Genomic DNA, 72,089 nt, shown 5'->3' with positions numbered 1-72,089 from the left:
GCAACTTCATACAAAATATCATTGATCTATAACAAGTAGATCCTATCAAACCTGGGAACAGTATATCAATATATATGTTCCTGATCAAACTAACTAAAGCAGAATACTTAACATTGAAAATTGCTAATTAATTCAAAGTCACTGGACCATGTCCTAGGGGCAATGCCTCAAAATGGTCGTCAAAATGATTTGTACGATAATAATGCGACTTCATACAAAATATCATTGATCTATCACAAGTAGTTCCTATCAAACTAACTAAAACAGAAAACTTAATAATTGTTGACACTGGAGCCGGAGTCATCGCTGGAAAAGCAATCACCTTCAACAATGAGAATAACCCATACTGTATGGTCGGCTATAAAAGGCCCCAACATGAAAAATATGAAACAATTCAATTGAGAAAACTAACAGCCTAATGTATAACAAAACAATTTATGAAATACAAATATGACAGACATGAACCAACGACAACCACTGAACTACAGGCTCCTGACTTGGGACAGGCAGATAAAGAATGTGACGGGGTGCCTAAGGAACAAAAAAATATCATAAAGATAACGGTAAGTGTTGTTGAATGTATCAATAAAATGGAATTTAGAAGGTTTTTTAACTGAGTTTGGCCACAAACTTTTTATTAACTGTGATTCATTACAATAAAGGAACAAGTCTGCTATCAAAGGGGCACAATTGGTGCCCATAGGAATACCTACAACCTGTCAATAAAATGTATTGCCGAAACGTACATAAATGTTGTCAAGGAGAAAATTTAGTGCTTTAATCATCTCATCACATCTCCAGCAAGTATTATCTAGCATGTTTAACTTAGTTCTTTATACAGGGGAAAATAGATTCAACCATTTAGCAAAGTTGAAGTTATCTTCATGTTTTAAAGTTAGCTTGGAAATGATACACCTCACAGTCTGGACATAATGTTCTTCACTGTGCATGAACTGATTTTGTGTCATTGATGGATACCCCATATCCTTTCTAGTCCATTAAAGTGTGGTTTAGTTAACACCAGTAATGAAAAATGAACATGTAAATTAAAGCAATATATATTTATTGAAAACAACAAAAGAATAGTTAGATAAGCTTTTAACAATGTAATAAAAATGCACCATAAAAAAAAATGCCAAAAAAACTGAACTTGCTTTAAACACACTCTTGGTTCTTTTAAAGATTTGAATACATAAACTTGACTAACATAGTGTTTTTTTTATAGCTTCATTTCAAAACCCGTTGCATCTTCCACTAAACTACAAGTGTTAAGCCTGTTTGGAAACAAAATCAAAACACACAAAAGAATATAGGATATTACTTCATAAGCAAAATCTAAACAGAAAACTTCACATTGAAATTATGATTCATTTCTTGATTATTAATATATCCAATAAAACTGTCTAATTGTAACTTTTTGGTTTATATTCAGGATGACAAAACCAATGAAGCAATACTGAGGAGAGAGTGTATCATTAAGTAACAGGATGCATGAATGCTTAATCAGCAACAATAATAACTTGTATGTGTTCATAAACATGTAAGAGGGGATATACTTATTTGAGAAAAACCTGTACAATCTTAACTATATCAACTTGAAGCTGAGCCACAGCTTTGCCAGAAAATAAGACATGTTCATTCCTTAAGTATCATATATAATTTAATAATTAAAACTGTAGAAACAATTTAATGTTACTTTAACATGGATAAGGGTCCTCGCTCCTCGAAACTGCTCACTAAATTATATAGGCCTTTAATTATCAGAAAACTGAACATGAGTTCTTGTGCTGTTGACACTATCAATGCAATAAAAATTAACATATGTCTAACTTCACAAGAGAGATAAAAAACCATAGAAAAGAATAAACTTGGACAAAGTTTGCGAGACACACATAATCCATACAACCAGCAGACCTGCCAACTTTTGAAAATCTCCATGGGGGATTTAGTGCGCGACCAGATTTTTAAGGGTTACAATTTTTGTGGCGTTTCTGTGTGCACTGTTTTTTACTCTTGAAATAGTCTCATATTTCTTTTATTTGCATGATTCTTGTACTTATTAATTGGCAATATAACTTAATAGAGAAAAATGGCCTAAAAAATAAAGGATACAAAGTGAAGACCCCCCTTTTCCCCCTCCAATGACCTTCTTATCTTTGCACCATAACTCAAAGGACCTTAACCTAATTGTCTTAAAGTTAGAAGGATGAAGACAGATTTTGAGTTAGTCTATCAGTATTAATGAGAAAATGGATAAAATTTTAGATATCTTTCTTTGTGTTCAGAGGTGCTCTTACCGGCGGAGGCTTATACAGTAGAAGTGATAACAAAATGGCGTCAATTTTAAATCAGAACTGGACAGTCAGCATTTAATTTTAATCATTTTATCATACGATCACAATTTGCAACGTTTAACGTAGTTTCATGACAAAATCGTAATTAACTGAAAGACAAAAACTGTAATGATCTCATTAGAAAACATCGTTTATCTTGAAAATCCTTTAAAATTTTTGAAATCAGACGTGTTTCTGTCCAGTTCTGATTTAAAATCGACGCCATTTTGTATTCACTTCTACTGTGTATAAGCCTTCGCCGGTAAGAGTATCTCTGAAAAATGACAATTTCTTAAATTTTGAGGAAAAATAAATTGACCCCCCCCCCCCCCCCGAAAAAAAAAGATAATTTTTTTTTACCCCCCGCCCCCCCTTCCAAAAAAATATTTTGGAAAAGAATTTTCTTTTGAGGAAAAAAAAATGGCCCACCCCTTAAAAAATTAAATTTTGAAGAAATTTTCTTTTTGTAAAATGTGGTACAAATTAAGAGACATCCATACACTTAAACACAAGTTATTGTCTGAAAACTAGAAAAATGCTTGTTTTAGACCCTTTTTGGCCCCCTAATTCCTGAACAGTTTGGGTAATTACCCCCAACATGCCCAAAATGAATCCTAACCTTCTACTTGTGGTATTGAACCTTGTGGTACAATTTCAGAGCATTCAAAATACTTATACACAAGTTATTGTCCTGAAACTAGAAAAATGCTTGTTTTGGCCCCTAATTACTAAACGGTTGGAACCATCACCCCCAAAAACAATCCCAACCTTCCTTTTGTGGTATTGAACTTTGTGCTTAAATTTCATAGAGATCCATACACTTAAACTAAAGTTATTTTCAGGAAACCAAATGTCTTCAGACGCTGACGCCGACATGATACCAATATACGACCGCAAAAATGTTTGCATATATATGTGAAATATGAATTGTGTTGTAGTGATTCTATCACATTTTATGTTTTTTCTATAAATACACAGATATCAACTCAATACAATTAATGAGACTCTTTTGTATACAATTAGAGTGCAGTAGTATAATACATTTTCTGACAAGGATTTTTGAGGCAAAATATCTTACATAAAATAATTGTCAATCATTCATGAAATATATTTATGTAAACAAAAGACCAGAAAACTGTGTATAATATACACAATATATTTTGAATACAACAGAGAAAAAAAAACTCTGTTATAAAACATCAAAATAAAAAAATAATTTTTATACCAATTATAATTTATAAATGATTGGTACAAAGAAAGTAAACTGATGGTAAAATAAATATAAATAAAAAAATCAATCTAAGAGTCATACAATTTTATGTTTTCATTCTTATAAATTTCCATATATAGCACCTGTATGTTATATTCATAAATAATTAAGGAATGATTTACAAATGACATTGATGAAGACTAGTTCTAGGCTACAAACAATTATGACTATACCCTAAACATGTTGTTTTCAAACTTTGATTCCAAAACTTACATATGTAGTTTTTATAAAAAAAATAAAGAAAGTCGAACACATTATTTATAGTATAAAAATGCTGATGTCACTCTATACAATTAAATAAACCACATCCAAGTCTTCAGGGGATGTGAGGTATGGAGTAAATATTAATTTTCCATTCTAAAACTAACTAGCATCTTAAACTGAATATTTCCACGCCAGCATTATAGTATAACTTGGCTTATCATATAAAACTTTAGAGTGAAACTAAAATTTCAAATATTATTTCCAAGTATATATTTCTGAACCATTCTTGAACAATACTAAAAGAATATATTCAATACTTTACAAGTAACATTTTGCATACATTTCTGTCCTAGGAATTCTGATGTGCAAAGGCATCTATTTAAAATTGTAACTTTGAATAGAGGGGTGCAAATATTATGGATAACTATTATATGTAAGGTCAAACATGTGGCTTTTGATAATGATAACCACATATGGTTGTTTTATTTCTATCTGAAAACTTCTCTACATAGTTATCATTGATTACCATGCATCAATTTATGGTCTTTTTTTATTACATAATAATATTTATTTTCATAAACCATTAGTCATAACGGTATAGAAATATGCATACATATAGTGATGAAAACAAACTTATTTAAATTAACACCATACATACAAGCATACAACAATTATCAGTAAATACCCACACAGATATAAGAAGATGTGGTATGAGTGCCAATGAGACAACTCTCCATCCAAGTCAAAATTTATAAAAGTAAACCATTATAGGTCAAAGTACGGTCTTCAACACAGAGCCTTGGCTCACACCGAATAGCAAGCTATAAAGGGCCCCAAAAATTACTAGTGTAAAACCATTCAAACGAGAAAACCAACGGTCTAATCTAAAAAAACACATATATCATTATGTACAATATATACAAATGAGGGTTATGCTATTTCCTGGAGAACAAATAATTTATTTATTTTTGCGTATAAATCTACATAGTTTTTCTAATTTAAACTTGTTTGTACAGCTCATAATTTCTTTGAATTTCATAATATTTGGTCTTTGCCACACATTTTCATCTTTTGAGTTTTTCCTGTCAATTTCAAATGTTTTACATTCCAGAATACAAAGACTTAAGTTCATTTTCAGACGGAATGACATTTTGTATTATGTGATTACCATGGCATATAATTTGTGAACGTCCAAATAAGTTAAATCCTATGAGAGCCCTCATCTAATAGATCATTTTTATTAATCATATTATTAGTGTTGAATCTTATTTGTTCAATCTAAAATTAAATATGGTTTCATTTTTGACAACCTAGATTTTCCAAAAGGTATAAACAGGGGATAATGCTAAAATATTATCATAAATCTTTTTATAACATTTTCTAATATGTGTCCTACCTGTAGATGAAAAACCTTTATCATTATACCATTACAGCTAGTAGTATCTTGGTTTTCAAATCAGAACAAAAATGAGAAGCCAAATCAAAACCAAAATGATATCATTATCAAACAAATCATACATACGGTCAATCAATCAATCGGGTCCCAATAAGACTCATATATTGATTTACCATCTTGAGGATACAGAGAAGGACTATAGCCACCAAGTTCTTCATAGATCAATTAAATGGATTGAATGTTTTCTATAAAGACATTTAAAATTGCAAGAAATTTCATTTCAGCTGTTAAATTTCAATTACAGCAACAAAGCAGCACCATTCCTTAAATCAAGAAATATTTCTTTACTACATTTAAAATCTTTTGATTATAAAATAGGTATGTTCCTATATGTATGTTAATAATGACTAAAGCAAAGTAATTGTACATATGGAACACCAACTTAGGACTAAAGAACCTTGTATGTTGGACTATAAGATTCAGAACACATCTGGTTTTGACTAGTCTACATGTTTATAAACTAATATCAAAATATAACAAGAGTGCACACGCTGAAATGTCTCGCCTTCTTTACTAATCATTGATATTATGTTGATAGTCCTAAATATAAAGCTTTATTACAACTGTCACATAAACTTAACATTAACCAAGTAAACTAAACATTGACCAATGAACCATGAAAATGAGGTCAAGGTCAGATGAACCATGCTAGGCAGGCATGTACAGCTAACAATTCTTCCATACAACAAATAGAGTTGACCTTTTGCTTATAGTTTAAGAAAAACAGACCAAAACACAAAAACTTAACACTGAGCAATGAACCTTGAAAATGAGGTCAAGGTCAAATAAAACCTGCATGACTGCCAAATAGATCATAAAATATTTCCATACACCAAATATAGTTGAACTATTGCATACAGTATAAGAAAAACAGACCAAAACACAAAAACTTAACTATAACCACTGAACCATGAAAATGAGGTCAAGGTCAGATGACACCTGCCAGTTGGACATGTACACCTTACAGTCCTTCCATACACCGAATATACTAGACCTATTGCTTATAGTATCTGAGATATGGACTTGACCACCAAAACTTAACCTTGTTCATTGATCCATGAAATGAGGTCGAGGTCAAGTGAAAACTGTCTGACGGGCATGAGGACCTTGCAAGGTACGCACATACCAAATATAGTTGAACTATTGCACATAGTATTAGAAAAACAGACCAAAACTCAAAAACTTAACTTTGACCACTGAAACATGAAAATGAGGTCAAGGTCAGATGACACCTGCCCACTAGACATGTATACCTTACAATCATTCCATACACCAAATATAGTAGACCTATGGCATACAGTATAAGAAAAACAGACCAAAACACAAAAACTTAACTATTACCACTGAACCATGAAAATGAGGTCAAGGTCAGATGACACCTGCCAGTTGGACATGTACACCTTACAGTCCTTCCATACACCGAATATACTAGACCTATTGCTTATAGTATCTGAGATATGGACTTGACCACCAAAACTTAACCTTGTTCATTGATCCATGAAATGAGGTCGAGGTCAAGTGAAAACTGTCTGACGGGCATGAGGACCTTGCAAGGTACGCACATACCAAATATAGTTGAACTATTGCACACAGTATTAGAAAAAAAGACCAAAACTCAAAAACTTAACTTTGACCACTGAACCATGAAAATGAGGTCAAGGTCAGATGACACCTGCCCGCTAGACATGGTCACCTTACAATCATTCCATACACCAAATATAGTAGACCTATGGCATACAGTATAAGAAAAACAGACCAAAACACAAAAACTTAACTATAACCACTGAACCATGAAAATGAGGTCAAGGTCAGATGACACCTTCCAGTTGGACATGTACACCTTACAGTCCTTCCATACACCGAATATACTAGACCTATTGCTTATAGTATCTGAGATATGGACTTGACCACCAAAACTTAACCTTGTTCATTGATCCATGAAATGAGGTCGAGGTCAAGTGAAAACTGTCTGACGGGCATGAGGACCTTGCAAGGTACGCACATACCAAATATAGTTGAACTATTGCACATAGTATTAGAAAAAAAGACCAAAACTCAAAAACTTAACTTTGACCACTGAACCATGAAAATGAGGTCAAGGTCAAATGACACCTGCCCGCTAGACATGTACACCTTACAATCATTCCATACACCAAATATAGTAGACCTATGGCATACAGTATAAGAAAAACAGACCAAAACACAAAAACTTAACTATAACCACTGAACCATGAAAATGAGGTCAAGGTCAGATGACACCTGCCAGTTGGACATGTACACCTTACAGTCCTTCCATACACCGAATATACTAGACCTATTGCTTATAGTATCTGAGATATGGACTTGACCACCAAAACTTAACCTTGTTCACTGATCCATGAAATGAGGTCGAGGTCAAGTGAAAACTGTCTGACGGGCATGAGGACCTTGCAAGGTACGCACATACCAAATATAGTTGAACTATTGCACATAGTATTAGAAAAAAAGACCAAAACTCAAAAACTTAACTTTGACCACTGAACCATGAAAATGAGGTCAAGGTCAAATGACACCTGCCCGCTAGACATGTACACCTTACAATCATTCCATACACCAAATATAGTAGACCTATGGCATACAGTATAAGAAAAACAGACCAAAACACAAAAACTTAACTATAACCACTGAACCATGAAAATGAGGTCAAGGTCAGATGACACCTGCCAGTTGGACATGTACACCTTACAGTCCTTCCATACACCGAATATACTAGACCTATTGCTTATAGTATCTGAGATATGGACTTGACCACCAAAACTTAACCTTGTTCACTGATCCATGAAATGAGGTCGAGGTCAAGTGAAAACTGTCTGACGGGCATGAGGACCTTGCAAGGTACGCACATACCAAATATAGTTATCCTATTACTTATAATAAGAGAGAATCTAACATTACAAAAAATCTTAACTTTTTTTTCAAGTAGTCACTGAACCATGAAAATGAGGTCAAGGTCATTGGACATGTGACTGCCGGAAACTTCGTAACATGAGGCATCCATAAACAAAGTATGAAGCATCCAGACCTTCCATCTTCTAAAATATAAAGCTTTTAAGAAGTTAGCTAACGCCGCCGCCGCCGGATCACTATCCCTATGTCGAGCTTTCTGCGACAAAAGTCGCAGGCTCGACAAAAACTTACGGCATTATATCAATAATAGCTTTAACAATAATATCAATAATAAATGCAGTGTTTTCGTTTAAAGAATAAATTCAATATATGATAACAAAAAATCTACCTTTCAATAATTGTTAACAACCTTTATACTGTTTGCCTATTTTGAATTCTGGCAGTCACTGTGATCTTTCAAAAAATATTACTTTAGGTTGCACCTTTGTAAATATAGACAATGCAATTTCACTAAGGAACTCCTTTTACTACCCCTCCCAGGCTCCCTTCATTTTGGGTCTTCTTCAGAATTTAATTTCACTATTCATGTATATTTATACTGGTAACATTTCCAAGTTATGTCTCTACCAGATGAAACATCAAGATCATATCTGGAAACCAGTAGGTAAACCAAACAAAATATCTATGAATATTATATATCTCCCATAAAAGAGGCATGGTTTGTGCAAATGTATTTACAAAGTGCAACCTTAAGCTTGTGAAACATTGAATCTTGCATCACATGCTTATTATTTGCAAAGCTTAAAAAAGGGATTATAAAAGTGTCATCTACCTTAATTTTGACATGTATCTTTCAACACATTATCTGATCTGCTCATAATGAATTTATCCACACTTCCGCCTTCTTTCACAAATGTAGTTTTTACAAATGTTTTTTATACCTTAAGCCAAATGTTGGAAAAGTGCTTTACATTATGCAAAATATTTTAGCAATCCATCGTAAAGTGCCCCTGTTAAAATAGCTTTTTTTTTAAAAAGTTATAAATAAGAATAATTGATTTGTGACAAACATTTAAAATGTGCTATTAAAAAAAACCCACTCAAAAGTCAATGAACCATGACAAAAGGAATAGAACCAAATAATTTGGGAGATAAAAGATATGCAAGTGCTAATACAACTGCATGCTAAATATCAATGACTTATCATAAGTGTTTTCCCTTAATTACAAACTTTAACATTAAAACAATGAAATAGTTTAAAGTCAATAGACCATGACTAAGGGTGTGGATGGGGTTTACAGAGTAGAAAATAATGAAACAAACCCAAAATAATAGAGAAAAAAAAAAGCAAAAAAATAAGAATAGAGAATAATGGGATGCACAAGTATAAAGAATAACTTTGGAAAATAAAAGAAGTATGTAATATAATACTGACTACAGAAATGAGGGATAAACAGAGTAAAAAATCATATGATTACAGATAAATTAAATAGTAAAGTAACTTTTATGAGAATTTTACAGAATAAGCATTATTTTTAAAGATAGTCATTAAAGAAAAATGCTCCAAAAAATTAAAGACTATGGAAGTTAAGGATCCCCCATCCAGACCCTAATGACTGAGGGGGTGAGTCCAAATAATCTCCATGGAAATGAGACATGCCGATACTTATACAAAACTGCATAACAAATATCCTTGACTTATCATAAGTGGTTCCCCTTACACTCACCTAATCACAAACTTAACCATGTGAAGTTTCAAAGTCAATAGACCATGACTGAGGTATGGTGGGAGTCAAATAATTTACATGGAAAAGCAGATGTGCCAATGCTTATAAAACTGCAAACCATATATCATTAATTAACCATTAGTGTTTTCCCTTAAACTGACCTAATCTCAAACTTTAGCATGTAAACTATCCAAAAGTTCTAAAGACAATAGACCATGCCTGAGGGGCGGAGCCAAATAATCTACATGGAAATGAGATTTACCAATGTATATACAACTGTGTACCAAAATATCATTTATTTACCATTAGTTGTTCCCCTTTAACTGACCTATTCACAAACTTAAACAAATTGTTGTCTCTGTCAAAGCTGTCCCAAGAAACAGCATACCTAAGTCTCGCTTTTCCCTCTGTCAAGGTGACACAAAAAACATGGCCAAGTGAGCTAAAAATCTATAAAATGTCATGGATATAGTTGGTGCAAGATACCAACTTCTAAGAAATGTATGGTATTCACTACATGATGGTAGCAAGCAGGGTAGCACTAGCTAGAACTCCCAGTTTCCTCTGTGCAGAGTGACTGGTTAGTGACCCATAAGCATAAGCACAAAGCTCACACCATGCATTTATGTTATTAAAGCCAGCTAGCACACTACAGAGGGTGTCTGAGGGTCAGAGGGCACATATACTAGAGGAAATTTTAAAGCAAAAGCATGCATTGATACCATTAGAAAGGATAATATAAAGACTTTAAGAGCAAGTTCTACAAAGCACTGCAGAACTTGTTTTCACAATCATGCAAAATTTATTAGAACATGTCAACTAGAGGCTCTAAGGAATCTGTATCACTCAATAGGCATATTTCATAAAATTAATGATCATTTTTGTTGTTAACAGTTTCTCTGTATCTACTATATACAAGTGATGAGAAAAGCTCTCATGGGCCAAGTGAGTTAAAAAGAACATATTAATCAACTGAATCAAAAGTGACAGAATACCATTTTCACAAATGGGGGAAATGAGTCACTTTAGTTGAATAATTGAAAACAGAAAATGATATCCTTGACCTTTGTTCAAAATACTTTTAGATAAATAAGATGGATTTAAATGCTATACTTTCTAAAAACAAAATAGTTTTCTTGACAAGTATGGTAATACGCATACAAATAATTTTATAATTTCGTATAATCTTCACCCAAAAATTGAATAGATAATACAATCTAACCTATTAAGTATTTATGCAGTCATTGAACTATAAAGTTAAATTAAGGACAAATATGACAAATATGGCAGAAAGAAACTTCATACCATAACCCATCTGTATAAAAAAATAGATTATACAGGTCTTTTGCCTACTGAAATATAACTTTTTATACAAATAGTTTAGGCTGAAGCCAGATTAGATTCCCTATGTCTTCCATAATGTAACATTTGTTGCAGTTCAGAAAACAATTGGAAATTGTATGTTAAAAAAAAAAATAAAAATTACAAACTGTAATATTTCAAACATACTAAATAATAATATTAAAAAAACTTGTCTAAAAGACCATAGAGATTCCAATACCTTTTACAAAGTGGGAAAACTTCCTCCAGGTGAAGATGTAAACTCACATTTTAGTCTGCAAAAGCATTGTTTATTAGTTGAATTTGGGTTTTAAACCAGATTTTAGTAACTGCCAGTACTGAGATTGGTACTTCTCATTTGCAGTTTTATAAAAATTACTGCTACATGGTTTATGCATTTTTTTCAACCTGAATATTCTCTTTCTGATGCAAACAGGTCAAGAGACACAAAACCCTACTGAAACAGATGTTTTATAGTTATATGAGCCATATGTAACCATCACTTGGCTATACATTTCAGTTACAAAAAGCAATATTTTACAATCAAGACTCTTTCAAATAGTTTTCTCTTCCATGCAGGAAAAGACTCTTTAGTGTCTTAATATATATGCTGTCATCCCTTCTTTCTTTTTTTGCCATTTGGAAATGGTAAAACTGAATTGCAATTAAAGGCATTAATTCAAATGGCATATTTAGAGGACCATCTACTGATACTGGTATTACACGGAAAAGTTTTTCAGAATCATTGAGTGACTCAATTAGCACTTTCTCACCAATGTATCTGTCAAGCATGCTAAGTTTAAAATTTTCTGTTACTAGTATCAAAACAAATCTTGCAGATTTGAATAATTCATTAGTACTCTGTAGATGTGTAACACCAGGTTTAACAAACTCTTTCAATAATTCTACAGCAATGTCAGGTATAAATTCCTTGAGATGATTTCTAAATTCTGTTGCCACCTCTTGATCTTTTTCAGCATTCAATATAACAGCATCTAATACTGCTGGAAAAAGGTCAAATTAATTGATGAAAACATAAAAATCATAATATTACTAGTAAGAAGTATCCTCCACTACAAACAATCACATTGGGTTGCAGTCTCTCTTACATTTACCCTATGCCAATAAATTAATTGAATAAGTTTTTTTGTTCCTAATATTATATACAAAAATTCTTCAAATTATCATGATCATCATTAATTTTCTTTGATGACTGCGAGCAAAAGTGTAAACTATCATATCAAGGTCTAAGTGTAAATCGTAATACACAAGCATCAGGGTTATTCATTTAGTCATTTCTTGCTTATTTGGTTGTATGTTAAACAGTTTGAAGAACATTTAAATTTATTAAAATGTTTACATTAGGAACTTGTTACTATTGTGCAGAAAATGTTACTAGTGACAAAAACGATTGTACGTGTTATGACCTGACGTTTTCTTTGTTGATGCAAGTCATGACCTGAATTTTCATTTTCAGAGATTGACAGGTATGGTTAAATGATTTAGTGTATTTTTTTATTTTCAGAGATTGACAGGTATGGTTTAATAATAAAAACTTTTTCTTTCAGAAATGGTTAATACAGACTTCCTTCCATTACCGTTTTTCCCTTTGTACTTGTATAGTGCAGATTTATGATTTGTACAAGAGGGGTCAGGTTAAGGTCACTGCACACAGAAAAACTGTCATAGAATCAGAGTAGGGAAGACAATTGAGGCCAACCTTAAAAATATGTTTGTTTGCAGTTTTCCGACTGTACCTTCAGACTGCAGGGTCGGTAGGTAGGAAAAATATTTTATTTTATCAGCCAGAATAAAGTTTAAACAAGTAGTTTAACACAAACCAAGTTTCTTGTGAAGAAAAAATATTTTAAAACAACAAACACTGAAAACCAACATGAAATGAACAGGCATTTTCAGGTAAACACCATTTTAACCAAAACTGAAACTTAACATAGTGTCATTATACAATTTATGACATAAATTTATGGTATTATGAAATACTGGAACACTTATAAACAAGGAATGACTAGAATTGTTGTAAAGAAACATATTCACTGACATATATGCATCTTTACTAGAATGTTTTCATGAGTAGAGTATTTGCATCATAAAAATGTAGATATTAAAGATTCAAAAGACAATTTAGGAGTGTGTTAAAAAAAATCAACCATTGAATCTTCCTCAATTGAAAAAAAGACAACTTAAAAAAAAATATATTAGACATCTGACATGAAGGTTATATTTGGAAAGATATGTTGATGCCAGGCTTTAATTAAAACAAACAAAAATCTTAAGTCTAGCTTTGGGGTGAAATCCATAGCACCCCATTAAAAGTAAATGGTCTGTACTGAAATGTTTTGACTGCATAAAAAAATAGCAGCATAGCTCCTAGCTAAGGACATATTTTAATTCAATTCACACAGGCCACACAGTTTGGGTATATTTAATATTGTAAGAGAGAGAATAATTGCAATGAGTGGGACAGCCCCCCTTATCCTAAAGGAGCAAAGATAGATTTGATACAGAAAGAATATATTTATTTCTCAAGCCAACCATTCATTTTCTCTACATCTTTGTGTAGTTTGTGTGGCTTCTTATTGATTTAACATTTCAAATGCGTCCTTCCACCGTACAGGCGTGTTTACAGTTATCCATGAAGTCACGGAGGAGTCTGTTTCCTCTTTGTCGTCTTCACGACGATTTAAAGAAAATATGGCATACTTCAGGCTGGTGTCGAATTGTTGAACCACTGATATTGGTTCCATAAAGTCAGTCTCAAAAGATTCTGTATCCGATTTGTTTAAGACAGAAACGGTTATCGTGTCGGTTTTATGAATATCCGCTGCATCATCATCAATGATATCATCGAAGACATCATTCCGTGTGCAATTCTGCCTGAATCAGTACGTATAAACAGTTTACTATGAAACTTTTCTGTGTATTATTTGTCTTAAAATTGACAGAAGACGACAGAATAAAGTACTCCTCCATGACTTCGCGGATACCTGTAAACAATCTCCATGTGCTTTACCATTAAAGGGTCCGATGAACGCTTGACAGGAAGGGAAGAAAAACCGAACTTCAAACATGTAATTGACCTAGACTCGAAATCAATTCCGGAAACGATCCGAAATTCCGGATCGAGTCAATTGAAGTATTAAAAATAATTTCTTCAAATTAAAAGCAATAAAATGTTCACAGTCGGGTGGATTTTCGAAGGTCGTCGGTAAACTGCAAACAAACAATATTTTAATTTAAGCCTGAAGTAAATTTCTTGTAGATTTGGACTTAACATACATTACACAAGGGATTTTCTTCTATAAAATGTCATTGTACAAGTGTTTTACAATACAAATTAAAGAACCTTAGTGAGCGCGCTCACATACCCCACGTCCCCACATTGTCACTGGAGAAATAAAATAACAGTAAGAAAAAAAAATTGTATAAGAAAAAAAAATTGAATCATAATTTCCTGTCGATATGCACATCTACATAGTATGTCCTTAATATCTACAAAGTTTCATGAAATTCTGTTGTGTGGTTTTGGAGGAGTTGCGATGACAAACTGTTGCAGTAGTATAATGGGCAAATAAGTTCAAAGGGGCATAACTCCTGGAAAAAAAATTGAAACATAATTTCCTGTCGATATGCACATCTACGTAGTATGTCCTTATTATCTGAAAGGTTTCATGAAATTCTGTTGTGTGGTTTGAGAGGAGTTGCGATGACAAAAGGTTGCAGTAGTATATTGGGCAAATAAGTTCAAAGTAGCATAACTCCTGGAAAAAAAATTGAATCGTAATAACCAGTCGATATGCACATCTAAGTAGTATGTACTTATCATCTGAAAAGGTTTCATGAAATTCTGTTGTGTGGTTTGAGAGGAGTTGTGATGACAAGCAACAGGACTGACGGACTGACGGGTCAAAAACATTATACCCTCCGCAACTCATTGCGTGGGGTATAATAAGCCATTCAAATATATAATACATTTTCTTCTTTTTTTGTCAACTTTAAATTGAAATTGTGATGTTTATTAAATTTGATTAACCAAGATTTTACCACACATCCACCAATATGTTTTTTTTTTTTTTAAATACATTCATGACACCAGGGAATCACAATTTGCAATAGGATATTAGGTCAATGTGTCAGTTTTCACTGAAATCCTAGCACAACAATTATTTCTCAAAATTTGTGGTTTTTTAAACAAAATTGATATTTTTCTTAAATTTATAAACCAATTTCCATTAGAAAACAGAATGCACTAATAAAGGCATCTTTTATACAATATAAAGACATTCTTAATTCTCAGGATGCTTTACAAAAAATACCTTGATTTAATGAATTCTGACTGTGTTGGAAAGAGATTTTTCATCTCCAGGATGCTTGACAAAATGTACTCAGATTTCCTGTCATCTGGTATAAGCTCAGTGTGTGAAACCTTTTTTTCTTGGAACTCACCAATTTGGCGAGCAGCTTTTCATTTCAACTCGCCAAATTGAAATCCCACTAGCCAGCTTGGCGAGTTTCTAAAATTTTGAACTCGCCATCTTATTTGTACGTTATTGTATGTAATAATCATTTTTAGAAATAGCTTTATTCTAGGTTTACTTATATATTAGGTTGAAGCTTTTCAGGAATAACTGTGATTTCCTTTTCTCATTGACAGTTTTTATGTATTAATTTTGTTCAGTGGCTTCTCATTCAGGAGTGCTTGGTCAATAGAAAGGGGTTACTGGTATTTATATAATACCCTAGATAGGGTATAATAAGTATAATATATAATAATCTAAATAGGGTTAAACAGATTAACTCATGAATTTAATTTAATTTGTGATTTAATAAGAAATCACATGAAAAATGATATCATTTAAGCAACAATTCATGGGTTTTAACTTTTCTTGATATCTGGTTATATATTATAACTGTTAGTTTTAGAGGGACTATATAAACCAAGGACTTATAAATTTTCTTTATCTTGAAAAAAATGCTTTAACATGTTTAATATCCAAAGTTGCTACTGTTGACCATAATTAATGCATTTTTCAATATTTATGCTTTTTAAAAGAAAAACAAATATTGTTCTGCAATGTACACTGTTAAGATTATTTTGGTTACCTTTTCCTTCCTTTATGTCATTTAAAAGCTGAATTAATAAAGCAATGTACACTGTAAAGATTTTTTTTAGTGACCTTTTCCTTCCTTTCATGTTATTTAAAAGCTATTATTAGAATTAAGTTTTTATTTACAGTTTATAGGAAATTTACTCTTGATTCAATCTTCAAAACATATATTAAAATTACATGGAATAGGATCCCAGTTATTGCAACCAGTCCGGTACCCACGAATGTAGTTCTTAAAAAAAATATGTAACTTTTATTTAAAATGGTGTAGTGTTATTATTACACAAGTTCTGTAACTGAATGTAGATTTATTTGAGAGGGTAGGCTTTCTAGTTTGAATTTCTGTAAAAATTTTGATTGATTTAAATGTAATCTGGCGTCAGTACATAGAGTAAATTGCCTAAATTCTAGCCTTTATTCTTCCCCGGAAGTAGACAGACTGACCCTGTTGTCAATCAAAACAAAATTTTGTAACGGAATGCCGGTCATGTGGCACTGAGATTGTACTAAGAAACTTCGAAACAAATGCCTAACATGAACCAGAAGTCCCAAGGTGGCTATCAAAATTATTTATTGAACAGCACCCCATTTATTTACTATGATTTTCAATGCGTTTCAATGGGGCAAATAATTAGGTCCCCGTTCCACATTGCCAAAAGGAAAGTGAAAGTAAATTTATCTATCTATAAAACATGTTTTGATTGGTTTAAGTTTTTCATTCAACAGTCATCTAGCCAATCAGAACACATGTAACATAATATGTATCATCTGAAGTCATGGATAACAGTATAGATTTTGCGGGAAAAATATTTTTGTGACGATCTTTTTGCTGGATTGATTCAAAGTCGCCACAGAAAAGTCACTCGCCAAAAGGGTGAGTTTTATTGAATCTGGACTCGCCAAACACAATTCTTACTCGCATTTGGCAAGTTGGCGAGCGGAGGTTTCACACACTGTTAGTTTAACCATGTCAAGTCAACACCTGTTATTTGTACATGTACTCAAGTCAAATGTAAAGTTCTTATCAGTGTTATTGCATCAAAAAGAAATATTGTGCAAACATTAGTATGCTGTTGTTCCCGACTTCAAATGAGGTACTGTCAGTTTACAGAATATTCAAACTTCGAGTTACAAAAGTATGAACATATCAAATTCTTTGCCCTTTATTCCAAAAAGGTTACCTTGATTGGCTTGAATGCCTTTAGTTAAGATATTTAAACTGGATAAATTTTTTTGGGAAGCTCTGATATGGATGTTTTGTTTCCTTGTAGTATATGTTAAAATCTTAATGCAGAAAACAACCTGTCTAGAGCTTGTATTTTTCTTTGACTATGAACAGACTTTATTTGCATACAATTCATTTTATTCTATAATATACTAGATCATAATTTCACTTGAAAATTGCAAATTCTTACGCTATCGGTTAGTATATACCTATCACTAAGGTTCATGCAAAAATCAATGTTTTTTTTAAATACATTAGTCATTATTTGTAATTCAAATTTTTGCCACAAGAATTAAGTTAATAGATCAGGACTATATACCAATATACTTATAGAAACCATATAAGCTTCACAAACACTTAAAATATACCTATCACTTAGGTTCATGCAAAAATCAATGTCTTTTAAATACATTATTTGTAATTCAAATTTTTGCCACAACAATTTAGTTAATGGATCAGAACTATATACCAAATTTTCCCTATCACAAATTTATAAGTTATTTACCCTTTTTTATATCCCTCTGACTTGGTGCATTTTTTCCCTCAGAGAAAGGTTGATGGATTTCAACATTCTTTGTATCTGTGATTTCTGTATTTTCTGAAATATTGAAATAAGATATATTTTACTTGAAATTGACTTATTTTCCAAGATATTATACAGTTATAATCTTCATCAAAAGTAAATATAAAATAAGAAAGTGTTATTTCTTTGAGGTCTGAAGGACCAAGGGAAAATAATGTTTTCAAGATTTATAACTGTGTATAATTTGGCAACCTGTTTTCTGCACACAGTTGGGTTTATTTTGAGTAATGATCTTGATATTTAATCATGGAATAAATAGGGATCTTCCTCTCATTATTTGTGACCATCTATGCAAGTTTGCATCCAATCCCGTGTTAAAATATAGATTAATAATCCACAAACACCTTTCCTGCACAAATTTCAGCCTAACCTTACTAACTTACCTTGACCATTGAAAATGTGACCTTAAAATCAATAGAGATAATTTTGCATTTCCACTACAGATGATGACAGATTGTGACTTCCTGTTTTCCAACCTTGTATTTAAGCTAAATCTTTCCTTTTTTTTTATCTCCTTTTAGAATGCCTAGTATCAATTGTGACAAAAAAGTACACAATTTCTCCTATCCTTAGATCAAATTTTATTTTGATTTTACACTATGCAATTGAATACCTTTTTTGGAAAAAGAGGACAACAAATCTAAATGAAAACAAGTGACAACAGTACCTGAATGTACCATCAGGAAACAAATCTTAAACAGATAAGTAAACAAAGAAGTTTCAAATCAGCTTCAAAATCAACAATTACAATCATATTTTCAATGTCATTAAATAAAACAAAGTTGTCATCTTTATTCTTCATAACTACAACTTATCATATATCCTCACCTGCAGGTGACTATGTGGAATCAACCCCTGCACAAGTCATTATAAAAATCATCTCATCAGACAACAAATTTCTGTGTTACACTTGTTTCTCTTACAAACAAGCTGAGTAATATGTATTACTCAGTGAGTAATGAGATACACCAGAATTCTTTTAAGGGCAATACCTCTAATAAACAGACAATTGTTTGAACTTGACAGTAGGTAAATCTTCACATTATGAGCATTTTTACCTTTGTTAAATTTTTCATATCTATTATTATTTTCAATTACATTAGCAGTACCACTTTTACTGCACCAAAGGTGTATTTTGACAATAAATGTCTCTTTGGTGATGCTGGGTGCCAAAATATTTGAAAATCCAAAACCTTACATAAACTTTGAAGAGCTGATTAAACCACAAAAGGACCAAAAGCATTGCTGTACCCAGACAAGAAAGCAGAGCTTTTCATGAAGGAGATATCAGACAAGAGTTCGCATGCTGAAATGTCCTACTGCTTTTGGTAATGATAATTGAATTTTATGTTGAAATTCTTTTACATAAAGGTATAACATAAACTAAACTTTATCAAAGATCTGTTGGTTATAGTATTTATGAAAAGATCTAACCACAAAAACTTAGCATTAACCAATAAACCACAAAAATCAGGTCAAGATAAGATGAACCCTGCCAGATGGACATTTACACCTTACAATCATTCTATACACCAAATATAATTGATTTATTGCTTAATGTATCTGAAAAACAGGCCAAATCACAAAAGCTTAACATTGACCAATGAACCATAAAAATGAGATTACTGTCAGAAGTATCTTGCCAGAAGGAAATTTGCACCTTACATCATTCATTACACCAAATATATTTCATGTTTTGCTTGTAACTTCTGAAATAAATGCATAACCAAAAAAAACTTGACATGGACCAATGAACCATAACAATGAGGTCAAATTCAGATGCACCCTGCCAGACTGACATATTCACCTTAGCATCATTCCATACACCAAATATAATTGACATATTGCTTAAAGTATTTGAGATATATTGACTTAACCAAGAAAACTTAATGGTGATCAAAGACACATGAAATGAAGTCAAGGTTAGGTGACTGAGTAAGAAGACCAGTTGCAAGAATCCCATATACCAAATATAGTTATCCTATTTCTTAAAACAAGAGATAATTTCATGTGAAAAAAACTTACACTATTTTAAGCAGTTGCGGAACAATAAAAATGAGGTCAGGGGACAGACAAAAACTTCACAACATAAGGCATCTGTATATAATTCCAGTAATGCAACTTTCATTGCAAGCAAGACAAAACCTTACAGTTTTTGAAGCAGTCCCTGAAGTTGGCCTGAACCATGATAATGTAATCAAGGACAACAGACATACATGCCAGATAGATACTTCAGAACAAAAGGCATTGGTGTATAAGATATGAAGTAAAGCTTTATACAAATAGTTTACCCCATCACCAGGACCCTATAATATCATCCCTATGTGTTGCATTTTGAGACATTCATTGCAAGTAAGACAAAAATTACTTGCATTTTATCATTCATATGTTACCTTTTTCCCATGGTGGCCATCTATATTAGTTGTGACATAAAAATTTATGCTACATACCCTAAAGATAATTCAAGGCATATTTTGTTAGTCCAGTAATGAAAATGAATAGTAAGAAATGTGAGGTATAAATCAATTAGACAGCAACTCAATTCAATTCAAATGATTCAACAACAATTACAATAATTCTATATGCTTTCTGTGTATGTGTATATGTTTTTTAAATAATAATATACACTTCATATAAAATGCAAACAAAATAAATATTAGTAGTCAGGCCATGCAATGTGCTAAGTGATCTAAGTTATGCACATATAGAAACAACATGCTTGAATGAATTGTTAAGTTGATAAATATGCATGATATTTCTTCACACTGTACAATAACTTGTACAATTGGAGTCTAAATCCACCTGACACAGTCAAAACCTACTGCAAACCAAACACTATTGAAAACAAATGTTATGTTTACTTGCAATTTTTGAACATGCTATTTATCTCCTCCGTATATCATACAGTAAGCATTTTTTTTGTGGCAAACACTTCATTAATTATGGAAGTAAGAATATATCTTTTATGATACATTAATTGAATGAAGAGCATTGTCATGGTGTGTTTGGTGAACATGATCGCTGACTCCAATGATACTGATCAGCTGTAATGTGTATTCTATTTTTTTCTGAATATATACTGATTGATAACTTAAGGATAAACTTGTATAGGTATACCTCAATTTCTATATCCTACGAAGAAAAAAAACGTAGACAGCACATTAAGTGTATAAACTAATGTTAAGCCTTTAAAAGATCATAACATTTTATTTGAACAATGTTGAAGCACTGTTTTCCAAGTAATCACATAATCTCTGTTATTTCTCTTTGCATATAAGATGTTGGCACAGTATATTTCACCTTCTATTAAATAAAAATTATCTTTGTTACTTGATCTTGATATCTGATTATCTGAACCATTATTAGGAGCCAGGATAAAATTTTCTTCTTCATGTATATCAATTAGGACTGGATTTTCTGAAAAGAAATATCTTAACATGAGAAAATTTCTATTTATTTCATTTTATGTTTAGTAAGAAAACATTACCGGTAATCCTTAAATATAAAAATATGAATCTAAAGTTGTGAGAGTAGTCTAAATAGCCAAATTGGCTTGTTCTTTCTAATATTTATGTGGTTTTGAGCATTTCTGATGCAAAATCATTTGGTTTTATCTATTTAAGTAGAGGTCTTTTAATTAAAGATATTTTATAGAGTATGTGAGGAAGGAGGTAGTGATAAACTGAGTCTGATCACTGAATAACTAAAATCCAAAATTTAAAAATAAATTATACAAAAATAAGTAAAACAGGTCATGTACAGTGCCATAACATACCAAAAGGTTGTCTGAAAATATCAATTTCACCAATCATAAGGAGTTGCTAAGAGAACAGGCTATGATGGACTATGTAGGGTTAGACAGAGTATAAAAACATAAGATATGCAACTCGAAGTATAACATTGCTAAATCTTTTTTTAATTCTGTTTAAAAATGAGTCCATTATTAAAATGAAAAAGAACATTGTTTAAGTGTCATTGACAACTTAAACTAACATTCTTCTTTAAATGAATGATCTTACCTTGAAAGGGAAAACATGCAGTTTCTATAAGCCTATACATACATGCAATGAAAAATTCGTAAGGGTTCCGCGGTGCCCAGTGTCTCGCCTACATTTGCTGTTAGTTGCAGGCTCAACAAAAATGGGGAAATAATTATTAAAAAATTTCCTCTAGATACTATCTTTTGATTGTAAGAAGCTTCTGTTCAAGTTTGGTAAGAATCCAGGATGGTTTATGAATCTAATAAATGTTGTAAAAACTTTAACTACAGACTGTATGTAATGTTAACTGGAAGAAAAACTAAGTCCATTTATAAGTAATATACGGAAAAAAATTTCCTTCTAGATACTAGCTTTTGATCATAAACAAGCTTCTTTCCAAGTTTGGTACAAATCCAAGATAGTTTAAGAAAGTTATTAAAATTTGAAAAACTTTAACCACAGAGTGAATGTTATGTTAACTGGCAGAAAAACTAAGACCATTTATGAGTAAAATACGAAAAAACAGGATTTTTTTTTACAAAATTTACTTCTGGATACTATCTTATGATCATAAACAAGCTTCTGTCCAAATTTGGTAGAAATCCAGGATAGTTTAAGAAAGTTATTAAAATTTGAAAAACTTTAACCACAGAGTAAATATTTGTGGACAACGCCGCCGCTGACGGAATGTAGGATCACAATGTCTCGCTTATGCGACAATAATATTGCAAAAAAGACTCAAGTAAGTATCAGATAAGGTGATGATTTTTAATTTAAAGATCATAACAGCCAATTAATAATAATGCTCATTGTTGCAATAGTCGAAACATTCTCAAGATAAATACATATGCAAAGATGAAAATCACCCTCACCATGTTGACTTTTAACATTTCAATGTTAATTCCAGAGGTTAAAAAAAAATCCATGTTATTAAGGTGAAGTATATGTAATTGGGTATTATTTTATATTTTTATGGAGTTCTGTACACAGTATGAATTTAAGGCATGTTGAACTGCATCTGAATGTTATAAAAACTGTAAAGATTCCATGGATCCCTGTATCTGATCTATGATTGCTACTGTCAGTTAAACTAGAGGCTGTGTCACTCACCTTGGTCTATGTGCATATTCAACAAAGGACACTCTACAACATTGTAGACGAGAATAGAATTCATAACAAAAATCTGTTTTGCTGATCTTGTATTGCTGATCATTTAGTCTGTTTAGTTTCTCTCAATCTTCCTTAGTTCTTTGCTCAAAACACAAAAGAGGGTAAAACAATCCTCATTTAAGGCCAATCACTCCTATAAAGAGTGACAGTCTACTAATTATGTCGACAAATTTTGATTTGTTAGTAGATCTTGCCTTACTGATCATTTTTGTGATTTAAAGTGTCTATTTATCTATTATAATTTTTTATCATATATGGCAAAACACAAAAAACTGGTAAAAATCATCATTAAAGGGCAATTAATCTAATAAGGAGTCATCAGACGATTTCCTCCATTTGTCTTAATTGTAGATCTTGTCTTGCTGATTATTTTTGCTTATTGAAGTTTCTATCTATCTATTATAATTTTTATCATATAAGGCAAAATGCAAAATAAATGGTAAAAATCATTATTAAAGGGCAATAACTCCAATAAGGAGTCGTCAGACAATTTCCTCAAATTTTATCTTAATTGTAGATCTTGTCTTGTTGACCACTTTTGCTTATTTAAGTTTCCATCTATCTATTATAATTTTTAAGAAACAAGGCAAAAAAAAAAATATTGGTAAAAATCGTCATCAAAGGGCAATAACTCTAATAAGTAGTCAACTGACGATTTTGACCATGTAGATTTATTTGTGGAACTTGTCTTGCTAATCATTTTTGCATTTAAAGTTTCTATCTATTACAGTTTTCAAGATCATAGGCAAAAATGAAAAAAAATGGTAAACTTTGTTATTTAAGGGCAATAACTCCTATAAGAAGTCATCTGACAGTTTTGAGGTATAGACAATTGGTAGAGCTCAACATTCTGAACAATTCTGCCCTTGTCAGACTTTCTCTATTTATAACGGTTTTCAAAATAATAGACAAAACTTACATTTTACCCCCATATGTTCTATTTTTAGCCGTGGCAGCCATGTTAGTTGGTAGGTGGGGTCATCGGACACATTTTATAAACTAGATACCCCAATAATGATTGTGGCCTAGTTTGGTTAAATTTGGCCCAATAGTTTCAGATGAGAAGATTTTTGTAAAAGTTAACGGACGATGAAGACGGATGACAGACGCCAAAGTGATGAGAAAAACTCACTTGCCCCATTGGGCCTGTTGAGCTAAAAATGAAATGTTGACTGCAAAAAAAACCTCCAAGATAGTTTGACAAAGTTACTGAAGTCTAAACAAGTTGAACTGTCAGTTTTTATTCTCTAATGCCCCCTCCTTCACTAAGGTTTGGGTAAACATGAAACTGACGAGGGATTGATGTGAAATGCATCACAAGGTATAACTTGGTTTGGTATTTCCTGAGATAAAAACATACAATAATTTCACACGTGGCAATTATGAGTAACAATATATAAAGTGCTCAGTAAACATGGTAAACAGGAAGCTGACGAGCCATGTATGTGTTGTGGATTGTTATCTCATTGGCAATCATGCTGCATCTCCTTATTTCATTAAAAGCAGGTCATCCCATTGTAGTCTTACAATAGTTACTGAAGACCCCTTATCATTATTTAAATAAGTTTTCAAGTTGTGACCATTTGAAATTGGTTTTTTTTACAATTTTCCTTAGACTTCTATAGTAAACCCCTATGTTCTATTTTTAGCCATGATGGCCATGTTGGTTGGATGACCAGGTCATCGGATACATTTTTCAATCAAGATACCCTATTGAAAATTGTGGTTAAGTTTAATTCTATTTGGCCCAGTAGATCAAGTTGAATATAAAGGGCAATAACTCCTTAAGGGGTCAATTGACAATTTTGTTCATATTTGACTTATTTGTAGATCGTACTTTGCTGAACATTATTGCTGTTTACAGTTTATCTCTATCTATAATAATATTTAAGATAACCAAAAACTGCAAAATTTCCTTAAAATTACCAATTCTGGGGCAGCAACCCAACAACTTGTTATCTGAATCGTCTGAAAATTTCAGGGCAGGTAGATCTCAACCTGATAAACATTTTTACCCAAGTCAGATTTGCTCTAAATGTTTTAGTTTCAGAGATATAAGCCAAAAACTGCATTTTATCCCTATGTTCTATTTTTAGCCATTTCCGTCATGTTGGTTGGCAGGCTGGGTCATCGGACACATTTTTAAACTGCATACCCTAATGATGATTGTGGCCAAGTTTTGTTAAATATTGCCCAGTAGTTTCAGAGGAGAAGATTTTGCAAAAGTTAATGGACGACGGACGAAGACGTACACCAAGTGATGAGAAAAGCTCACTAGGCCCAGTGGGCTAGGTGAGTTAAAAAATGATAAAGGTTACACAGAACCTTGTGTCTCTCCTAGGATTGCAGCTGTCACTGTAAAAATGTAATGGAAACTGCCAAAAAGTAAAATCTCATTTTATCAGTAAAATTAAAAAAATGTATTTCCAGAATTTTGCTTCAGATGTTATTTCTGTGATGATAATATCAATAAAACAGGCAATCAAGCCAAAGAAGTGCATGAAACGGCATTAATTAAATACCATAGAAAGTAGGGCAGTCCACTTACATTTGGGAATTCACGAGAATAGAAACGAATCTTTAATTATCTCCTTCTAATTTTGATGACTATTAAAAGTTGTTAAATCAGTTGCAATAATTTGAATGTGAATTGTTCTACTAGTCTGCGTATCAAGATTTGATTCTTTTTTTTTTGTCATCATAAACAGTATTGGATAGTACTTTCCCGTTTTACTATATACTTTTTATTTATGCTATAAACTGTAATGGCCCGTTCATGTTCAAAATGGTCCATTAAAATTTATATGAGGGAGAACTTGGCACATAGAGACAAAATCTTTCCAGATCATTGCATACAGACTTAATGGAGATGATTAAAACAAAAAATAAAAGAACAGAGTTCCAATGTCCCCCGCGTTGCACATATTTTATCTATCCAGTGGCAATAAATAAAAATAAAAACTGCTTCGCTGAGCGCAGCTGGATACGCCCGCAGAGGTCCAACCCTGAACAGTTGGGGCAAAAATGGACACAATATTCAAGCTTGATACAGGTCTGAATTTGGATTGTATTAAATATTTGACATATTATAGGTTTCTGAATAAATATAGTCAAAGAACTTGAAATTGATTATATGAATTGAATTTATATTCAATTAAAGATTTCTTGCTGTTGTGCAATACACTGTGCTGTTGCACAATACTTAGTAAATCTGTTGTCAGACTATAAACAATTAAAGTTCAATTAATTCTCAATGTCATATTAGAAATTTATAAAAATGTAAAGGGAGCTTACATCAATAGATATAAACAATTCACCAAAGTTTCATGAGAATTGCTGACAGAATTTTTGAGTTATTATGCGAAAACTGGAAAATCCCACCTTTTTTAATGAATAAAACCCCATAACTCAGAAATGTAAAATGTAAAATTTATAAACAACCAGTGATGACTAAGTTCTCTAAAATTAGATATGATTTAACACTGAAACATTGCTAGAATCAGCATATCAAAGAACCAAAGAATTCAATTTTTGATGAAATTTATCAAGAGTGTAATTTAGGACCCTTTTGACCTCAATGTGGTATTATCTTATTAATAATGAAAAGAAATACAGGTTTAGATTAAGCATTTCAAAGAACCCTGTATATATTCAATTTATGTTGAAATCAAACACAGTTTAATTTTGGACCCCAATTTGGACCAACTTGAAAACTGGGCCCAAAATCAGAAATCTAAATATATGTTTATTAAAAAGACAATATAAGCTTAGTTTTTAAAGGAGTTTACTTCATAAAAAAAAAAAATATATATAGCATTCAGAAAATTAGTTTTTACAGAATAACAAACAAACTTGCCACAAAATTCTACAAACAATTTACCAAAGAAAAGAAGAAAAAAATCCAAAATTTTATTTATCATTAATACAATGTCATTTCAAAATCTATAAAACTTATCAGTAACAAGAAATAATTGTAACAGAATGCTGTTACGAAGTCTCCCAAACAAAGTTCCAATAATTCGTCATTCCCATTGTCGCTTGGGCAATGTCCAGTACAAATTGGTTTATGATATGCATTAGTGACGCCTATGGATTGACCCTGTATGTCATTCAAATCTTCTTGAAATTACGAACAGGAATTTATATGGTTTAGGGGTGGAGATCTTGACCGTTTACAATTCTCAAAAGGGGGGTGATCCCCAGGGGACTCTCCCTTTATTTCATATGATTTGTTTTTTTGTCCTGTACAAGAATATATATGATTTAGGGGTAGGGATCTTGACTGTTTACAAATTCTTAAACAGGAGGGGGTGGGGGTGACCCCAGGGTACTCACCTTATATTTCATTTGATTTGTTTTATGGTCCCATACAAGAATATATATGGTTTCCGAATGGGGATCTTGACCGTTTACAAGTTTTCAAAAAGAAGGGGGGTGGGGGCGACCCCAGGGGATTTCCCCTTAATTTCATTTGATTTGTTTTTATTGCATACAAGAATATATATGGTTTAGGGGTGGGGATCTCGACCGTTTACAAGTTCTCAAACAGGAGGGGATGGGGGTGACCCCAGGGGACTCGCCTTTTATTTTTTATTTCATTTGTTTTATTGTCCCATACAAGAATATATATAGTTTCAGGGTGTGGATCTTGACCGTTTACAAGTTTTCAAAAAGAAAGGGGGTGGGGGTGACCCCCATGGACTTCCCCTATATTTCATTTGATTTGTGTTATTGTCCCATACAAGAATATATATGGTTTAGGGCTGGGGATCTCGACCGTTTACAAGTTCTTAAACAGGAGGGGGTGGGGGTGACCCCAGGGTACTCGCCTTGTATTTCATTTGATTTGTTTTATTGTTCCATACAAGAATATATATGGTTTCGGGGTGGAGATTTTGACTGTTTACAAGTTTTCAAAATAAAGGGGGGTGGGGTGACCCCAGGGGACTCCCCCTCAATTTCATTTGATTTGTTTTATTGTCCCATTCAAGAATACATATGGTTTAGGGGTGGGGATCTCGACTGTTTACAAGTTATCAAAAAGAAGGGGGGTGGGGTTGACCCCCATGGACTTCCCCTATATATCATTTGATTTGTTTTATTGTCTACATAGTATGTCCTTATTATCTACACAGTTTCATGAAATTCTGTTGTGTGGTTTGAGAGGAGTTGCGATGACAAAAAGTTGCAGTAGTATATTGGGCAAATAAGTTCAAAGGGGCGTGACTCCTGGAAAAAAAATTGAATCGTAATATCCTGTCGATATGCACATCTACGTAGTATGTCCTTATTATCTGAAAAGGTTTTATGAAATTCTGTTGTGTGGTTTGAGAGGAGTTGCAATGACAAACTGTTGCAGTAGTATATTAAAGTAAATAAGTTCAAAGGGGCGTAACTCCTAGAAAAAAACTGAATCGTAATTTCCTGTCGATATGCACAACTACATAGTATGTCCTTATAATCTAAAAAGGTTTCGTTAAATTCTGTTGTGTGGTTTGAGAGGAGTTGCGATGACAAGAAATAGGACTGACAGACGGACAGACAGACGGACGAACAGACGGACGGACGGGTCAAAAACATTATACCCTCCGCAACTTGTTGCGTGGGGTATAATAAATCTGTCACTTCAATGATATTATATGCTAAGATATAACCCAGATCTAATTAATAATTAATAATGTAATTAACTTCAAAATGTCTAATAATATAGCTTATAATCACTACCACTTAGGAAATAGACAATTTTCAAATAAATCTGTCACTCCAATTATTATTGTGAGATAAGACATTATGCTTAGTCATAAAAAAGATAACAAGAGTAAAATATTTAAAAATTCCACTTTTGGATATTAAAAATGGTGATAACTCACAAAGGAGATATACTAATATCTTGAAAATTGAACTAGACCTTCATTAAGTCCCAGGAAACAACATATTTAAATTGGAAAAAAAATTGTTAAAGCGTTTTCATGTTATTGTGCTGACACTGTTTGGCAGCCGCCTGTAGATCCGCTCAGCAGCCCGCCCTACATCACCATTTTAATAACCGATATTTCCTACGAAAATCCGGTTAAAAATGAAAAAAAAAAAAAAAAACTTAAAAATTTTAGCTCCAGATACTCTTGATCATGAAGAAGCTGATGTCAGTTGAATAAAAATTCAAGAATGTATGACAATGATTGATTTCTAAAAAAAACTTTTATTACCTTAGACTCTAGACTGTATCTTAATATAATCAACTATAAAAATATGATAAAAGCCATATGAAACTTCAAATTTAAAAAAAAAGTTGAATATGTTTTATATACTTGAATGGCTAATTGTTTTACTCTAAAAGAAGTGAACGTGAACTTTTTTTAAAAAGAAAATCCTTTACATTATCAAAATCTTCATAAATGTACCGATATTGAATTATTGACTTCCCAGACACTTATTTGCCGATATTTTCCTGTATGCAGTGACCTTAACTAAGAGACCTCTCGTTATAACTTTGGCCATCGCACAGCACAAGTGTGAGTGGAAAACCGTGATGAAAGAATGTAAACAAACGTGCACTTGAAGGTAAATAGTAATAACAGATCCTTAAAGAACAAATTTAATGCAACAAATCATTTAACCATGTTAAGGAAAAGTTTAATTAACAAATGGGAACGCATGGAAAATATAATCAAAGTGCTTACAAGCACTGAAGGGTAAAGATTGCTTTAATTTATCAGTGGGAAGTAAAATTAAACATTGCATTGTATAAAGCATTGGTTGTAGTTTCAACTACAATTATGAACAAAGAAAGATAACTCCAATTTTAAGGATAACTTTAACAATGACATCATTGATATTTTTAGAACAGATATTAGATTCCTGCACCTTGCACATCTTATGTAATTTTCTTGACAAGTATAACATCATTTTGTTACTTGAATATCTGAGCATATATTTCATTGATAAATTTCTGGAAATGTTCATGGATAGGATGTTTAGAATGTTATGATCAATGCACTATATTTTGTGTATCTCAAAAATAGTGATAAACCTTGGAAGTCAGTACCATAGGGTTTTGATTGTAATCTTTACCCAAAAACAAATGTCATGGCTCTTTCAATTCACTTATCTGTCATGTTTTCCACATGCTCTGTTTTTATTGTTTATCAATGTCATGATCCAGTAAACTTCAGTAAAAAACTCGAAAGTGAATTAGCTTGCAATCAACAACCACTGAATGAAAATTACTTGTCGATAATACGTTATAGAGGTGTAATAAATATAAAAAAATGTGCATGCAAGACTTAGTTTATATATATGCATGCATTGGTTCAATAATTTCATAAACATTAAATTTCAAGAAACTCGTTTCATATGACTTTAAGTCATTTATGAGAAAAATATGAAAAAAATTTAAAAACTTGATCCAGATGCTAGTTTTATTTTATTAGTGTAAAAATTGGTTGGTGCCCTAAAATTTCAACTGGGCCCATGAAAAAAATATTTTGGGGTCCAGCTGGCCCCTGGAGAAAAAGAGTTAAGTTTAGTGATAATACACGTCTATTGTATGATTTGAGGCATTATTTGGAAAAACATAACAAAACTGGTCTTTTACTACTAGTAGATTTTGAAAAGGCTTTTGACTCCATCGAATGGTCCTATTTGAAAAAAAACATTGAAGAGTTTCAATTTTGGACCATCTGTTTGCAGATGGTTTATAAATTATTTTATTTGAAAGCATCAAGTTGTGTTGTAAATAATGGTCATCTTTCAAGCTTCTTTAATTTTGAGAGAAGCTGTAGACAAGGAGACCCCCTCATTTTTGTTATAGGTGTTGAGTTACTTTCTATGAAAATAAGGTCAAACCCCAATATAAAGAGAACATTTGTTCATGAAAATGAATCCCTTTTGAGTCAATATGCTGACGACACTTTCCTTATTTTAGATGGAAGTGAAATATCATTGAGGGAGACTTTAAAATGTTTTGATTCTTTCCAAAAAGTATCTGGGTTAAAAGTTAACTCTTCCAAAACTAAAGCTGTGTGGGTTGGGAACAAAAAGTATTCAGATCTGATTCTCTGTCCCGAATCAAAACTTCAGTGGTGCTATTCAAATTTTTAACTTTTGGGAATTGATTTCTCTTTAGATCTTGACAGTATGCCAGAAATTAACTTCTCCAAAAAGATAAAGGAAGTGTCAGGCATTCTTGAGAGTTGGCAACATAGAAAATTAACCCTAATGGGAAAGATTACTGTTATCAAGACTTTGGCGCTTCCAAAACTAATTCATCTGTTGACTGCACTACCCAATTTGCCAGAGTCAAAGTTAAATGAACTGAATACTTTATTCTTTCAATTCATATGGAGTGGAAAACCTGATAGAATTAGACGAAGTACTTTAATTGGAGATATTCCTCAAGGAGGTTTAAATATGATTACTACCGGTATACATTATTTTAATATATTATACCTTAAGATTGGCTGGATAAAGCGATTTTCATCCAATTTATATGGTAATTGGCAATCATTGTTATTGAAAAACCTTGAACAGTATGGTGGAGAAAGAGTATTGCATTTTCAAAAGTAGATACTCAGAGAAATCTCAAATAGTCTGAGCAATCCTTTTTGGAAGGATGTATTTTTTAGCTTTCATGTACCAATATTTCTGTTCAAGATATTTTGTCATTAGATATTTTAAATTTCGCATCTCTTGTAGATTTTCCATACTTCATTCAGTGGCAGAGAAAGGGAGTGCAGTCTTTGTTTGACCTTGTTAACTTAGAGACTAAGGATTTTTGTAATTTTGGTCAGATGGGACCAAAACTTCAAACAAATAATTTCTTGAAGTATTATGGTCTCATTGCCAAAATTCCAAAGCATATGAGAGAACATATTAAAGAGAACATTGCTCATGTAAATTTTGAAAACTTTTAACTGTACTGACAATATTTTGGAGAGATTATTGTGTAACAAAAAGGCTAGATCTTGTTGACAGAAATGTGCAACTGCCAACAGAAAATTTCTTGCAATGGGAGGAACTACTAGGTATTGAAATTGCAGATTGGTCAGAATATTATATTATTTTAAGACAAGAGTGCACACGCTGAAATGTCTCGCCTTCTTTACTGACCATTGATTTTATGTTGATAGTCCTAAATATAAAGCTTTACTAAAAGTATCACATAAACTTAACTTGATCCAAGAAAATGAGGTCAAGGTCAGATAAACCAAACTGGAAATACATGTACACCTTACAATCATTCAATACACCAAATATAGTTGACCTATTGCTTATAGTTTCTAAGAAACAGACTTAAACAGGAAAACTAAACAATGACCAATGAACCATGAAAATAAGGTCAAGGTCAGATGAACCATGCCAGACAGACATGTACACCTTACAATCAATCTATGCATTAAATAAAGTTGACCTATTGCTTATAGTATCTAAGAAACAAACCTATTGCTAGTTTAAGAAAAACTGACCAAAACACAAAAACTAAACACTGAGCAATGAACCATGAAAATGAGGTCAAGGTCAAATAAAACCTGCCAGACTGACATGTACTTTGTAAAATATTTCCATACACCAAATATAGTTGACCTATTGAATATAGTATTAGAAAATAAAATGCTCCGCTAGGGCGCAGCTTGATACGACCACAGAGGTCGAACCCTGAACAGTTGGGGCAAGTATGGACACAATATTCAAGCTTGATACAGCACTGAATTTGGATTGTAATTAAATATTTGACACAGCATAGGTTTCTGACACAGAATGAATGTGGTCTAAGAACTTAAAAAATTTTAATTTACCTATTCAAACCATATCATTATTATTTGCTTTTATATATAAATCAGAAATAACCAATTTAAAATGGAAAATTTTAAAGAAAAAAACGAAAAAAAAAAATCCCCACCCAAATTTTTTGAACCCCCTTATGATTCATCACCCCCAAACTCAATCCCAGCCTTCCCTTTGTGGTATGGTACCTTGCAGTACAATTTCAGAGAGATCCATACACTTGAACACAAGTTATTGTCTTTTTTTTGGCCCCTTTTTGGTCCCAAATTCCTAAACGTTTAGGGCAATTATCCCTAAACTCAAACCCAGCTTTCCCTTTGTGATATGGAACCTTGCAGTACAATTTCATAAAGATCCATACACTTACACACAAGTTATTGTCATGAAACTAGAAAAATGCTATTTTTTTTGCCCCTTTATGGCCCCTTATTCCTTAAATTTGAGGCAATTACCCCCAAAATCAATCCCAGCCTTCCCTTTGTGATATGGAACCTTGCAGTACAATTTCATAAAGATCCATACACTTACACACAAGTTATTGTCATGAAACTAGAAAAATGCTATTTTTTTTGCCCCTTTATGGCCTTGTTCACTGATCCATGAAGGTTGCAATACTGTAAATATAGACAATGCAATTTCCCATAGGAACTCCCTTTGCGGCTAAAACTGTGACACTTTTTCTATGAAGTTTCGTGAAAAATAATATCCTAGAAAGGAAAGTTTATATGCACTACTATTTTATTCAAAAGGTCAAAATATAGGGCTGTGCGGCATATTTTCAACATTTATATGCCCTGAACTTCTAAGAGTTTAAACTTATACTAAAATTCTATACTACCCTTACCTCCATTTTTGGACCTCCTAAGAATTAAAATTTAGGCGCTACCATGTTTTTCTATACTGGTTACATTCCCAAGTGATGTCTCTATGAAATGAAACACAGAGATCATAAATGGGAACCAGTACGTTAACAAATTAACATATCTATGAATATTATATATCTCCCCAAAAGAGGCGGGGTTTGAGAAACAGCTGTATTTACAAAGTGCAACCTATACAAACATTTATTCAAATAGAAAACTCTCTAAAAACACTTTTTCTCAAAACAATACTTATTTATCAGAATTATAGCCTTAAAGAAATCACTGCATATACTCTAAGTTTCCTTTTACAGTACATTTTATACCCATACCCCTGTTTCAATTTTTTAAAGAATTTGAAAACAAGACTTTAATAATTGCCAGCTTACCCTATGTGCATGTTTTCTGACATTAACTGTCTAAAACCTGTTTGAAACTATTCTGATAACAAATTCAAAGCATTTTAAAATACTATAAATGTAATGTTTAGTAGTAAATCATTCCAACATTCAAGATTATACAAAGTATCCAATCCTGCCTGTGTCTCCAGTCCACATCTTACTGTATGCCTATTTGTCAATGAAAGTTCACAATTTCTGCCTCAAATGGTCAGTTTAGAATTCATGTTACAACAGTATCATCCCTAACCATATATCTAACATAAGTTAGTTAATATATGAACTACAAGTGTTTAAACAAAGCCATATTTGCAAAAGTTGTATTTATGAAGATATCAGTCTGGTGCATAAATTCACTAAAAGTTTGATAGAAATGACTGCTTACATCTGATTTTTGCATAACTTCCTAGCACAGTTATTGTTTTCCTTACAAAAGACCTTTAAAATAATAAAAGCATAGCATTTAGAAGTTAAATTATCTGTTTTATGACCCAGGGGGAGGCATTTTTCTCTGTTTTTTGCCCCTGGGGCCTCACATTTCCTAATTTTTTTCCCTGTTTCTAGCAATGTGGAATAATTGGTACATATTTAGGATAGAACACACTATTGTAAGTTTTATTGAGGTCTTTTTGTAATTCTAGCTTGTACTTTTTATGCCGCAGTCACAAAAAAAGCACATTTAGGTGTTACGGCTTACTTTTGGGTTATCGACAGGACAAAAACACCCCACCAAAAATATTTAAGAAGGATCAATGAGTTGCAATGACTGCGAAGAGTAAATATAAGCACTTCTAAACAATTTAAATTACAAGTAGGCATATATCATGAATTTATTTTTTATTCAGGGCTTTAAGTAAACAATGCATACTGTAAACTGTGAATTTATGCTGACTCATCATAGTTTAGGCCCAGGATTTTTTCAATCTTCATGAAATATTTATAAAACTTCATATTTGAGTTAAATCCTTAAAAATCTCTGAGATAAACAAGATTTTGTGCAATTCTGTATGTTCTAATTTTTAACCCTATATAGGTTGCAATTCTGTAAATATAGACAATGCAATTTCCCATAGGAACTCCCTTTGCGGCTAAAACTGTGACACTTTTACTATGAAGTTTCGTGAAAAATAATATCCTAGAAAGGAAAGTTTATATGCACTACTATTTTATTCAAAGGTCAAAATATAGGGCTGAGCGGCATATTTTCAACATTTATATGCCCTGAACTTCTAAGAGTTTAAACTTATACTAAAATTCTATACTACCCTTACCTCCATTTTTGGACCTCCTAAGAATTAAAATTTAGGCGCTACCATGTTTTTCTATACTGGTTACACTCCCAAGTGATGTCTCTATGAAATGAAACACAGAGATCATAAATGGGAACCAGTACGTTAACAAATTAACATATCTATGAATATTATATATCTCCCCAAAAGAGGCGTGGTTTGAGAAACAGCTGTATTTACAAAGTGCAACCTGAAATGAGGTAGAGGTCAGATGAAAACTGTCTGACGGGCATGAGGACCTTGCAAGGTAGGCACATATTAAATATAGTTATCCTATTACTCATAATAAGAGAGAAATTAACATTACACAAAATGTTAACTTTTTTTTCAAGTAGTCAGTCACTGAACCATGAAAATGACGTCAAGGACAATGGACATATAATAGACGGAAACTTCATAATATAAGGCATCTATATACAAAGTATGAAGCATCCAAGTCTTCCACCTTGGAAAATATAAAGCTTTTAAGAAGTTAGCTAACACTGCCTGATCACTATCCCTATGTCGATCTTTCTGCGACAAAAGTCGCAGGCTTGACAAAAATCATGTAAAGACACTTATTTAAGAACTTTTCAATACAAATTTTTGCATGCAATAATTGCAACTAATACTTTCTTGTATAAAGTTAAACTTAAGGATTCAAAGCTTTGTACATTTTGTAAGGTTTCTGATGAAACCATGGAGCATTTGTTTTATGAATGTCCAATAACAAATTTTATATGGCAATCTTTTTCACAAAAATTGAAACAATATTTTGTGAACTTTACATTGTCTAAGAAACACATTTTTCTTGGCCTTCAAAATGAGAGTTTACTGTTGGATTTGATGATTATAATTGCAAAGAACTATATACACAAATGTAAATTGTATGAAAAGAAACCAAGTATTAAAGAGCTAATAGCAATAAACTGCTTCCCTAAGCTCAGCTGGCTACGCCCGCAGAGGTCCAACCCTGAACAGTTGGGGCAAAAATGGACACAATATTCAAGCTTGATACAGGTCTGAATTTGGATTGTAATTAAATATTTGACATATCAAAGGTTTCTGAATAAATGTAGTCAAAGAACTTGAAATCGGTTATATGAATTGAATTTATATTCAATTAAAGATTTCTTGCTGTTGTGCAATACACTGTGCTGTTGCGCAATACTAAGTAAATCTGTTGTCAGACTATAAACAAATGAAGTTCAATTTCTTCTCAATGTCATATTTGAAATTTATGAAAATCAATATGGAGATTACATCAATAGCTATAAATAATTCATGAGAACTGATGAAAGCATTTTTGAGTTATTGTCGAAAAACTGGAAAATCCCCCCTTTTTTAATGAATAAAACCCTATAACTCAGAAATGTAAAATCTAAAATTTATAAAATTCTAAAGGGAGCTAACATCAACAGATATAAAAAATTCACCAAAGTTTCATGAGAATTGCTGAAAGCATTTTTTAGTTATTGTCAGAAAACTGGAAAATCACCCTTTTTTTATGAATAAAACCCTGCAACTCGTAAACGTAAAATCTAAAATTCATAAAAATCGAAAGGGAGCTCATGTCAATAGATATTAACAATTCACCAAAATTTCTTGCAAGTTGGTGAAAGCATTCTTGAGTTATTGTCGGAAAACTGGAAAATCCCCCCTTTTTTAATGAATAAAACCCCAAAACTCGTAAAACGGTAAATCTGAAATTTAAAAAAAACAAAAGAGAGCTCACGTCAATAGATATAAACAATTCAATAAAGTTTCATGCATATTAGTTAAAGGGTTTTTGAGTTAATGTCCGACATGTTGACGACGGACGGACAGACGGTCAACGGTATACCATAATACGTCCCGTAAACGGGCGTATGAAAATAAGAAAATATCAGGGAAATGGACATTAAATAGCAAAGAAATATGGTACCACACCATTTTTTCAAAAATTCTGGGCCCCAGTAGATTACACTTTTTTACTGATTAGTAACAATTACTTTTGATTCAAATCATATAAAAAATAATGGAACTTAGTTTATAAAGAGCAGATCTTTACAAAGGTAACATTTTTCTTTGCAATACACAAGTTGATGTATGTTATGTTAACGCAAGTGTAAGAGTGTGTGTATGTGTGTGTGATTGTTCTTTTCCCCTTTTTATTATAATTTTGTAGCATGTTTATCTGTTGTCATCAAAATTCATAATATCAAATAAAATTAGTAGATTTGGGTAACTAAGTCCTTATACTGGAATAAATTAACATTCATTTTTAGTGGAAAATTGTTTTAATGTTAATTAAGCTCAAATTAAAAATTGTTTGCTAGCCCCTCTTTGTGATTAATGTAAGATAACTCTGGTTAATTTTCCCAACATTTTATCATTATGGGGAGATAATATAATTCGGTTTTCATATATAGTCTTTTTCATAAAAGTTCAAATGCTTTATATAGGTTCCAATCATAATTTCTCACTTAAGCATTTGACATATGTTTGAAGTTTCTGGAATAAAGTGGTGCTTATGTTGTTCTGTTTTTGTGTTTGTGTGTATGTGTATCTTGTGTGTGTGTTTGTGTTAGGGGTGTCACAGCATACATGTATTTATCTTTAGGGAATCAAGTAATGCAGCCAAATTAAGGCAATTTGTCTGCTTCATTTGAAATCTGACATAATTATATACACCATATTAAAACAATAAATGTTTTTACAAGTAGCAGGATCAATGCTGTTGTAGGTTAGATGATGCAAATGCACTATCTGCACTCTCACATTAGGTTACCTCATAAAACTGAGTATCTTGTTGATGACAGGGGGGGTTATAATAACCTTGACTATCCATGAGGGTCTTGTACGGTCGATGAGAATGATACTTGAATGTAACTAAATAATATTTCCAAAAATATGAAAGGTTCTTTATACTGGTATATAATAATTTTAAACGTTTCAAAACAAATAAATAAAATTATGAATATACATGAACGTCTTTAATAAACCAATAATAATAAAATGCTTCGCTGGGCGCAGCTTGATACGACCGCAGAGGTCGAACCCTGACCAGTTGGGGCAAGTATGGACACAACATTCAAGCTTGATACAGCTCTGACTTTGGATTGTGATTAAATATTTGACACAGCATAGGTTTCTGACACAGAAAGAATGTGGTCTAAGAACTTCAATTTTTTTAATTTACCTATTATGGTCCAATGTCCAAAATCAAAATACATGGTTAGATTCAGCATATCAAAGAACCCCATATATTCAATTTTTGTTGAAATCAAACAAAGTTTAATTTTGGACCCCAACTTGGACAAACTTGAAAACTGGGCCCATAATCAAAAATCTAAACACATGTTTAGATTCAGCATATCAAAGTACCCCAAGAATTCAATTTTTGTTAAAATCAAACTAAGTTTAATTTTGGACCCTTTGGACCTTAATGTAGACCAATTTAAAAAACGGGACCCAAAATTAAAAATCTAAAAACACGGTTAGATTTGGCATATCAAAGAACCCCAATAATTCAATTTTTGATGAAATCAAACAAAGTTTAATTTTGGACCCTTTTGACCTCAATGTGAACCAATTTGATAGCAGGCCCACAAAATAAAAAATCTAAATACATGGTAAGATTCAGCATATCAAAGAACCCCATATATTCAATTTTTGTTGAAATCAAACAAAGTTTAATTTTGGACCCCAATTTGGACCAACTTGAAAACTGGGCCAAAAATCTAAAATCTAAATACATGTTTAGATTCAGCATATCAAAGAACCCCATATATTCAATTTTTGTTGAAATCAAACAAAGTTTAATTTTGGACCCCAACTTGGACCAACTTGAAAACTGGTCCCATAATCAAAAATCTAAACACATGTTTAGATTCAGCATATCAAAGAACCCAAAAATTCAATTTTTATTAAAATCAAACTAAGTTTAATTTTGGACCCTTTGGACCTTAATGTAGACCAATTTAAAAAACGGGACCCAAAATTAAAAATCTAAATACACGGTTAGATTTGGCATATCAAAGAACCCCAATAATTCAATTTTTGATGAAATCAAACAAAGTTTAATTTTGGACCCTTTTGACCTCAATATGAACCAATTTGATAGCGGGTCCACAAATAAAAAATCTAAATACATCGTTAGATTCAGCATATCAAAGAACCCCAAGAATTCAATTTTCGATGAAATCAAACAAAGTTTAATTTTGGACCCTTTTGACCTCAATTTGGACAAAGTTGATAACGGGGCCCAAAAATCAAAAATCTAAATACATGGTTAGATTCAGCATATCAAAGAACCCCATATATTCAATTTTTGTTGAAATCAAACAAAGTTTAATTTTGGACCCCGATTTGGACCAACTTGAAAACTGGGCCCATAATCAAAAATCTAAATACATGTTTAGATTCAGCATATCAAAGTACCCTAAAAATTCAATTTTTGTTAAAATCAAACTAAGTTTAATTTTGGACCCTTTTGACCTTAATGTAGACCAATTTGAAAACGGAACCAAAAATTAAGAATCTAAATACACGGTTAGATTCGGCATATCAAAGAACCCCAATAATTCAATTTTTGATGAAATCAAACAAAGTTTAATTTTGGACCCTTTGGACCTCAATGTGGACCAATTTAAAAACGGGGCCCAAAATCCAAAAACTTAATACACGGTTAGATTCAGCATATTAAAGAACCCCAAGAATTCAAGAATAAAACCCCATTGAAATTGATCAAGAAATAAGCAATTTATACGAAGTATCTTCTTTTGCACAATACTGTGCAATTGAATATTTCTTGCTATTGTGCAATACTGTACAATTGACAATTTCTTGCTATTGCGCAATATTGTGCTATTGGATATTTCTTGCTATTGCGCAATACTGTGCAATTGAAGATTTCTTGCTATTGCGCAATACTGTGCAATTGAAGATTTCTTGCAATTGTGCAATACTGTGCAATTGAAAATTTCTTGCTATTGCACAATACTCATTATATAATAATTTACACATCCTGTTTGGTGTGTATCTCCTACCATATCATTATTATTTGCTTTTAAATATTAATCAGAAATAACCAACTTAAAATGGAAAATTTTAAAAGGAAAAAAAAAGGAAAAAAAGAAAAAAAAAGAAAAAAAAAAATCCCCCCCCCCCAAATTTTTTGAACCCCCTTATGATTCATCACCCCCAAACTCAATCCCAGCCTTCCCTTTGTGGTATGGTACCTTGCAGTACAATTTCAGAGAGATCCATACACTTGAACACAAGTTATTGTCTGGAAACTAGAAAAATGCTTATTTTTGGCCCCTTTTTGGCCCCCAATTCCTAAACGTTTCGGACAATTACCCCCAAACTCAATTCCAGCTTTCCCTTTGTGATATGGAACCTTGTAGTACAATTTCAGAAATATCCAAACACTTACACACAAGTTATTGTCATGAAACTAGAAAAATGCTTGTTTTTTGCCCCTTTTTTGGCCCCTAATTCCTAAAATTTTGAGGCAATTACCCCCAAAATCAATTACAGCCTTCCCTTTGTGATATGGAACCTTGTGGTACAATGTCAGAGAGATCCATACACTTACACACAAGTTATTGTCTGGAAGTTACAAAAATGCTTATATTTGGCCCCTTTTTGGCCCCTAATTCCTTAACTGTTGGTACCATAACCCCCAAAATCAATCCCCACCTTCCTTTCGTGGTATTGAACCTTATGGTAAAATTTCATGGAGATCCATTCACTTAAACTAAAGTTAGAGTGCGAAAACCAATGTGTCTTCGGACGACGCCGGACGACGACGACGACGACGACGACGCCAACGTCATACCAATATACGACCAAAAAATTTTCAATTTTTGCGGTCGTATAAAAACTAAAATATATTGAATTTATCAATATTGTAATTATTTAAAAAAATTAAATCAAATAACTATACGTAAATATAAAATTATGAACCTGTTCAAGGTAGACCATACACGCATAGATTCAATAGACTTTTTCGAATTGAAACATAGTACAAAGGTAGGTCACTCTTGCATACAAAAGACACATCAAAAGAATTAATTAACACGGCATTCGTGCTCCACCTTCAATGAAAATTCTAAATTATCAATATATAACAGTTGTTAATCTATAGGATAGTGACAGCTAACGAATGCTAACCCACAGTAAAGTATATTTGTTTGAAATATTTTAAAACTTACTCAGAAAAAAGCACGAACTACTTGACTTTCATAGATCATAATTAACGTGTTTACACATTAATATAATATAGTCGTTAAAGATTATTTGCCTCTAAGAGTATAAGACACAATACAGATCGTATGATTGCATCAACTTACCCAAATACAGCTCTAATTAAAGCCTGAACATTTTTACATTGTTTATAATTTTATCCATGTCAGTTTTTTAATATTATCACAACTTCCTGTTACGATTCGACTAAATAACCATATCCCGATATCGTCAGGTAAATACGCTAAATGTTGATATTCATATAATATATATTCACAGTAGTAGAAAAAGGGTAGTCAATTATTCAAATTTTGTTTTATTCACCAAACCCCTCAACACCATAGTCAGGTGGTGATGTACAGGGATTGTAAAAGCCTGACTACTGAAAAAAAAAAAGAAAAGAAAAAAAAAAAGTTTAGTCCCTGATAAAAGTTTGTACAATATCGGCCATGTTGACTTATTTGTAGATCTTGTCCTGCTGATCATATTTGTTATTTCAACTTTCTCTGTATCTATTAAAATTTTACAAATAATAGACAAAATTGATTAAAATTGGTAAAATTCTTCATTTAAGAGCATAAACTCCTGTGAGAAGTCGTATAAGTTTTGATGTAAATGTACACTGGTTAATCTCGACATTCTGAACATTTCTGCCTTGTAAGATTTTCTCTATTAAAAATAGCAGTTCTCAAGATAAAAGACAAAACTTGCATTTTACCCCTATGTTTCTATTTTTAGCCATGTCATCCATGTTGGTTGGCAGTCGGGGTCATTGGACACATTTTTTTAACTAGATACCACAATGATGATTGTGGCCAATTTTGGTTAAATTTGACACTGACTAGTTTCAGAGGGGAAGATTTTTGTAAAAGTTCACGGACGACAACGGATAACAAACGCAAAATGATGAGAAAAGCTCACTTGGCCATGTGGGCCGAAAGGTGAGCTAAAAATGCACATTTACTGCAGTTCTTAACTTTTAATGTATTCTATACATTTATTAATATCTTTTTATTCTGATATTTTAAATAAAATGCTCCAGGGCGCAGCTTGATACGACCGCAGAGGTCGAACCCTGAACAGTTGGGGTAAGTATGGACACAACATTCAAGCTTGATACAGCTCTGAATTTGGATTGTGATTAAATATTTGACACAGCATAGGTTTCTGACACAGAATGAATGTGGTCTAAGAACTTAAAAATTTTAAATTGGACATTCACCTATTATGGTCCAATATCCAAAATCTAAATACATGGTTAGATTCAGCATATCAAAGAACCCCAAGAATTCAATTTTTGATGAAATCAAACAAAGTTTAATTTTGGACCCTTTTGACCTCAATGTGGACAAAGTTGATAACGGGGCCCAAAAATCAAAAATCTAAATACATGGTTAGATTCAGCATATCAAAGAACCCCATATATTCAATTTTTGTTGAAATCAAACAAAGTTTAATTTTGGACCCTGATTTGGACCAACTTGAAAACTGGGCCCAAAAATCTAATATTTAAATACAGGTTTAGATTCAGCATATCAAAGAACCCTAAAAATTCAATTTTTGTTAAAATCAAACTAAGTTTAATTTTGGACCCTTTGGACCTTAATGTAGACCAATTTGAAAACGGAACCAAAAATTAAGAATCTAAATACACGGTTAGATTCGGCATATCAAAGAACCCCAATAATTCAATTTTTGATGAAATCAAACAAAGTTAAATTTTGGACCCTTTGGACCTCAATGTGGACCAATTTAAAAATGGGGCCCAAAATCCAAAAACTTAATACATGGTTAGATTCAGCATATTAAAGAACCCCAAGAATTCAAGAATAAAACCCCATTGAAATTGATCAAGAAATAAGCAATTTATACGAAGTATCTTCTTTTGCACAATACTGTGCAATTGAATATTTCTTGCTATTGCGCAATACTGTACAATTGACAATTTCTTGCTATTGCGCAATATTGTGCTATTGGATATTTCTTGCTATTGCGCAATACTGTGCAATTGAAGATTTCTTGCTATTGCGCAATACTGTGCAATTGAAGATTTCTTGCTATTGTGCAATACTGTGCAATTGAAAATTTCTTGCTATTGCACAATACTTATTATATAATAATTTACACATCCTGTTTGGTGTGTATCTCCTACCATATCATTATTATTCTCTCAAATATTAATCAGAAATAACCAACTTAAAATGGAAAATTTTAAAAGAAAAAAAAAAGAAAAACAAAAAATCCCCCCTCCCAAATTTTTTGAACCCCCTTATGATTCATCACCCCCAAACTCAATACCAGCCTTCCCTTTGTGGTATGGTACCTTGCAGTACAATTTCAGAGAGATCCATACACTTGAACACAAGTTATTGTCTGGAAACTAGAAAAATGCTTATTTTTGGCCCCTTTTTGGCCCCCAATTCCTAAACCTTTCGGGCAATTACCCCCAAACTCAATTCCAGCTTTCCCTTTGTGATATGGAACCTTGTAGTACAATTTCAGAAATATCCAAACACTTACACACAAGTTATTGTCATGAAACTAGAAAAATGCTTGTTTTTTGCCCCTTTTTTGGCCCCTAATTCCTAAAATTTTGAGGCAATTACCCCCAAAATCAATTACAGCCTTCCCTTTGTGATATGGAACCTTGTGGTACAATATCAGAGAGATCCATACACTTACACACAAGTTATTGTCTGGAAGTTACAAAAATGCTTATTTGTGGCCCCTTTTTGGCCCCTAATTCCTTAACTGTTGGTACCATAACCCCCAATATCAATCCCAACCTTCCTTTCGTGGTATTGAACCTTATGGTAAAATTTCATGGAGATCCATTCACTTAAACTAAAGTTAGAGTGCGAAAACCAATGTGTCTTCGGACGACGCCGACGACGACAACGACAACGACGACGCCAACGTCATACCAATATACGACCAAAAAATTTTTAATTTTTGCGGTCGTATAAAAATGATTGTATGTCAAGATGTGTAAATGCTTCATATATTATTTTTGCAATATTAAGTTGCAGTTCAAGATGTTTGCAATGCTTACAAATATTCTAAAAAAAAATCCCAACACAATGTATCCTTAAAAAGTTTGTATTCCCTATTTGAACAATATGCATGCTATTTCAATAAAAGAACAAAGTTTCAATTTCCCACACATTGCACATATTTTATGTGTTCAAGGGCAATAACTTAAAAAAAAATTAAAACTCTTAAAGAAATTAAGGGTGAAGACCTTACAATGCAATTTTCCATAAAACAAATATTTTCAAGGGGCATAACTCTTTAAAAAAATTCATCTGCACTAATTTGCAACTTGACCAAGACATTGATGAAATGAATCTCTGATATAAGGTTGATAAAAATCTGGCAAGAATTATACTTATGAGAGCACTTACAAAGCAATTTTCTATAAAACAATATTTCCAAGGGGCATAAACTCTTTTAAAAAAAGTTGATGGGCACTGAATTTCAAACTTGTCCGGGACATTGCTGATGCTAACTATATATAGGTTTGATAAAAATCTAGCAAGAATTGTACACATGAAAGCACATACAATGCAATTTTCTTTCTAATTAATATTTGCAAGGGCATAACATTTTTTAATAAAATGCTCCGCTGGGCGCAGCTTGATACGACCGCAGAGGTCGAACCCTGAACAGTTGGGGCAAGTATTGACACAACATTCAAGCTTGATACAGCACTGAATTTGGATTGTGATTAAATATTTGACACAGCATAGGTTTCCGACACAGAATGAATGTGGTCTAAGAACTTAAAAATTTTTAATTTACCTATTCAAACCATATCATTTTTATTTGCTTTTATATATAAATCAGAAATAACCAATTTAAAAAGGAAAATTTTAAAGAAAAAAAAGGAAAAAAAATTAAAAAATCCCCCCCCCAAATTTTTTGAACCCCCTAATGATCCATTACCTCCAAACTCAATCCCAGTCTTCCCTTTGTGGTATGGTACCTTGCAGTACAATTTCAGAGAGATCCATACACTTGAACACAAGTTATTGTCTGGAAACTAGAAAAATGCTTGTTTTTGGACCCTTTTTGGCCCCAAATTCCTAACCAGTTAGGGCAATTACCCCCAAACTCAATCCCAGCCTTCCCTTTGTGGTATGGTACCTTGCAGTACAATTTCAGAGAGATCCATACACTTGAACACAAGTTATTGTCTGGAAACTAGAAAAATGTGTTTTTTTGCCCCTTTTTGGCCCCAAATTCCTAAACATTTAGGGTAATTACCCCCATACTCAAACCCAGCTTTCCCTTTGTGATATGGAACCTTGTAGTACAATTTCATAAAGATCCATACACTTACACACAAGTTATTGTCCTGAAACTAGAAAAATGCTGGTTTTTTTCCCTTTTTGGCCCCTAATTCCTAAATTTTTGAGGCAATTACCCCCAAAATCCATCCCAGCCTTCCCTTTGTGGTATGGTACCTTGCAGTACAATTTCAGAGAAATCCATACACTTGAACACAAGTTATTGTCTGGAAACTAGAAAAATGCTTATTTTTGGCCCCTTATTCCTTAACATTTCGGGCAATTGCCCCCAAACTCAACTCCAGCTTTCCCTTTGTGATATGGAACCTTGTAGTACAAAATCAGAAAGATCCATAGACTTACACACAAGTTATTGTCATGAAACTAGAAAAATGCTTGTTTTTTGCCCCTTTTTTGGCCCCTAATTCCTACAATTTTAAGGCAATTACCCCCAAAATCAATCCCAGCATTCCCTTTGTGATATTGAACCTTGTGGTACAATGTCAGAGAGATCCATACACTAACACACAAGTTATGTCTGGAAGTTACAAAAATGCTTAATTTTGGCCCCTTTTGGGCCCCTAATTCCTTAACTGTTTATACCATAACCCCCAAAATCAATCCCAACCTTCCTTTTGTGGTATTGAACCTTATGGTCAAATTTCATAGAGATCCATTCACTTAAACTAAAGTTAGAGTGCGAAAACCAATGCGTCTTCGGACGACGACGACGACGCCGACAACGACGACGCCAAGGTCATACCAATATACGCGGTAGTAAAAATAATTAATCAGCACTGTTTAACTTGTCTGAGACATTGCTGATATAAACATACGATATAAAATTGATAAAAAATCTGGTAGGAATTGAACATGTCAGAGTGGTTACATTGAAATTTTCCATATACTGTAAATTTAGAAATTATTGCAAGCTTTTCATAAATGCCAATAATGCAACTTGGTGATTATTGCAACAATAAGAACTCGTATTCTGATATATGATACATATATCTGTATGCAGATTTTCCTGCAATGCAATAATTAATCTTGCATTTTTGTCAATTCTTCAAAAATCCCAATAATAAATGCATGCAATAACAAATGCATGCAATAATTTATGAATTTACAGTAATTAACATTTCAAAGGGGCATAACTTTTTTTTAAAAGTTGATCGGCAATGACTTTTGAATGTGATAAAGACATTGCTGATATAAACATCTGATATAAGTTTGATAACGGACAGACTTCCGGTATTTTTATGTCCCCATAAACTTGTCGTGCTGGGGACAATGAAGATTAGACATATGTCATAAAAAAGAACTTTACTTAGAAACAGATAAAAACATTCTAGGAAAAATTGCGTCATTGTGGTACGATAGTCAAAATATGGTAAAAGACCCATAACTCCTGGGAAAATGATCAAATACAAATGACGGTACAATATGGTCAACAACAAATAATGGCAAACAATCCTACCAAGTATGACAGCGTTCTGTAAAATGGTCTCAGAGGCGTTCATCAGGTGTTATTACAATACTCCAACAAATGGTCAAAGTCCAATAACTGCAGTAAATACAAGAACAGAGTTCCAATGTCCCCTGTGTTGCACATATTGTATTTGTCATTAACTAATCAAACTTTTTTTGGGTGGTTCTTTAAAACTTTTTATAAATATCTTAGAGCATTTGGTTTGAGGGCACTTATAATGCAATTTGCCATATAATTAATATTTCTATGAGAGGTAACTCTTTTAAAAATAATTGATCGGCACAGATATTTGAACTTGTTGGATACACTGCTGATATAAATTTCATACATATATATTTGTAACTACCTACATGAACAATTTAATACAGTAATTTTATACATATTCAAAAACAGTGTTTTATTTTCTCATTGTAATTTCCATATCTCTACTGTAGTATCATTTAAGAACAGGTTGAGCGAAAAAAAATCAAAGAAAAATAATTTCCTTTGTAACTGAATATTCATAAATCAAGAGAAGTACCAACAACCAAAGCTTTATAAAATAATGAAAAAATTACCTGCTTCAACATTTACTTCAACAGTTTCACTAAAAGATGGACCAATACTGTTAATTGCCTCACACCAGTACGATCCCTTGTCATCATCTTTAACATCTAGTATAGTCAATGAAGGAATAGTCCTTGTTCCACCCCTGTACTTCATAACATTTTGAACTGGTACTTTTACATCATTACTTTTGACTTTTCTCCACCAGATCACTTTAACAACTGGCATTGATTTTCTTGATTCAATTTGACATCTGAGTCTTAGTGTATCACCTTTTTGAATCGTGTAGGTTGTACTGTCCAAAACAATTGAAGGTATTCCTAAAACTGTCACTGTAGAGAAAAAAAAATTATACTTGGGTTATCTATTTAAAACCTTCAACCCAGTATAAAAAAAAATATATAAACAAAATATTATATATTTATTTTGAAATAGACATATTAAACTCAACATAAAGGTTTTGATGCTACTGAAATCATCAACTCTGGAAATTTTTATTTCCAGATTTTTAGGAATTTTGCACCATTCATCACAGGTAAAATATGTAAACTTTTTATGCAGGAGCCTTCCATTCATTATTAATGATGTGTACAGCAGCTTAGTTATTGCAAAGATGATTGATAGAAATTATATCAAACTAGAGGCTCTAAAGAGCCTGTGTTGCTCACCTTGGTCTATGTGCATATTTAACAAAGGACAATCTCCAACATTGTAAACGAGAATACAATTCCTGAAAAAAATCTGTTTTGTTGATCTTGTATTACTGATCATTTAGTCTGTTTAGTTTTTCTCAATCTTCTTTAGTTTTTGCTTAAAACACAAAAGAGGGTAAAAAAATCCTCATTTAAGGGCAATCACTCCTATAAAGAGTGATAGTCAACTAACTATATCGGAAAAATTTGACTTATTAGATCTTGCCTTGCTGATAATTTTTGTGATTTAAAGTGTCTATTTATCTATTACAATTTTTATCATATATGGCAAAATGCAAAAAAAATGGTAAACATCGTCATTAAAGGGCATTTGTTTGCACCTGTCCTAAGTCAGGAACCTGTTGTTCAGTGGTTGTGTTTGTTGATGTGGTTCATAAGTGTTTCTGGTTTCCTGTTTTTTATATAGATTAGACCGTTGGTTTTCCTGTTTGAAAGGTTTAACACTAGTCATTTTTGGGGAACTTATTAGCTTGCTGTTCGGTATGAGCCAAGGCTCTGTGTTGAAGGCCGTACTTTGACCTATAATGGTTTACTTTTACAAATTGTGACTTGGATGGAGAGTTGTCTCATTGGCACTCATACCACATCTTCTTATAACTTATAACTCCTATAAGGAATCGTCGGACGATTTCTCAAAAATTGTCTTAATTGTAGATCTTGTCTTGCTGAAAATTTTTGCTTATTTAAGTTTCTATCTATCCTTTATAATTTTTAAGATATAAGGAAAAAACGCAAAAAATTGGTAAAAATCGTTATAAAAGGGTAATAACTCTAATATGGAGTCAACTGACGATTTCGGCCATTGCACACTTATTTGCAGAACTTGTCTTGTTGATCATTTTTGCAATTTAAGTTTCTCTCTTTCTATCATAGTTTTCAAGATAATAAGCAAACATGAAAAAAAATGGTAAAATTTGTCATTTAAGGGCAATAACTCCTGTAAGAAGTTGTCCGAGAGTTTTGACGTATGTGGACAATTGGTAGAGCTCAACTTTCTTAACATTTTTGCTCTGTCAGATTTTCTCTATTTATAACTGTTTTCAAAATAACAGACAAAACTTGCATTTTACCCCAATGTTCTATTTTTAGCCATGTCAGCCATCTTGGTTGGCAGGTAGGGTCATCCATATTGCCACCGTACACATTTTTAAACTAAATACCTCAATGATGATTTTGGCCAAGTTTACTTAAATTTGGCCCAGTTGTTTAAGTTGTAAAAGTTAATAGACGACAACAGGTGAAGGACAACAAGTGATGAGAAAAGCTCACTTGAACCAGGGTTGATTCTACTACATGTATATTGTTGAGGGTCGCTCAGCGGCCCTAAAATCGGCTGGCAGCCCTAACAAAATTAATGTGAATATAAATTCCCAATTCAGGAAAAATAAAATAAAAATTGATATTTCCGGAAATGTTTCTTTCACCAATTTAGGCAACTATAATTTTTGATAGTTTGTCGTCAAAGCATTTAAAAATCTCGATAAGAATGCTGTCAATGATCGCATTTTATTAACAACAATTTAATTATGTCAACATGTGGTAAACAATTTTAGCAGCCAGATTCAATAGTGATGAAAATGTTATGGGTGTATTTGATCTCGTAAAAGCAGATCGACCAGCAGGTCGATTAAAAAGATGCTTTTTGTCAAAATGGGTCTCATTAAAGCAGACCTCGGCAGAGAGCAAAATTTAAATTTTGATATACCATTGATGAATAAATTTTGATGGGCGCCGATCTCTTAAAAGCAGATCGCCCAGCAGAGCTGGTTATATAATATGATGAAAACTTGTTTTGTAAAAGAAATTATTTTATATTTGGTCAGGCTCTATTTCCTCAAAAGACGAAAGTTTGAGCGTGTTTGAAAATACATGTGGATGATAGATCATTCATGAAATAGGATGTCAACATTATGGAAATGTTTCAAAAGTTGTGAAGATGATCCAAATAATATTAAAATACAATGGTTCAATGCTTTAATTTCCTGTTTCTTCATGTTCTTAGGGTTACACCTAAAGTAAAACTATGGCAACCTTCTACATATTAAACAGCAAGCAAAAATCACAAAAATATCTTATCAATTAAGTACTTGAACTTTTGTAATTGCTTTTCTAAATTCGATAATTGGCCAGTTCAATTTGAAATCCATTTGAATCGATGTAAATTTATAAAGATGACCTGTTGTTGAAAAAAATACCCAATGGATGATTTTTTTAAGTAGTTTATGTTAGCTTTTAGGGTGCAACCATTTAACTTCAAGGGGGGTTATGGTTTTTTATTCAACGCTATAAGGTATTATTTTTATTTTTTTCAATATTCAACACTATAAGGTATGGGGAAAATCTGGATTCAGAATATGTTTTTTTTGTCATCTGCTTGACCAGAATAGTTTTTTCAAATTGGGGATCAGAATATTTTGTTAGTAAAAAACCATAACCCCCCCCCCCCCCTTTTGAAGTTAAATGGTCATTCCCTTATATATGTAAAAGGCTGAGGTAACCATAGCTAAGATGCAAGCCTACAAAAGATAGTGCATCATGTGCAATAATCTTCATGTAACAACATCCCTGGTCTCAATCCAATAACTGTAAAGCGATCTGGTAATCATATATATCATAACCAATAGCCTGTCCAGGATTATTCAAAATGTTAAAACTTATTTACAGCAGTGTACAGGTGAAACTTAATATTCATTTTCCCTTTTTATAGGAAAATAATGTTATTTTGTCTTAGATTTTATGCATAAAAAATTACAAATTTGGATGAAAATTCCCAATTTGATGGTCAAGGGACCCATTTGAAAACACCTGGAATCATTCCAGTGAACCTTAGGGCCAGTTGAGCTAAAAAAGTTACTATTTTTATAAAAAAGTAGAAAAAATCAATAGTTTGTTTACGCCAGAAACCACACCAATTAAAAGCTTTTTCCAGTCACCAATTTTCCACATAGTGAACTTGAGATTAAGGATACTACTGAAAGTATCATCTGTGTCCACATGTGGACACTATCCACATTTATTTGTAAGTGGACGACATTTTTGTAGTTAATATTTAAGTTCAGTTGGTTTCAAGTTTTATTAGACATCAATTTTTCTTTTACAGGAACATAGCCTCTGCACCGTCATATGGCGTTTACATATCTCAGCTAAAATGTTCACTTGTGCATGTTCACACTAACATAAACAGGGATGTGCTCCTTACACAACAAACTGCTCCAACAGAGTTATGAGGAAGATTGACTGAAATCAACACCAAATAAGTTTAACGGTCACCATCACAAATTGGTTGACTGATACCATATGTGTGGGTATCAACTTACTAGCAACATGTTTTCTTTGTCTTAGATCTTAAGATACCAGTATAATCATCAGACCTGTCATTTTACCGATTGTGTCCTTTACCTAATTGTGACACTCTGACAGAGTGTAAATTCACCTGGCGGGAGATGCATGCAAAAAAGTTACAAGTATTACAAGGATTTATTGCAAATAGATTTCCCCACTGTGTTTGTGTCTGTCCCAAGTCAGAAGCCTGTAACTTTTTGATTGTCGTTGATTGATGTCATTTTTGTTATAATGTATATAATTTCAGCTTAAATCAGGAATGGATTTCTCTTTTGAATTGCTCTAAAAATATGTCAAGCAAAAACCAACTAGAGCTGTCAACATAGTGACACTAATACCCCTCATACATGCATTTGATGTCTAAAAGATTAAACCCCCGACTGTATATAGATATAAGAAGATGTGGTATGAGTGCCAATGAGACAACTCTCCATCCAAGTAAAAATTTATAAAAGTAAACCATTATAGGTCACATATTGTGTATATAAATGTTAACTGCAAAATAACAAGTGAAACTGTGAGCTACTGCTCACTGATGATACCCCTGCCCAAATATTCCGGTAAACAGGAATTTGTTGAGTGATGAATCTGAAAACGCATCACACGGTATAGCTGACTCATATAAACCCTGAAACCAAATTTCAGAAATCCTTGTAATGTAGTTCCTGAGAAAAATGTGCCTAAACTTTTCAACTCCTTGGATGTCATGCATAAAATGATGTAAGTGTTCGGTAAACAGGAAGTTGTTAAGTGATGAATCTGAAAACACATCACATGGTATAGCTTACTCATATAAACCCTGAAACCAAATTTCAGAAATCCTTGTAATGTAGTTCCTGAGAAAAATGCGACGAAAAATATTCATGGGACGGACTGACGGATGGACAGACAGAGATAAAACAGTATACCCCCACTTTTTTAAAGCGGGGGTATAATAAGAGTCTATTTGTATCATTGAAATACAGATAAATAAAAATAATATATATTTGCAATTCAGATGTTATCTGTTTCTGAAGGTTTGACAGAGTTATTGATGTCTAATAAAACTTGAAACCAACTGAACTTAAATATTAACTACAAAAATGTTGTCCACTTACAAATAAATGTGGATAGTGTCCACATGTGGACACCGATGATGCCCCCGCTTGCATATCATATAGTTATAAAGGGACATAACTAAGAACTGTAAAAGTGACGCAACCCAAATTTGAACTTGATCTGAGTTTTGTGGTAATAAGCATTGTGTGTAAGTCTCATAACATTTGGTTGAGGCTAACTTAAGTAGAGAACAGAAACTAAAAATTCAGCAATTTTTCTATTTGTAAACACGCATAACTCTAGAATGGTTGTGTATAAGTTTTATAACATTTGGTTGAGACAAACTAAAGTTAGAGAACGGAAACGAAAAATTCAGCAATTTTTATGTTTATAAAGGGACATAACTCAAGAATGGTAAAAGTGTCACCACCAAATTTCGTACTTAATCTGTATTATGTAGTAATAAGCATTGTGTATAAGTTTCATAACATTTGGTTGAAGCAAACTAAATTTAGAAAACGGAAACAAAAAATTTGTACTTGATCTTAGTTTTGTGGTAATGAATATTGTGTATAAGTTTCATAATGTTTGGTTGGGGCAAACTAAAGTCACAGAATGGAAACTAAAAATTTTGCAATCTTTCGATTTATAAAGGGGCATAACTCAATAATGGTTAAAGTAACACTACCCAAATTCAACTTGATCTGTGTTTTATCAGTGGAAGTCAAAAATAAACATTGCATTGTATAAAGCATTGATTGTAGTTGATTCAACTACAATCATGGACAAAGGAAGATAACTCCAATTTTAAAAATTACTTGATATTAAGAAGAAAATAAAAACTTTGCAATTTTTCCATTTATAAAGGGGCACAACTCTAGAATGGTTAAGGTGATGCCACCAAAATTCAAACTTAATCTGTGTTTTGTAGTAATAAGCATTGCGTATAAGTTTCATAACATTTGGTTGAGGCAAACTTAAGTTAGAGAACGGAAACTAAAAATTTTGCAATTTTTTCATTTATAAAGGGGCATAACTCTAGAACGGTTAAAATGACGCCACCAAAATTCATACTTGATCTGTGTTTTGTGTTAATAAGCATTGTGTATAAGTTTCATAACATTTGGTTGAGGCAAACTCAAGTTAGAGAAGGGAAACCAATTTTGGGACGTACGTCCGTACAGACGGACAAGGGTAAAACTTAATGCACCCACCGCTATGGCAGGGGCATAAAATATGGAAAACAAGTGAAACTGGGAGCAACTGCTCACTGATGATACCCCCAGCCCAAATACTTGACGGTAAACAGGAAGTTGTTGATTGATGAATCTAAAAACGCATCACACGGTATAGCTGACTTATATAAACACTGAAACCAAATTTCAGAAATCCTTGTAATGTAGTTCCTGAGAAAAATGTGACGAAAATTTTCAACTTGGATGTGTTGTGTAAAATGATGTAAGTGTTCAGTAAACAGGAAGTTGTTTAGTGATCAATCTGAGAACGCATCACACGGTACAGCTGACCTATATAAACCCTGAAACCAAATTTCAGAAATCCTTGTATTGTAGTTCCTGAGTAATGTGATGAAAAATTTTCATGGGACGGATGGATGGACTGACGGACTGACAGACTGACGGATGGATGGATGGATGGACGGACATACAGAGGTAAAACAGTATACCCCCACTTTTTTTAAGCGAGGGTATAATAATAAAATATATAAAGTTTGATCTAGATAATGTTTTTTTAAACAAAAATGAGCTTCTGTCTAAGTCTCATAAAATTCCTTCAATGTTTGAAAAGTTATCTATGTTTAAAAAAAATTAAACCACAGAAAGAATCTTAATGTTGACAATGAGATTCTGAAGACAGAATGTAGGATAGCTATGTCTTGCTTCCACAACTTTCATTCAAGCTGGACAACAACAAAAACATTGAAATAAGACCAATCAGTTTTTAAAAGACATACCTTTCAATGATCCTAAAAGATATAGGAATGTTTTAAAAAAGAGTTATCAGATAACATTATTAAAAGCAACAGTTTTTTCACCTATTATTTCAACCAATATTGGTACAATATCTTCATATGTTGCACAATAAGTCATATGTTGCACAATAAGTTTACAATGGTTTATGAATATAAAATTAATACGACTGTATATAAACTTCAAATGATACCTGATGCTCTCTGTCTGCTCTCCCTCTGGAATTGTGATTCAAGATTTCTATTTACTGCTTCTGAATGCTGAAATAAAATAATTGCTAACTTATGAACAATATCATTAATAACAAGCTTATACAAATCCTAATTATTTAAAAAAATCAACTCATTAACAGTAGCTCTATAAAATACTAATAAATTAATAATAAATTAATATAAAATGCTTCGCTGAGCGCAGCCTGATACGACCGCAGAGGTCGAACCCTGAACAATTGGGGCAAGTTTGGACACAATATTCAAGCTCGATACTGTCTAAATTTTAATTGTGATAAAATTTTTGACATAATATAGGTTTCTGACACAAAATAAATGTGGTCAAAGATCTTAAAAATTTGAAATGGGACATTTAATTTACCTAGAATGGTCTGATATCCAAAATCTAACAACATGGTTAGATTCAGCATATAAAAAAACACCAATAATTTAATTTTAGTTGAAAGCAAACGAAGTTTAATTTTGGACCCTTCAAACCTTAATCTGAACTTATTTGAAAACAGGGCCCAAAATAAAAATCTAAATGCACAATAAGATTCAGCAAATCATACAGCCGCAATAATTCAGTTTTTGATGAAATCAAACAAAGTTTAATTTTGGACCCTTTTGACCTCAATGTAGACCAATTTAAAAATGGGGCCCAATATCCAAAAAAATGATACAAGGTTAGAACCCCCAAAAATTAAAGAATTAATTAATCCTATCGAAATTGGTTTAAACATTTGTATTTGTTATCAATTGAAGATTTCTTGCTATTGCGCAATACTGTGCAATTGAAGATTTCTTGCTATTGTGAAATACTGTGCAATTGAAGATTTCTTGCTATTGTGCAATACTGTGCAATTGAAGATTTCTTGCTATTGCGCAATACTGTGCAATTGAAGATTTCATGCTTTTGCGCAATACTGTGCAATTGAAGATTTTTTGCTATTGCGCAATACTGTGCAATTGAAGATTTCTTGCTATTGCCCAATACTGTGCAGTTGAAGATTTCTTGCTATTGTGCAATAGAAAATTTCTTGATATTGCACAATACTGTGCTATTGCGCAATACTGTGCAATTGAAGATTTTTTGCTATTGCGCAATACTGTGCAATTGAAGATTTTTTGCTATTGCGCAATACTGTGCAATTGAAGATTTCTTGCTATTGCGCAATACTGTGCAGTTGAAGATTTCTTGCTATTGTGCAATACTGTGCTATTGTGCAATAGAAAATTTCTTGCTATTGCGCAATACTGGGATATTTCAAAAATTTTGAAGAATAAAAATGAACCCCCCTCCCCCCAAAAAAATTGGAAAAAAAAAATCACACCAACTTCTTGTACTCCCCGCCCTCCTTTTGGAGTAATTACCCCCAAACACAAGTTATTGTCTGGAAACTAGAAAAATGCTTGTTTTTGGCCCCTTTTTTGCCCCTCATTCCTGAACGTTTGAGGAAATTAACCCCAAACTCAATCCCAGCCTTCCCTTTATGATATGAAACCTTGTGGTACAATTTCAGAGAGATCCATACACTTACACACAAATTATTGTTCAGAAACTACAAAAATGCTTGTTTTTGGCTCCTTTTTGGCCCTTAATTCCTAAACTGTCGGTACCATCACCCCCAAAATCAATCCCAAACTTCCTTTTGTGGTATTGAACCTTCTGGTAAAAATGCATAGAGATTCATTCATTTTAACTTAAGTTATTGTCCGGAAACCAAATGTGTCTTCGGACGACGACGACGACATCATAGCATTATATGACGCGAAAATTTTTTTGCGGTCGTATAAAAATGGTCTGACATATGCAGCCATGAATGTATTAAAAAACTCTAATACAGCAATAACAATAAATCATTCAGCAATAAAACAAAAAAACTTTTCTTGTAATTATCCATTTTATAATCTAACCTCAACTGTCTGATTGGAATCTGTAAACCAAGTAGAATATAGATCTTCATAATTGGTTTTATGATCCACACAATAAAATGTCTTTTTTCTTGATGTATCAAAAATATCCCAACCATCAGTGGCAGAATGTTTTGAATCAGGACATCTCAATATGTGTGTATAGGCAATGTTCATGTTATGTCTGCCTTTGTAATTGCTAACAGTACTTTCAATTATAGTCCGCAATCCCTGAAAACATGGTGAAATTTGTTGAGTACCATAATACCAAATTTGGATAAGCAGTTCATTTTTGTGTGATAGAAAATATAGCTTCTGCTTAGCATATCTATCATAATTTGCCAACAAGGTTCTACAATAAAGTGCTATATTTCCATTTTGCTCACAGATAGAATACTGTGATAACAATTTGACCATCACATGATTTATAAGAGATGGTGGTAAAAAGTCAAAACTAAAGCACAGGAATGATGTTTTTCCTCTTCTTTCTGATTCAAACAAAGTCACCAAATCTACTGTATGTTCTTCAGGTATTACACTAGGAACGTAATAACAATATGTAGCTGTTTCTTTATATTCATCTGCTCTCCATGCAATGGCAACTATGTCAAATTTTATGAGTATACTGATTATATCTTGTTTGGTTTGATTGGTATTTCTCTTAGTGTCCTCAATTATTCTGTTTAGAAGGTCGAGGGATATTAACCCTTTCTTCTTGTAATCTGAATTCTCCCCTTCATAATGAAAAGCTGTTAGAAGTTGTCTGATGACACTGTACAGCCAGTTGGGAGAAATGATAACACATTCTGGAATATCCTGGTGGTATATTACATTTTTAACATCATTCTGGTATGAGAGAAACTGATTAATTTCACGTCTATCTTGTACAGGGTAACCAGATTCTTTCCCAAGCTGATTGATTTCATCAAAACTCAAAGTCACTGTTGTATTTCGTTTATCATCCAATAATTTTTCAAACATTTTATATCTAACTAGGATTTCTGCTTCTGGTATTTTGCATGTAATATTAACTATTGCTTCTTTGAGACTATGTAATTCTGGGATATTTGTATTTGTATTTGAGAGAACAAAACTGTGTGACACATGTTTTCTGATGGTTTCCTCCTTTTGATCTACACAATTTAGAACATGTCTTTCATGTCTCTTGATGGTTTCCTCAACCTGCAAAAACATTTTACAATACAAGAACTGCAGGTTACGCTATTCAAATTATGTATTCATATAAAATAACTAGAGGCTCTAAAGAGCCTGTGTCGCTCACCTTGGTCTATGTGCATATTAAACAAAGGACACAGATGGATTCATGACAAAATTGTGTTTTGGTGATGGTGATGTGTTTGTAGATCTTACTTTACTGAACATTCTTGCTCCTTACTATTATCTCTATCAATAATGAACTTGGCCCGGTAGATACAGTGGAAAATACTTTGTAAAAATTTACAAAAATTTACAAAATTTATGAAAATTGTAAAAAATTGACTATAAAGGGCAATAACTCCTTAAGGGGTCAATTGACAATTTTGGTCATGTTGCCTTATTTGTAGATCTAACTTTGATGTACATTATTGCTGTTTACAGTTTATCTCTATCTATAATAATATTCAAGATAATAACCAAAAGCTGCAAAATTATCTTAAAATTACCAATTCAGGGGCAGCAACCCAACAATGTGTTGCCTGATTGGTCTGAAAATTTCAGGGCAGATAGATCTTGACCTAATGAACAATTTTACCCCCATGTCAGATTTGCTCTAAATGCTTTGGTTTCAGAGATATGAGCCAAAAACTGCATTTTACCCTATGTACTATTTTTTAGCCATGTCGGCCATCTTGGTTCACAGGCGGGGTCATCGAACACATTTTTTAAACAAGATACCCTAATGATGATTGTGGACAAGTTTGGTTAAATTTGTCTTAGTAGTTTCAGAGGAGAAGATTTTTGTAAAAGATTACAAAAATTTACGAAAAATGGTTAAAAATTGACTATAAAGAGCAATAACTCCTTAAGGGGTCAACTGACCATTTTGGTCAAGTTGACTTATTTGTAGATCTTACTTTGCTGAACATTATTGCTGTTTACAGTTTATCTCTATCTATAATAGTATTCAAGATGATAACCAAAAACGGCAAAATTTCCTTAAAATTACCAATTCAGGGGCAGCAACCCAACAACAGGTTGTCCGATTCATCTGAAAATTTCAGGGCAGATAGATCTTGACCTAATAAACAATTTTACCCCATGTCAGATTTGCTCTAAATGCTTTGGTTTCAGAGATATAAGCCAAAATCTACATTTTACCCCTATGTTCTATTTTTAGCCATGGCGGCCATCTTGGTTGGTTGGCCGGGTCACCGGACACATTTTTTAAACTAAATACCCCAATGATGATTGTGGCCAAGTTTGGTCAAATTTGGCCCAGTAGTTTCAGAGGAGAAGATTTTTGTAAAAGTTTACGGACGACGGACGACGGACGCAAAGTGATGAGAAAAGCTCACTTGACCTTTCAGGTCAGGTGAGCTAAAAATGAATGAAAACTTGTCAAAAGTGAGGTTTTTTGTGTTCTTAATGTGAATTTGAATAGCTGAAATTGGTTAAAGTAACCTATAATGGAGAAGCAAGGTTGACTGTCTTGTATCAGCAAAAGAACACTTAACTCATTAAGAACATCACAAGGACCACCAACAATACTTTTGGCTAGTTTAGGTTCTTTGCAAAGAATAAAGCATTAAGGTGCAAAAGACTGATCAAACTGCAAGTCAGAATAGAGTGTCTAACTGAGGTGACAAGTACTTTTGTATACTATTACTCTTTTTTAATTTGTTCTTCAAAGAAACAATCTCACCATCATTCTAACAAACTTCATCATTGTCCTACTTTCTATTTGAATAGCATTCGGGGAAATTGTTAATATGTGCCTGGTAATGGAAGGCAACATTCAACAGAGCAACTTATAAACACTATCACTCAGTTGCTCAACTTTATGATTTTTTTTGTTCAATCATTAGTGCAAGTGAAACAGTGAAATAATAATTCGCTTTTAGCAGCCAGTTTTGTTCAATTTTGTCAAAATTAGCTAAGAAACATCGCTGATGAATTATTCACTTGCAAGAGAATAATTCGACCTCATTGAATCCGTGTTCATGTGACCTTCAATTTAAATTGTTAGCTAGAGATGGATTACGCATGAATTAGGCGTGTTCAGTTATTAAAAGGAAAAGAATGTCAACATTGAAAGTGTAACAAAGGTAAACCATTTGATTAACTGATTCGATCCACAAAAACTCATTCTTATACAGGTAAAAACGATGATTAACATAAATTGTTAACCTATAATATGAGGTCAAACAGACATAGAAAAATCAAATTGCATGAGTTTGCTATCTATTTATATCTATACTAAAATACACACGAAATGTTGATACATATTATCGAACCCATGCATTGTAAATTGTTTATTTTATACTTTTTATAATTAGGATATACGTTTAAGTATGTTATAAATCAAATATGAGAATTTGAGTCAAATCGGTGAACATGAATTTGACAGCTAATGCCTCTTTAATTTAATCATGGTAATATAACAAATTATATTATTCTGTAATCCTATTTCTTGAACCTTTGAATTTTTTTTTATCAGATTAATAGAGAGCTCACTCAGTACCATTTTCCATTTATTAACCAATCAGAATACAACTGACATCACACTATCCTTTATGCTAAACTGAATTGTGAATAATTTATGTCTTAATGTATTCAAGAGGGTCGTAATGGGGGTGCCTTCATGACGATTAACAATAAAAGATCTCGCCAAATGACGTTAACGGTAATTTTTGGTGCATGACGATGAAATGTACGCTTTCTTTTAAGATGATAAAAAAATCGACTGATTTTGACAAATCACGTTAATTTTTTTCCAAAAATAACGGTAACAATATTTATTTGAGACCTCTGACGAATCACGATAAGGATATTTTGACGAATGACAGTAAAATTTTAACCAATTTGACACTAACGGTAGCCGAAAATGACTGTTTGACGCCTGACGGTAAAGGGCATTCCTACCCTCATTCAATAACTATGTTTGTTTCAAATCCCCTTTAAATCAAAGCTTTTAAGCCTTTACCAAAATCTGGAGATCTGTACCTGGATACACTGTTTGTGGTTAGCCAGACAAGTAATAAGAACAGTGAAACTTTCATTACCAAACCAACTTACAGGTCCTGAATATTTCAATTTATCTATGTGTGTTCCAACCAATATAATGGAGGGAGTAAGTGATAGAGGTGAGGGTTGGTCCTCTGCTGCTGCCAGTCTCTTACTGTGGACACTATAAAGCCAGTCTCTAATAAGTCCTGCAAGTAAATTCACATACAAATAATATTATAAATTAAAATAAATCAATAGCAACTGGGGAATTGGTATAAAATAAACAATTTAAATATGAAGATGCAGAACATATAGGAGTAATCAACATTTACCATGTAATTCTTCAAATATGCCTTTACTGAAACATTATCTGTCTTCTTTGTTTCTGTTTTTACTGGTAATCATTTTGGATCTTTTTGCAGTTTTTCTGTAGCAATAATTAATATTACAAAATAGTTTCCAATAATTCAAAATGACAAAGTATTCATACCACCATTATTTTCCAGCATAAGATTACTCTTTGTATGATTCCTTTTTTCCTCTGATAATTCTTCATTCACATCAGATAATAAGAGGTATATTGCCTTTGTTGATAAAAATGGTTCAAATGCAGCATAATATTCCTTTCCACCTGGTATATCTAGTATGATTAGTTCCATAGTTTCACCAGTTTCTTCTTTTGATTCTTCATTTTCTGGATTCATTTCTAATTGTATAATGTCAGCGACTGACCTAACTGTATAATCTGAAACACATGTACAAAATAGTAATATTTAGTTTATTTAGAAAATTAAAAAAAATCTTGAATTATCATATGACCAATGCAAATATTGCAGAACAAATATGAAAAACAGCAATTAAAGATTACATTTTTTAATGTGAAAAGAGATTTTGATTCAGCAAAAGAAGTTTCCATATTTGCCTTGACAGGCAGGAAGCAGGGACCATAAACAAAAGATATTAATTCCAACCATAAAAAACAAAATAAAAGGTAACCTTAAAATAATAACAGAAATTTCACTTATTAGAGTTATTTAATATGATTAAATTATACAATTATATAATACATGATTTGTTTTGGGTTTATAAATTATAAATAAATTCAAGTCTCAATAAATCAAATATTTCAGTTCATTTATATCTGTCTACCTGCAAGACTTTGAAGGAAACTTACATTTTTATAGTCCGAAAAGACAAATATTTGTCCCAAAGGCATCAATATGAAATTTTTGTGTGTCATAATAGTAATTAGTGATCCAGGAGGTATGCTTCTTGAGAAAAAATGCCAGAAGCCTAAGAAAATTTGTTTATGCCAGTAAACTCTGTATGAAAGGGTACCTCTGTACATGAAATTTACAAAAATAACTTAAAATATAAGTAATATTAAAAAGAATCTCATTTTCAACATATAAAATTTAGGATATGTAAGCAATTATAGGCAACCATACGCCTTCATCAATGAGAACCAAAGTGATGGAAATCACTCATGGAAAGATTGAAAGAGTAGTTTGAATAATTTCAAATCATATTTAGGTATGGTTTGGACAAAAAAGAACATTAATAAAGCACTGTTGCTGACAATTGCATTAACTGCAGGACTTTAAAAGGATAAGCACTTTTCAATAGATAAAATGAGCTAAATGTGAATCAAATTGAATGATAGGGGGTCCCTTAATTTGCACAACAATTTCATTTAAATTTCAGTTTATATCTTAACCAAATAATGTTCCCTGTTACATGTTTCACCTTTTACATTTTAACTTTTGAAACAAATGAAATTACAAAACAAACATTCTTCTAATAAAGTTGTAAGACATAGGACCAACAAAGAGACTTGAAGCTAAGAACTTTATTGTGTCAAAAAATTAATCTAAAAAGGTTGTTTTGGGGCATTTTGTAAGTTGAAACAGGTTTACTATTTGTCTCCTCTGAGAATTGCTTATTGGTTTTGAAAACATATATCATGATTATATGACATTGAAAATTAAAAGTTGTAGAGTGTATTTTAATCAATTTATAATTTAAATATTTTCCAGAAAAGGCCATTGAAAATGTACATCTTTCAACATAAACAAGTTAAAAAACTTATTTTATTGAAATGGGGATTCTTTCTCGATTGCAAAAATATATATACACATATATTCAAATGACTAAAATTGTTAAGACATTTGATGGGGAATAAACTAAAAAATATTGGTTTGTTCTAATTAAGAGTTTAAAAATTTTACTAACTATTTCAAGCCAATCACTGATAAGTGAACTAACCTAAATTATTGATTAGTTACAGATGATTATTGCAGATTTATCAAGTAAATTACAGGCCTTACTTGAATACCTTTTATATATTTATATTTAGATTTCATTTTTTTTTTTAAATATCTTGTTAATCCTAAAAAACAATCATTTATCTTTCAGACATAATTTACAGAATCACTTTATGTAGTGTAGATCAAAAGTAATAGACAATGAATAAATCTATCATCTCGATGGTGTCATCCTGGTTTGCCCACATTTAATTGCAGGTTTATAAAAACATAGGGTGTTTTGTTGTTTTAACAATTATAGTTTATTTCTGAATTATAGTCATATTTTAATCTTTATTTTACCTGTAAAATTTTATAAAAGATACTTAATTTTACTATTAAATCAAGAAAAAGTTGCAAAGATATTTTATAAATTTACCAGAAAATTGTATTGAATTTGACAAATATTAAAAAAAAAAATACAAAAAATGTTTATTAGTTTGACAAATTATTGACATTTTTTTTTAAATTGTTGGTACATTCCGATACAAAATATGTAAAAAGTAAATAAATGAAACTTGAGAATAAATAAGTGTCATTTAAAATTCTTTTTATTTATTCACTGTATTTATTTTTTTTATTTTAATAAATACTTTGTTCTGAAATTTACATCCAAGCTGTTAATAATTTCACACACACAGAAGAAGCACCATGCTGCATAAATAAAGAAGCTTGCCCATTGCCAGAGTGCCATAACTGAACTTCCTAAATCAGCAATAGAAAATGACAAAAAAGGAAATGTGGACACTGTAAATTAGCTGGACATTGTACAACAAAAAATAGGAAAAGTACATGCCCAGCATTGCCTTAACAATAAATTATGAGGATTGTTAAATATTTATAATTATTTCAAATCCTTTACTTCATTATTTTTTTAAAGAGATATATTGACAGGGTATCATTTCTTTTTGTTAATTGTTTAACCTAGATATATATAAAATTGTTTTTTTCACTATTGAGATAAACCATTTGTAACAAAAGGCTATTTCTTATTAAACTACAGCCTGTATCACTCTGAAAATTTGCAGTAATGTTTCTCTTACAAATAGGTACTTATTGAAAAAAAATCTCATTTTGCACCATGGACCTCATTTGGACCCAAAATTTCATGTTTGGTCACATATAGTGCCCCTTATTACTTGATTTTTACCATAGTGCTTAATTTATTTCCTTATGCAATGCATGTATAAATTTGATTCACAAATAATATAAATTATGTCTGCAATAAACGACAATTTTATCATATATTGGTGTATTTATATCATAATTGTTTTGTTATTAGTTGTATGTCAAATGAATCGCTTGAATTGATATTAAATTATTGAGAATAAAATGTTCAATTTATTTATCATTTATCTATGGAAATATAAACTACAAAATGAAAAATACCTGAATATATAGAAAACACAGATAAACTATAAACCTATTTAGATGGAACAGACTATACAATTGTATGCTCATTAAACCTTTTGTCTTTTTTGTTTTCTTTGCTAATAGATAATTGGTATAATTAAATGTGGGCAAACCAGGAGTAAACCCATCTCGATATATCCAATATCTACTATATACATTTGTGTATTCAATTATGAGGTCAAATATTTGTGACTAAGGTTGATTAGTAATGTGGTCAATATGATTGGCATTTAAGGTGGTGGGGCATTGTAATAAAGGCCCACCTTTTCTCTGATTGTTTGGTGATCATGACAGTTGTCAATCATACTGGTATAGTATCATTACTCCAATTACCTAATCAAAATGACAAAAATAGCCTGCACATCAACACACCTTAAAGACATACATACTTGAATGAACTGCTAAAAAAATATACTCAATTTTTTCAGTTTATATGTGCATATGTACACAGACATGAGAATTATAGGGAACTATATTTCAGTGTGTATACATTTTGTAGATTTAGTAGCTAACCTGTGCTACTTGTTGTTAGGGAGGCCGGTGCCTTAGGAAAGATTTAGAACAAGTTCCAATCTTTCCAAAAACCCATACTGTATAGTCGGCTATAAAAGGCCACAGCAAGAAAAATACGAAACAACTCAATTGAGAAAACTAATGGCCTAATTTTAAACAAAACAGTATATATGAAAAATGTGCTTCGCAGAGCGCAGCTGGATACGACTGCAGAGGTCCAACCCTGAACAGTTGGGGCAAAAATGGACACAATATTCAAGCTTGATACAGGTCTGAATTTGGATTGTCATTAAATATTTGACACATCAAAGGTTTCTGACACAGAATGAATGTAGCCAAAGAACTTGAAATTGGTTATATGATTTGAATTTATATTCAATTGAAGATTTCTTGCTGTTGTGCAATACACTGTGCTGTTGCGCAATACTTAGTAAATCTGTTTTCAGACTATATACAAAGAAAAATTGCCAAATAAATTGTGGTGACCCCAATGTTTTTTTTTTTTAAATTGATGATTTCTTAAATTTTGAAGAAAAAAATTTGCCCCCCCCCCCCCCCCCCACCTCTTTTCCAAAAAAAATAAGAAAAATAATATTTTTGAATAAATTTTCTTCTTGTAAATTAAAATGTGGTACAATTTTAGAGGCATCCAGACACTTAGTTTTTGTCTGAAAACTAGAAAAATGCTTGTTTTGGCCCCTTTTTGGCCCCTAATTCCTGAACGGTTTGGGCAATTGGTCCCAACCGTCTAGAAAAATGCTTGTTTTGGGCCCCTTTTTGGCCCCTAATTCCTAAACTGTTGGGACCATCAACCCCAAAAACAATCCCAACCTTCCTATAGTGGTATTGAACCTTTTGCTTTAATTTCATAGAGATCCATACACTTAAAGTTATTGTCCGGAAACCAAATGTCTTCAGACAACGACAATGACGTGATATCAATATACGAACGCAAAATTTTTTTTGGTCGTATAAAAACATATATGATAGACATGAACCAACAACAACCAATTAGTTTAAACATATTTTATTTACTCAGAGCAAAAAGGATCAGAGTCTTCTCAACAATACAATATATATAACAATACACATTGAATGTGAGCATGCATTATATAATATAAACATCATAAATATTACTAAACTAAACTGAAAAAATTCGTAAGGGTTCCGCGGAACCCAGTGTCTCGCCTACTTTTGCTGTTAGTCGCAGGCTCAACAAAAATGGGGAAATAATTATTAAAAATTTTCCTCTAGATACTATCTTTTGAATGTAAGAAGCTTCTGTTCAAGTTTGGTAAGAATCCAGGATGGTTTATGAATCTAATAAATGTTTTAAAAACTTTAACTGCAGACTGTATGTAATGTTAACTGGAAGAAAAACTAAGTCCATTTATAAGTAATATACGGAAAAACAGGAAATTTTTGTTTTCACAAATTCCTTCTAGATACTAGCTTTTGATCATAAACAAGCTTCTGCCAAAGTTTGGTACAAATCCAGGATAGTAAGAAAGTTATTAAAATTTTGAAAACATTAACCACAGAATGAATGTAATGTTAACTGGCAGAAAAACTAAGTCCATTTATAAGTAAAATACGGATAAACAGGATTTTTTTTTAACAAAATTTACTTTTGAATACTATCTTATGATCATAAACAAGCTTCTGTCCAAGTATAGTACAAATCCAGGATAGTTTAAGAAAGTTATTAAAATTTGAAAAACTTTAACCACAGAGTGAAATTCAATGTAATGTTAACTGGCAGAAAAACTAAGTCCATTTATGAGTAAAATACGGATAAACAGGATTTTTTTTTTTACCAAATTTACTTCTGGATACTATCTTGTGATCATAAAAAACTTCTGTCCAAGTTTGCTAGAAATCCAGGGTAGTTTAAGAAAGTTATTAAAATTTGAAAAACTTTAACCAAAAAGTGAATATTTGTGGACGCCGCCGCCGCCGCCGACAGAATGTAGGATCGCTATGTCTCGCTTTTGCAACAAAAGTCGCAGGCTCGACAAAAAGGAAAGGGGATGAAGAAAGAACCACAGAGATTAGGATGATGATGTGCGTTTTACCTATGTTGATATTATACTACGAGAAGTCATTTTGATCTCTTTATAAAAATGGATACTTGTTTAACAATTTGCACATTTTGATCATAGGAAAGTTTCTTTTCCAAAAACCAATAGTTTTAAATTCCAAATTGCAGCGACAACCAATGAATTAAAGCCCCCTGAATTGGGACAGGCACATAAAGAAGGTAATCATGTTTGATGGTGCAAAACCCTTCCCCTAACCTGGGACAGTGGTGTAAAAGTACAACATAAGAACAAACTATAATAAAATGCTCTGCAAGGCGCAGATTAATATGACTGCAGAGGTCAAACCCTGAACATTTGGGGCAAGTATGTACACTACATTCAAGGTACATACAGCTTTAAATTTGGATAGTGATTAAATATTTGACACAGCATAGGTTTCTGACACAGAATGAACGTGGTCAAAGACCTGAAAAATTTGAAATTGGACTTTTACATATTGATGGTTCAACATCCAAATCCAAATACATTTAGATTCAACATATCCAAGTACATCAAGAATTTAATTAATTTATCTATCATTAGCTAAGTTTTTAAAAGGGTTCACTTCATCAAAATAAAAAATTATAAATATTGCATTCTGAAAAGTAATTTAAACAGAACAACAAATAAACCTACAAAGAAGTTCTTCCAATTTTTTTTCATAAAAAATGAAAAAAAAACCAAAAATTTCTCATTAATACAAAGTCTTTAAAATATCTATAAAACTTACCTTCAGTTATTTTTCAAAATATCTAATAATGAACAGTAAATTTATTCTATGTTTATACATAATTTCTTCTCTAAATTCAGATTTGATGCTGTGCCTATTTTTAACTATGACTCTACTTACAATTTCTATTAATTGTGCAAGACAGCTCTGATTTGGATTGTGATTAAATATTTGTCATAGCATAGTTTCTGACACAGAATGAATGTGGTCTAAGAACTTAAAAGAGTGCATACGCTGAAATGTATCGCCTGTCTTGCTTATCATTAAATCTATGTTGAAATAAAATTGAGAATGGAAATGGGGAATGTGTCAAAGAGACAACAACCCGACCAAAGAGCAGAAAACAGCCGAAGGCCACCAATGGTACTTCAACACAGCGAGAAAATCCCACACCCTGAGGTGGGCTTCAACTGGCCCTAAACAAAAACTGCTTCGCTGAGCGCAGCTGGATACGCCCGCAGAGGTCCAACCCTGAACAGTTGGGGCAAAAATGGACACAATATTCAAGCTTGATACAGGTCGGAATTTGGATTGTAATTAAATATTTGACATATTATAGGTTTCTGAATAAATGTAGTCAAAGAACTTGAAATTGGTTATATGAATTGAATTTATATTCAATTAAAGATTTCTTGCTGTTGTGCAACACTGTGCTGTTACGCAATACTTAGTAAATCTGTTGTCAGACTATAAACAAATAAAGTGCAATTAATTCTCAATGTCATATTAGAAATTGATGAAAATGTAAAGGGAGCTTACATCAATAGATATCAACAATTCACCAAAGTTTCATGAGAATTGCTGACAGCATTTTTGAGTTATTGTCCGAAAAACTGGAAAATCCCACCTTTTTTAATGAATAAAACCCCACAACTCAGAAATGATAAATGAAAAATTTATAAAATTCTAAACGGATCTTACATCAATAGATATAAACAATTCACCAAAGTTTCATAAGAACTGCTGAAAGCATTTTTGATTTTTTGTCCTAAAACTGGAAAATCCCCCTTTTTTTAATGAATAAAACCCCATAACTCAGAAACGTAAAATCTAAAATTTATAAAAATCGAAAGGGAGCTCATGTCAATAGATATAAACAATACACCACAATTTCTTGCAAGTTGGTGAAAGCGTTCTTTAGTTATTGTCCTAAAAATGGAAAATCACCCTTTTTTTAATGAATAAAACCCCATAACTCGGAAACGTAAGATCTAAAATTTATAAAAATCGACAGGGAGCTCATGTCAATAGATATAAACAATTCACCACAATTTCTTGCAAGTTGGTGAAAGCATTCTGGAGTTATTGTCCGAAAACTGGAAAATCCCCCTTTTTTTAATGAATAAAACCCCATAACTCGGAAAAGTAAAATCTAAAATTTATAAAAAACGAAAGGGAGCTCACATCAATAGATATAAACAATTCACCAAAGTTTTATGCAAATTGGTTAAAGCGTTTTTGAGTTAATGTCTGACATGTTGACGACGGACAGACGGATGGACAGACAACGGTATACCATAATACGTCCCGTAAACGGGCATTTAAAAATGTGTACTAGTTCAGTGAAAATGGACAACATACTAAACTCCACAACATATAAATGAACTAAAATTAAAATTCATACAAGACTAACAAAGGCCAGAGGCTCCTGACTTGGAACAGGTGCAAAAATGCAGCTTCCCCCTATACTTCTAGCCAATGTAGAAAAAACAAACACACAGTAATAGGCACAGTAAAACTCAGTTTAAAAGAAGTCTGAGTCCGATGTCAGAATAGGTAACAAAAGAAACTAAGCAAAATGACAATGATACATAAATTAACAAAGGACTACTAGCAGTTACTGACATGCCAGCTCCAGACCTCAATTAAACTGATTGAAAGATTATGTCTTCGTCATATGAAAATAAAGCAGTCTGTAACATGAAGGTTTTACTACAAGTATCACATAAACTTAACATAATCAATGTTCTATGATAATGAGGTCATGGTTAGTCCTATAATATAAGACTTCGGAGTTTCATATCATTTACATTCAACGTTTTTTATCGGATATTTTTTTTTTACTATCAATGTTGAAACCCGAAGTCTTATCGATAGATGCTATTTTCTCGTAGCAAATTTTAAAATTAATATCCCACTCCAAAAACTAATAAAAACAACATTAAAATGTATGAAAAGTATCTCTTACCGTCTTTAAATTGCAAAATTATGTTCCTAACTCATCCTTTTTTTTTCGAAGCTAACAAACATTTTTCATCTCGCCATTTTATTTCAAAACATGTGCTAATTCTATATTTTTAAGAATGCGTGAAGAAAACGAATTTGACGGTAATATTAAAAGAAGGCTTTGTGCAAGAAAGGATGATTTATTGTTGGTAGCTTAGCTTAGCGCAAGTGGCAAATAGTTCATGCATGTTGAGAACGAGAAAAGATAACCAATACATACAATGGGTATGTTCTGTAGTAATGGTCAACTGGGATGTATGTCCAGAAAATTTCATATAAGGCACAAAATGTTGCCATATCTAGGAAATTTGGACTGACACTGGAAAATGAGAGTACATTGAATAGGGACCGAAATTTTGCATTGCAACAGGCCACATGCTGACCCCTCAATGAGGTTGTTGTCCGGGGTTGTTGTAGTGGTTCTATAAGCGTGGTATTCTCTCTCCACAAGGCATCAACGTCCCATTCTATTCAGACGGGGCTGCGTATGTATACATCCCGTACAGCTAAACGGACAACCCCTTTGGCAAGTTTCAACTGGAATGTCGGACAGAAAGTCACAGGACAAAAAAATTACAGACAAAAAGTCACAGGACAAAAACTAACTATTCAGTTCTGAGATTATTTTTCTTTAAATAATAAAACACTTATACGTTTAAAAAATCATTTTTGTGTTTTTCTTGAACTATTATATATAAAGCAACTCTGTAATTAAATTGTATTCAATGAATATTGATAATAAGGATTGGCTCGCTCATCCAAGTTGTATGAACTTGTATATTGAGAAACTTGCATCGTCTCGCCCGCTTTTACAACTTTAAATTAATTTGTGATGATACTTAACAACTGAGACCAGAGAACACCTGATGAATGACTATTGGCTAGCTAACCACTGTTGTAATAACTCGTATGTGGAAAAGAGTTTATCAGCTTGTCACGGTCCACTCTCACAATTATTTTTTGTTGAACTTAACAACTCCTAGAGTATTTACTAGTAACTTAGATATAGAAAATGGAAAAATCGGTTTTATTATACTAAACAATATTGTCATAAACATATGCACATTCATGGATCTACAATATGTCGATCTACAATATGTACCTTGGCATTGCACAAGGTCATGTTTTCTCTGACTGTTTATGACCTCTTTACACTAGATCCATTGGATGTTGGATGTGTACTGATTGATAATTTAGTCTTAGATGCATGATTTTTTTTATTAGTTGTTATTTGCTTTGACATAGCTGTCAGAAACTGTGAGTACTCTCAGATCTGTTCTTAGAGTC

The 72,089-nt window shown here is 32.3% G+C and overlaps 1 protein-coding gene across 2 annotated transcripts; it reads right to left on the bottom strand.

The window, feature by feature from the left end:
- Window positions 1-11,677: 11,677 nt before the first annotated feature.
- LOC127704133 (uncharacterized) lies at window positions 11,678-58,545 on the bottom strand. 2 transcript variants are annotated; one of them, XM_052208025.1, is made up of 6 exons: window positions 57,373-58,545; window positions 55,440-55,506; window positions 48,177-48,497; window positions 21,452-21,568; window positions 18,074-18,166; window positions 11,678-12,221 (listed from the first exon to the last, which is right to left on the bottom strand). In XM_052208025.1, the coding sequence occupies exons 1-6, from the start codon at window positions 58,348-58,350 to the stop codon at window positions 11,761-11,763; spliced, it is 2,037 nt and encodes a 678-aa protein (XP_052063985.1). In that variant the 5' UTR covers window positions 58,351-58,545; the 3' UTR covers window positions 11,678-11,760. The 2 variants fall into 2 exon arrangements, with proteins under 2 accessions (XP_052063985.1, XP_052063986.1); XM_052208026.1 differs by having other exon boundaries at window positions 11,678-12,218.
- Between the last annotated feature and the right edge of the window lie 13,544 nt (window positions 58,546-72,089).

Source organism: Mytilus californianus, unplaced genomic scaffold, assembly GCF_021869535.1.
Source record: "Mytilus californianus isolate M0D057914Y unplaced genomic scaffold, xbMytCali1.0.p SCAF_58, whole genome shotgun sequence".
NCBI lineage: Eukaryota > Metazoa > Mollusca > Bivalvia > Mytilida > Mytilidae > Mytilus > Mytilus californianus.
Note: the sequence above shows the minus strand (reverse complement) of the source record. Positions and strands in the feature narration are given on the sequence as shown.

What these genes read in the sequence shown, in the direction of transcription:
- LOC127704133 (XM_052208025.1), bottom strand. Translation starts at nt 58,350, where the DNA reads ATGTTTGAAAAATTATTGGATGATAAACGAAATACAACAGTGACTTTG. An exon ending in GAGCAGACAGAGAGCATCAG is followed by an intron (nt 48,498 to 55,439) that starts GTATCATTTGAA and finishes TTTTCTCTACAG; the next exon opens with TGACAGTTTTAGGAATACCT. An exon ending in TCAGAGGGATATAAAAAAGG is followed by an intron (nt 12,222 to 18,073) that starts GTAAATAACTTA and finishes ACCTTTTTCCAG; the next exon opens with CAGTATTAGATGCTGTTATA.